Here is a 72,089-nt window from a genome sequence, read left to right as displayed (position 1 = left end):
TCACAAAGTTTATAATCTAGTGGAAAGTATGAATAAGTCAATATTTGCCATTCAGTGCAATACACTGTAATTATACACAGATGTCTGTGGTGCTTAAGAAAACAGGACAGCAACCTAAGCCAGACATGAAGAAAATTTTCAAGAAGAGATTTAAATCTCAGTTTGAATCTGGTCATGAGTAGTCAGCTCATGAGAAGGATGTTGGTTTCTTCTGGGCAGTAAATATTGAGAAAAGAAAGATTTATAAAGACATTTAAAATGTATAATCAACAGACTAGGTGATTTATTGGAAACTGGGCATAAGGTAGAGAAAACAGTTAAGAAAAATGCATAATTTTATTATTAGGGTAACTGAATTTATCATTCAATAAGATAGAGAGACTTGTGAGGAACAGTTCTGATAGTAGCTGGATACAATCAGTTTGAGGCTTCTATAAGAAATACAAGTGGAAATATCTATAAGGCTACTAGCTTCTTGCCCCTGAAGATGAAGGCAAAGGCTGGAGGTAAACATTTGGAAATGTTAGTTTATATGTTAGCTATATGACAGATGGCCTATAAAGTCCTGGGAGTAGTGGAACTGCCAAAGAGAGGGTTGTCCACTTAAGCAAAGGAGATAGCCTAGAACTGAAACCCGAAGAACTCTGACATTCGAGGGATGGGCAGAATAAAATTCATCCACAAAAAAAAACCAAAAGGGAGCAACAAGAATTTATAGAAAGAAAACAGAATAATATGTTGTGATAAAAAACTGAAGGAAGAGTTTTTTAAAAGGAAAAGAAAATGATCAACATTTTGGAATGCTTATGTTTTATCAAATAAAATAAAGTTTGAAAAGTTGGCTTTATCAACAAGATAGCTGTTGATGTTCTTGACAAGAGTATTGGCAGGAGTGTGAATAGAGACTAGAATGTAGTTGACTGAAAAGAGATGGATTTTTTGAAGCAGATACTGCAAGTGTGTTTAACATGTTCAATAAAGAGAGACATGAAGAACATCTTGAGAACAAGGAGCTTTTTTAAAAAAAATTAATATGAGAAACTCAAATGTTTAAAAACACTACTGGTTTGTAGAGGAAAAGGTTAAAGACCGAAATGCTGAACTAAGTAAATCAGACAGCATCTTGCAGAGAAATGAGAGCAGATAGGAGGCAGAGCATGAATGTAGAAATTAACCATATTAAAGAGGATCACCAATTACATGGCATCAATAGTGAAATAGGAAAGCATTTGTGTGAGGACAAAGGTGATTTTATGATTAATGTGATTAATGGGGACACCTGAAAGCATTCCACTAAGAGTTATGTTGAAGAAAAAAGGTTTTCATGGTCTGTACTACTAATTAATATTGCTTTGGAGGTAATAACCAAAACAATTGGATAAGAGAAATGAATATGGCTTATAGAAAATACTCATAATGCTTTCGAGTGAAAAAAAGGGACCTTTTCCTATAGGATGGCAATGAACTTCTCAATAGCAACAAAGAAACTAGAAGAAAATGAAACAAAAAGTTTGAGGGACAGTTGTTGCAAACTATATTCAGCCCAACCTGTCAATCAAGGATAAAGAAAACAAAGATATTTTTGACATACAATAACTCATACCACTTTTCTCTCATGCTGGTTTTTTTTTTTTTGCGGTATGTGGGCCTCTCACTGTTGTGACCTCTCCCGTTGCGGAGCACAGGCTCCGGACACGCAGGCTCAGCGGCCATGGCTCACGGGCCCAGCCGCTATGCGGCATGTGGGATCTTCCCAGACCAGGGCACGAACCCGTGTCCCCTGCATCGGCAGGCAGACTCTCAACCACTGTGCCACCAGGGAAGCCCTCTCATGTTCTATTTTTCAGGAAAGTATGTAAGTAAACTAAGTAAGAAAGAAACCAGTAAACAGAAAGCACAATAAATAATAATAATTCAAGAGAGAGAGACTAGGAAGTTATCTAACACTTTTGCCTATATAGAAAATAATATTGAAAAACATTTTACTGAGCTCGTGGAGTATTGAAGAAGGATTAGCAAAAGGTACTTTGAAAAATAAGCAAATGAAAAAATACTATGATAATATTATTAAAATGGTTCTGAGACTCAATTTCCAATGTGTGGAGGGGAGTTTTCTCACACAGCACCAGGTAATTCTCCAGATACCAGGTGGGTGTCCTACACTTCAACTTCAATTCCGACACTACCTACCCAGAGAGAGCATGAGATTTCACAGGTTAAGGGTTCAGCCCTACAAGACTCCACCCTTCCTGACTTCACCTGCCACTCACAAACCGAGGTTGTTACCTGTTCTTGGGACCAACTGGCTATAGATAGAGGTTCCCAAGACTCCCTCCTCAGGATCGACTAATTGTGAGAGCAGCTCACAAAACTCAAGAGAAACATTTTACTTACTAGATCACTGGTTTATTATAAAAGGATATAACTCAGGAATGACCAGATGGAAGAGATACATAGGGTAAGGCATGGGGAGGGGGCATAGCTCTTCCATGCTCTTGCCAGGCCTACCTCTCTCCCTGAATTTTCATGTGTTCACCAACCCATAAGCTCTCTAAACCCCATCGTTTGGGGGTTTTATGGAGGCTTCACTACATAGGCATGATTGATTAAATCATTGGACGTTGGCAATTATCACTAATATTAGAGAAATGCAAGTCAAAACTACAATGAGGTATCACCTCACACCAGTCAGAATGGCCATCATTAAAAAGTCTACAAATAATAAATGCTGGACAGGGTGTGGAGAAAAAGGAACCCTCCTACACTGTTGGCGGGAATATAAATTGGTACAGCCACTATGGAGAATGGTATAGAGGTTCCTTAAAAAACTAAAACCAGAGCTACCATGATTCAGCAATCCCACTCCTGAGCATATACCCAGAGAAAACTCTAATTCGAAATGATACATGCACCCCAATGTTCATAGCAGCACTATTTACAATAGCCAAGACATGGAAGCAACCTAAATGTCCATGAACAGATGAATAAAAAAGAGATGGTATATATATATACAATGGAATATCCCTCAGCCATAAAAAGGAATGAAATAATGCCATTTGCAGCAACATGGATGGACCTAGAGGTTATCATACTAAGTGAAGTAAGTCAGATTGAGATAGACAAATATGATATGATATCACTTATATGTGGAATCTTTTAAAATGATACAAATGAACTTATTTACAAAACAGAAATAGCCTCACAGACATAGAAAACAAATTTATGGTTACCAAAGGGGATAGGAGGGGTGGCGGGAGAGATAAATTAGGAGATTGGGATTAACAGGGACACATTACTATATTTAAATAGGTAAACAACAAGGACCTACTGTATAGCACATGGAACTACGCTCCCTATCTTGTAATAACCTATAATGGAAAAGAATCTGAAAAAGAATATATACACATATGTGTAACTGAATCACTTTGCTGTACACTTGAAACCAACACAACATTGTAAATTAACTATACTTCAATAAAAAAAAGAATAAAGAAAAAATAATCATTGGACTTTGGCAATTGATTCAATCTCTAGCCCCTCTCCCATTCTGGAGGTTGAAGAGAGGGACTGAAAGTTCCAACCCTCTAATCTTCCCTCCCTCGCCCCTCCCCACCATGTTGGTTCCCCTAGCAACCAGCCCCCATCCTTAAGTTACCTCAAGGCTTTTCAAAAGTCACCTTATTAACATAACAAAAGACATTAAAATCAATATTATCCCAGGGAATTCCAAGGGATTTAAGGGGTCTGTGCCAGGAGTGGGATCAAAGACCAAATATATTTCTTACAATAAATCACAATTATAAAATGAGATAATGGAGGCACAGGAGGCTGCCCTGAAAGACAACCAAGATAGAGGACTGAAGCTTGGTATTAATGGACTAAAGGGGTAATTCAAATGATCAATTAGAAACAAAAAGACTGTTCTTGGTTATTGTGCTCTGAGGGTTAATTCCAACAGGCCTGGAACTGGCCTGAGATGTTTTGCTCAAGTATGGGATGCATCTGCATGGTACTGACCCAGGATCAATGAAATATAATGATTAATAGTACTGTTTTGTAACATGGGTCCAAGGCAAGTTTCAGCATGTTTTGTGCCAGCTTGCCAGCACTGTTTATAAAGTGAGATTGATAGTTTGCCCCTGATTGATGGTTTACACCTGATAACCGCAGCAGTATTGATGGTTTGCACAAGGGCTCTGCCACTGGGGTTGATCAGCTAGGATTAATATGACCAGAAAGCTGTAAGAAGCTCTGGCCAAGACTCCATCTTGAGATCACTGGTTGTATGCAAATGTTGATGATTCCTGGTCCAAAAAAAAAGCAGGACAATTGGAGCCTGCTTCCAACCTTTCAAAACTCTTGCTGTGAGGCAGCCTGTGGCTGTGATGCATATCCTAACTAAAACTTTGACTTATTGTTTCCTTTCCCTGCAATAAATGGTAGACTTGTAAATCTTGTCTTTTGGGGTCTTGTGAGTCTTAAAAATCCAAACTTGTTTGACTGCCACCGTTGACACAGTTATGGAGAAGTATATAATTAAACCTAATTCTGTGCATGTCTATTTGAGACATCCTATGGGGAGGATGGTAGTGATGGGGTAACTCCAAAACTGCAGTTCCTTTTTCTGACACAACTGCAGGGGTACTCTCTTGAATTGGAATAAAATCTCATTTTCTCAGTTTTCAAAAGATTTTCTCTCTGAACTCAGGGTGAGAATTGAAAATATCAACTATGTCCATCCATTGTAATTGAAGGTGTCCTGAACTGGCTGTTGTATTTGAGTATCATGTTAGTTTTCTGGTTCAACTGATCCGCATCTGCAGATATTGGTACAATTTGCTTCTTTGTATCTTTGTATACATCTCAGGTCGCTTTTGAACGTCTCAACTTAGGTCTTTCTTATGGTCTCAAATATCTGTCGCCCCTCAGTATCCACAGGGGATTGACTCCAGGACCCTCCCGAGGATACCAAAATCTTCGAATGCTCAAGTCCCTTATATAATATGGCATAGTATTGGCATATAACTTATACACATCTTCCCATATACTTTAAATAATCTCTAGATTACTTATAATACCTAATACAATGTAAATGCTATGTAAATCGTTGTAAATACTATGTAAATAGTTGCCAGCACACAGCAAATTCAAGTTTTGCTTTTTGGAAATTTCTGGAATTTTTTCCCTCAATAGTTTTGACTTTGGTTGAATACGCAGATACGCAGGACCAACTGCATCTTTTTCATCACCCTCAACATGTCCAAAGCCCCGCTGCAATACATTATGCTTTCAAGCACGTGGGTGCTCACCCAGTCTGTTCTTCCCTAGAGATCCAGTTCATCTGCACCTAGGCCATCTCTCAAAGATCCTAGTCTCAAATTACCAATGATTCTCCTTTTTCCACGAGAGTGTCTCTTCTTTTAGCTGGGTCCATTCTTTCAGGAGGTGGATATAAAGTGTCCAAATTTCTATCTCTTTGCTAATGCCTCACACCCTGAAATGTACGGGTATACTTGTCCTTGATGTTTATTTTTTATAGAAAAAAATCCTCATATTCTAACCCAGCACTAATCAACAAGTAAAATCATACAGTTATTTATAATCCTAGTGTGTAGACTTCAAGTTAGACATTCCTTGTCTGAAGATTTGCATAGTAGCACTGTTTAAACTGTGCACATTGGGAATTCCCTGGAGATCCAGTGGTTAGGACTCTGCGCTTCCACTGCAGCGGGCACGGGTTTGATCCCTGGTCCGGGAAACTAAGATACCACAAGCTGTGTGCCTCGGCCAAAAATAAAAAATTAAAATAAAAAATTAAATTCAATTAAATTTAAAAATAAAATATAAAATAAAATAAACCGTGCACATCAGACAGCTTTTCTAGTGATGGTATGATAGAAAGCAAAAAGAGACCATTAAATAAAAGGATGCAATCAGATTAAATCTTATATATAAATTATTTTTCAGCAGTTTCCAGATTTTTTTTTTTAATGTGTAAGCATTTCGTTTTAATTATCCCTATTTGAAAGTTTTTATTTTGGAGAGCAGAAAGCCATTTCATTATACATTCACTGCATTTCTCAAGGGCTTCCACAAGTATTATCAAATTTATGTTTCAGTTACTCCAGGTGTATTGGTAGATGCATCATCAATCTAGCTCACCTATTCTCCAAATCGTTCTACAATATTGACATGAATAGCACACTGTAACTTACCTAAGTAGATGGGGCAAATGTCTAGAAGCCCATGGTCTGGTTCTTCCAGGTGGCTAGAGCCTTGCATTAGACTCACCAGCCAATGGTAATGTCAGAGCCCAAATTTGTGTCCAATTTCATGGATTCAACACTTACAGGACTGAAGTAGCAAAATACCCAAGATTTCAGGAATATAATAGTTATTAAAAATTGAAGAGTCACTTGAAGATTTCTTTTCAAGTTTTTAACTTTGCATTCACAGTATGAAAGATAAATATCACTGCCATATCTGGCAAAGCTGACTATTCCTGTGCCATCTGCCAAAAAGCCTTGTCCAAAGACAAAATTTCAGGAGTCTCTCGGGGAAAGACAAATCATTGTTATGCCCATGATACAGAAGACATTTGAAGATTTCTTTGTTTTTAAGCACTTAAGAATGCCCCTGTGGACTTCCCTGGTGGTCCAGTGGTTAAGACTCCGTGCTTCCACTGCAGGAGGCATGGGTTCAATCACTGGTCAGGGAAGTTCCGCATGTCGTGTGGTGTGGCCAATAAAAAAAAATGCCCCATATGAATTTGTAGGTTTTGTGTGTTGTCACGGAATCTAAAGGAACACTAAGTTTGCAGAAACAGGAAACTTTTCTACAAGTTTTACTGGCAGGCCACAGAAAAATATTTCACGGTAGCCCTTGAGCTCTTTAACATGTTCTTCTCTGATAATTCTGGTGTTCCCTAGAGTTCCAATGGGCTGCATATAAATATTACATTTCTTCATAGAGATTATTGATAAACTGTTCAAAGTCTTCAGGAGAGGTGCTTAGAGTGGGAGGCAATCCAATCTGAGTGTGAATGCAAGGTAATGGGTCCAAAGAGATCATTCTCTGGCTGAAAGTCTTTCTTCATAGCTGTTCCCCACCTTCTCAGTTCTTATACTACAACATAAGCACTGGAATCTTTGAGATGAAGGCTGTTTGTAATGTCTGTTCAGAGTTATGCATTGTTTGCATAATGACAGGAATGTTCCATTCATACTGTGTTCCTATGCAGAGGTTTCTTTTTTTTTTTCCAATTTTTTTAAAAATTGTGCTAAAATTCACATAACAGAAAATTTACCATCTGAACCATTTTTAAGCGTATAGTTCCGTGGTATTAAGTATATTCATGTAGTTGTACAATGATCACCAACATCCATCTTTGCAACTCTTCTTGTCTTGTAAAACTGAAACTCTGTACCCATTAAACAATGTTTTTAACCCTTCAGTTTGGAGAGACTGAATATACAAATAGACAATGGCCAGGCCATACATAAAAATAAAGCTCTGACCCCCAACCTGCAGCAACCAGCCCAGGAAATCAACTCATTATCTATAGTAACCAGCCCAGGAAGCCAGCCTGCTATCTATTTGTCAGACTTGTAGGCATTCAGACCATTATCTCTGTCCAGTCAGGGAGGGCATACCTGAAGCCTTCCCCTTTTTCTACTATAAAGTGTTCCCACTCATCTGCCTGCTTTTGAATCTTTGCCAAAACTCTAGTGACAGTGGCTGACTCCCCTGCTATAGCAAGCTCTGACTAAATAGCCTTTGAATGTTCTCATTTGGTTGGTATTTGTTATTTCTACAGCTTGAATGGGTTAAACAGCTGCTCTACCACAAGGTTTACAAGGACCAGCGCATTGAAATGTGTTCATAGAAGTGATATGGAGGGTGCCTTCACCTGCCACTAGGCCATAAGAGAGCCCATCCACTGCCAGATTTTTTTTTTAAATCAAGTTGTTACCTTTGAACATCATTAGAGTTCCTCCAGGGCCTACATGTGGAAGCGAGCCATAAAAAAATAAAAAGAGAGAGGAAAATAGGAAGAAAAGAAGAAAGAATATATGAAAGACAGAGAGAGAGAGAAAGGGAGGGAGGGAGAAAAAAAGGAGGGAGGAAGGAAGGGGTGGAGGAAGGAAGGAAGGAAGGAAGGAAGGAAGGAGGAAAGAAGGAAAGGAGGGAGGGAGGGAGGAAGGAAGGGAGGAGAAGCCTGTTGGATCCTGAATGGTGTTTTTGCAGAACAAGCATTGACAGCCAGTTGGCCTTTTGAACTAGAAAACTGCCTAGGTATCAGAATTTTTAGTAACAGAACATTAACTTTTAGATATAAACTCTAATCTGTGCCTTGAAAAATGAAAAGTTAGTATCATAATGCATATTTATTTATTTTTTTTCCCAGGCTAGCAAGTTACTTCAATTGTATTTTCAGTGTATTGGAATTGGTAGGAACTTTTGTGATGTCAGCTTAGAAACTGATTGTTCTTGTTTCCAAAAAAAAAAAGAAGGAAAAAAGTATTAAAAAGCCTTGAAACCAATCTGCCAACTACATGGAAAGTCTCATTATAATTTTCAATAATAAAACCCTGCTTGGGGTGAAATTTCAATTAGAGATTAAAATAAAACAAAATCATCCAAAACTCAATAATATAGTGATGGAAAATGAATTGCAGATAGGTCCATTCTCACTACTAGAATATGAAGATAAAAATGAATTTAGGAATTAACAGGCCTTTTTGAAATGTTGCTTCATAATTTAAAAACTGTATATAACTTGATTCTTTTCCTTTTAAATATTTCCCTAAAAGAAGATGGGGAAATGATGAAGTAAATGCCCATGTACAATTCTCACTTTCCCCCAAAATTAGTGACAACAATGAGAAATAGAGACTAAAACGTCATTTATAACTAAAACAGGAAAAGGCTCCGATCATCATGTTGGGAAATGCCAAATATAATACAACTTGGTCCCAGTTGAAAGAGGACATTGAGAGCGGACACAAAATTGTTGAGAAAATCTAGCAGATTTTGTTCTGAAGGATCCTGCTGGGCATCTCCAATATTGAAGGGCCTGAGGCTGTTTGGCTTATAAGGCTTCTTTCCCAACCACATATGAACAGTAAGAGCAGCAGAGTGGGTAAAAACACAAGGCTGATCAGTACTAGCTTTTGAAGTATGGAAACAAAACTACTTGGCACCTGTAAACCAGACATGAATTTTCTTTGAAAAATATGTGTCCACTACCACAATAAGTTTCTATTACATACGCAGAAGAATGGCTAAAATTAAAAGAATGACAAAACCAAATATAGATGGGGGTGTGAGCAACCGTAACTTGCATGCATTGTTGGTGGGGGTGTGAAATGTTATAATCAAAATTTCTGGCAATTTGTTATAAAAATAACCATATATCATCTATCATATAGCACAGCTCTTCTTTTCCCAGGTATTTAACACAGAGAAATGAAAACATATGTTCACAATAAGATCTAAAAATTGTTCACAGTAGTTTTATTTGTAATAGCCAAAACTCAAAACATCTTGGGTGTCCGTCAATTGGAGGATGGACAAACTGTGGTATATCCAGGTAATACAAGAGACTACTGCTTAGCTCTAAAAAGGAATAATTTAATGAAACACTCAACAGTATGGATGGATCTCAAAATTATTACGCTGAGTGAAAGAGGCCTTAAACAAAAGAGTGCATACTCTTTCCCATATTATATTCTGTCCTGTATTCGTAAGTGGTGTAATATATACTCCACTATTCAACTTACATAAAATTTTAGGACACGTAAAACACGTAACGTACAGAGAAAAATATCAAAACATTATCTCTGGCAGAAGATCTAAACAGACACTTCTCTAAAGAAGACATACAGATGGCCAAAAATCACATGAAAAGATGCTCAACATCACTAATTATTAGAGAAAAGCAAATCAAAACTACAATGAGGTATCACCTCACACTGGTCAGAATGACCATCATCAAAAAGTCTACAAACAATAAATGCTGGAGAGGGTGTGGAGAAAAGGGAACCCTCCTACACTGTTGGTGGGAATGTAAATTGGTACAACCATTATGGAAACCAGTATGGAGGTTCCTTAAAAAACTAAAAATACAACTGTCATGTTATACAGCAATCCCACTCCTGGGCATATATCCAGAGAAAACTCTAATTCAAAAAGATACATGTGGACTTCCCTGGTGGTGCACTGGTTGAGAGTCCGCCTGCCGATGCAGGGGACACAGGTTCGTGCCCCGGTCTGGGAAGATCCCACATGCCGTGGAGTGGCTAGGCCCATGAGCCATGGCCGCTGAGCCTGTGCAACCGGAGCCTGTGCTCCGCAACGGGAGAGGCCACAACAGTGAGAGGCCTGCGTACCACAAAAAAAAAAAAAGATACATGCACCCCAATGTTCACAGCAGCACTATTTACAATAGCCAAGACATGGAAGCAACCTAAGTGTCTATCAACAGAGGAATGGATAAAGAAGATGGGGTACAAAGATGTGGGGCATATATACAATGGAATATTACTCAGCCATAAAAAGGAACGAAATTGGGTCATTTGTAGAGACTGTCATACAGAGTGAAGTAAGTCAGAAAGAGAAAAACAAATATCATATATTAACGCATATATGTGGAATCTAGAAAACTGGTACAGATTAACCAGTCTGCAAGGCAGAAATAGAGACATAGATGTAGAAAACAAATGTATGAACACCAAGGGGGGAAAGGAGGGTGAGATGAATTGGGAGACTGGGATTGACATATATACACTAATATGTATACCTGCTGTATAGCACAGGGAACTCCACTTCTCTGTACAGTAGAAACTAACACAACATTGTAAAACAACTATACCCCAATTTAAAAAAAATTTTTAAAAATTAGAAAGTAGCCTATTCAAAGGAAAAAAAAAGACTTGCAGTCAATTAAAAATAGCTGGACATAAAAAGAGATCAAAGAAGGCAACCAAAAAAAAAAAAAAAGAACCAGAAATGACAGAAAATATAAACAGAAGCACTAATGAAAGAGATAATGATGTTTCAATTGTGAACTTTATATTCACATCTATTTCATTTTATATTGAATATTTAAGTTCCTAATTTGCATCATTCTAAATAATTTTTTTAAAAATGTGGTATTTACATACAATGGAATATTACTCAGCCATAAAAAAGAGTGAAATAATGCCATTTGTAGTAACATGGATGGACCTAGAGATTATTGTACTAAGTGAAGTAAGTCAGACAAAGATAAATATCATATGAAAACACTTATATGTGGAATCTAAAATATATGATACAAATGAACTCATTTACAAAACAGAAATAGACTCACAGATGTAGAAAACAAACTTATGGTTACCAGGAGGGAAAGGAGCGGGGAGGGATAGATTGGGAGATTGGGATTGACATATACACACTACTGTATATAAAATAGATAACTAATAAGGACCTACTGTATAACACAGGGAACTCTACTCAATACTCTGTAATGACCTATATGGGAAAAGAATCTAAAAAAGAGTAGATATATGTATATGTATAACTGATTCACTTTGCTGTACATCTGAAACTAACTCAACACTGTAAACCAACTATACTCCAATTAAAACAAAAATTATATCTGGGAGTGTAAAGGCCAGGGTTTTCTAGGAAGGGGCATGAAGGAACTTATTGTGGTTTCGTGATATTTTATGTCTCAGTAGAAGACTGGGTTACACAGGTATATGCACTTGTCAAAATTCACCAAATGTGTATTTAAGATTAAAACAAATTTCACATCAAAAGAGAAAACTTGTTAAAAAAAGAAGCAACAGGTCCCAAAAAGGAGTCACTTGTGCTAAGCCCCACATCAGGAAACGAAGACTTAATACCTAACCTAACTGCAGTTTCAACCTTTCCCAGGAATGTAACCTAAACCTGTCAGTCTGGAATTTTCTGGTCAGCACTAGTGAGGTAATCCCCCTAAGACCTTGCGGACTAAAGAATGTTGCTTACCATCCAGCTCTATAAGGATTGAGTCATTAGCTACTGCAGTCACTAATCTTTAACACACCCTGAAAGGAGTTCAAGGTGGAAATCAGGAATGACACACTGTGTGCTCTAGGAAAACTGTTAGAACAGCCCTTCAGATAGATATTTTCAAAAGAAATTTTTTTTTTTTTTTTTTGCCGTACGCGGGCCTCTCACTGTTGTGGCCTCTCCCGTTGCGGAGCACAGGCTCCGGACGCGCAGGCTCAGCGGCCATGGCTCACGGGCCCAGCCGCTCCGCGGCATGTGGGATCTTCCCGGACCGGGGCACGAACCCGTGTCCCCCGCATCGGCAGGCGGACTCTCAACCACTGTGCCACCAGGGAAGCCCAGAAGAAATTTTTTTATGAACCTGGATTGTTGTATCTTCTCATACTTAGAAAAGCACTAAACCCATTAACTAAGATATCTGTTCCTGTGACTAGCAGCAATTTTCTACCGAGATGTGTGCTTGGTTGCACACACCCCATTCACCAGAATCACATATATACTGACCTCCCCTCTTACCTCTTCAGAACAGTTTCTCAGAGCTATCTGAGTGGGTGCCACTCAGGCTACAGTCCTCAGTAAGACACTGAATAAACTCCACTCACGCTTTTACACTGTGTGACTCTTTTAAGTCAACAACCCTTTCTATCCCCCAAAGAAAAACTAAGTAATCGGCTTTTCCTTGTCCCTGTCTGTGAAAGCCTTCCATTTTGCACAGCCCCTTGGAGCTCCTTTCTATTTGCTGAATGCGATGCTGCCTGATTCATGAATTATTGAATAAAGTCAGTTTGATCTTTACATTTACTGAGTTGAATTTTCATTTTTAATGCATGGCAAACAAATGTCACTTTAGTTAAGGATATACCTGCTGAAGTAGTTAGACAACCAAGTACTAATATCTGAATATCAATTTGAAATGCATAAAAATTAAGATGGATTAATGGTGTAGACAGATGAATTGTTAGATGTGTAATTTTAAAAGTATAATTAAATGTTAATACTATAGTCTTGGGAATATGGACGTTCACAGTAAAAGTCTTTAAACTTTGCTTTAGGTTTAAAAATTTTCATAATATAATTTGTAAAATATTCAGACAGAAAATATAGGAAGACAAAGACCCCAGTAGGAAGGAACCAGGTAGCGAATTTTCTTTTCACTGACCTTGAATAACTTAACAGCTAAACATGGAAAATAAATTATCAGCTTCCAATTTCTGAGCTCAGATTTAAAGGTTTTGATCTTAAAAATTGTTTGCACCACCTGGAAGAGGTGTCAACCAAATGCCACCCACATTTGTGTGGAATCCAGTTGGGTACAGTAAACAAAATGATTGCCTTCTGCTTCCCCTCCCTCCAAAACAACAACAACAACAAACACCATAGAAAAAAAATACAGAGGGAGAAGATTTTTATTTTTATGTTTCTGGTGTAGGGGAGCAGAATTTGCCAACCTAATATATGTCTATTTCATGTATTAATTGTTTTAAGCTGGTTATTTTCTGAGAAACAGCAGACAGAGGAATTACTCTGAAAACCAAGGAGTAGTTGCCCTTTTGTATAAAACATTTACATTTGTAAGGGAAATCACCATTTGTAAGTATGTCTCCCTCTCTGTACCTGGAAGAGGACGACTAAATGTCAGAAACTCTTATCAATGGAGAAGGCAATGACTTAAATCTGGTTCACAATCACCCTTGTTTATCATACTTTTCCTGGTAATCTCCCACAACTATCCCCATCCTCAGCATTCTCTTTTGTTTGTAGCTGAGGATGGTATTTAAGGTGAGGGTTTTGGCCATTTTGGCAAGTTACTCAGTTTTTCTGGGTCTCTCCCATGTATATATGTTGTTAAATTTTGTTTCATTTTCTCCTGTTAATCTGTCTCATGTCAATTTAATTCTTAGACCAGCCATAAGAACCTAGAAGGGTAGAGGAAAATTTCTTCGTCCCTGACACTGGATTCCACAAAATAGACAGGGATGAGTTAATAATTAAATGAGAGAGGAAGTATAGGGGAGAAAAAATAATTTTTCTTGAGATTCCCCCTGTGAAAAAGACATATTTACAGGAGAAAAACAAACAGAAGTTTAATAGCATAGATACTTCATATATACGTGGGAAATACCCAGGGAAAGTGAGTAACTCCCCCAAATGGCCTAAGCCATAACCTTAAATACCATCGCAAGCAAAGATGTTGGGGGAGGGGTGCTGCTAATGGGACACTATCGGAAAACCCACAGTAACAAGTAACAATGGTAAGCTTGATATGCAGATTTAAGTCCTTGACTTTTCCACTGATAATAATTTATAGAGATTTAATCATCCTTCTCTTCCATTACAGACAGGGAGGACACCCTTACAAATGGAGATTTCCCTTATACATGTAAATATTTCTTATAAAAGGCTAACTTCTACTTAGCTTTCAGAGTTTCACAAGTGACTGCTGTTTTTTAAAAATAACAAGGTCAAAATAACCCTTAGCCAAAGAAGCATGTTTTGTGGTGGCAAACTCTGCTTCCCTTCAAGAGCAACTGGTAAATTATGAAAATCAATTTAAGAATAAAGACAATAATATTGCAAAACTTTAAAAGCATAAATCAGTAGTATCAAAACTATTATTAAGGGGCTTCCCTGGTGGCACAGTAGTTAAGAATCCACCTGCCCATGCAGGGGACACGAGTTTGAGCCCTAGTCCAGAAGATCCCACATGCCACGGAGCAACTAAGCCTGTGTGCCACAACTACTGAGCCTGCGCTCTAGACCCCACGTGCCACAACTACTGAAGCCCCCATGCCTAGAGCCTGTGCTCCGCAACAAAAGAAGCCACTGCAATGAGAAGCCTGTGCACCACAACGAAGAGTAGCCCCCACTTGCCTCAACTAGAGAAAGCCTGCGTGCAGCAACAAAGACCCAACGCAGCCAAAATAGATAAATAAATTTAAAAAAAAGATGTTAAAAAAACCTATTATTAAAAAAATAGAAAAATCAGTGATATTTAAGGTATACTAGAGAAAATTCCATGGAATTTGAGAAGGACAAAAATGTGAATACTCCTAGAGAAAGGAGGATAGGAAAATAAGTATGCTTAAAGGAAAAACTAAGACAAATGGAAAATTTTTCTTTTAATTACACAGATATACTGGAAAAACTTTTTTTAAATGAAGAAAAACATAAATATGCACAATTGAAAGTCTTAACACTTAAAAAGATTATTTAATAAACATTAACTATACCCAAAACCTGTATTATGAAGTTATACATTTCCAATATTAAGAACTGAATACTATAATCACACAGAGAGAATCATATTAACCACAGGAAGGATAGAAAAAAGGCTGCAATAACTTTAATTCTCTCTTCTACAACTGTAACTGTTAGATGCCAATGAAGTAATTTCTACAGCAGAATCAAAACAAGAAAGATTTTATGAGAAAATTCTATTTTGACTAGTCTTTCAGAAAATAAGAGAATAGAAAAACAATCTTGAATTGCAAGGATACAAGCAAATTGTCACTTTTGTACCATGAAGAGCATAGTTTTAAAGAAAGACTCAGAATTAAAATGAATATCAATTGTGTAGATAAGAAGGAATGGCTAACTTAATTTAAACAAGAATTCATTCTTAACATCTGGAAACAAGGGATATCAAACAGGATGTATTCATCCTAATTCTTTTTAAAAAAAAATCTGTGAGATAAAAATACAAAAATTACAATTTACATAATTTAGAGCACAGCAATAGAAAACAAAACAAAGGAAACTTAAAGTCACAAAATAAAATAAATGAGCCTTTCAAAAGAAAGACCAGTCCTATCAGTTTTGACAATAAACACAAATGGGGATACAATTTATACATAAAATTAATATGACTTTCAAGGTCAAGGAAAAAAACAAAGCAAAAAATTAAAAAGGTGAACATATATTGTCTCAGTGATTGCCTTGAAAGAACTGACTATAAATGAAAACAATAAAGACACACCATGCCAATGAAACAAAAAGATACAGTATTAACACCCACAATAATTTCAAGGCAGAATTATTAAGTGGGACAATGAAATTATTTTATGATGATAAAGGTCATTTAACATTATATTTATAAAATAAAGCACTTGTAAAAACAAGAAGAAATTGACAGAAACATTAAATTTTTATGTGATTTTTATACCAGTATCTCAATTCTTGATAGATCATAATTTAAAAAACCAAAAATATAAAGATTTAAGTAATATTAAAAACAAAACTATAGGGCTTCCCTGGTGGCGCAGTGGTTGAGAGTCCGCCTGCCAATGCAGGGGACACGGGTTCGTGCCCCGGTCCGGGAAGACCCCAAATGCCCCGGAGAGGCTGGGCCCGTGAGCCATGGCCGCTGAGCCTGCGCGTCCGGAGCCTGTGCTCCGCAACGGGAGAGGCCACAACAGTGAGAGGCCCGCGTACGAAAGGAAAAAAAACAAAAATATGAGAAAGATTTACATTTAAAATTAATGCCCTACGAAATTAGAATAAATTATTTTTCACTTTTAAGAAACAGAATTCAACTGAGTGAACTTGAAGATCTATTTTTCTTTATTCAACAATTCATGAATCAGGCAGCATCCAATTTAGCAAGTAGAAAAGCACTTCAAGGAACTGTACAAAATGGCAGAAAGGGGGTGAAACTGGGAAGTAAAAATCAAAAGAATTCTTTCAGGCAAGGTCACCTTCCTTTGAGGGAAGGTTGGGGTGGGGGAGGGGGAGTATCATGCAGATTACCTCACTAGTTTTGATCAGGATACTCCAGACTGATTGGTCAAAAATTCCACTCTTGAGAGAGGCTGAAACTGTAATTAGTTTAAATTAAGTTGTGGTCTGCTGATGTGAGGCTTAGCACAAGTGACTCCATTTTGAGCCTGTTTCTTTTTTAAACATCAGATATCAAAGATATATGTACCGAAACAAATGACCATATCATATGTCCAAAGACAACTGCAATGAATTCCAAAATGTAAACATGAAGCAGATAAAACTTTGTGGTCACACCGGTATCAAAAGCTCAACAAGCATGAAAAGATGAAACAAACCAAAGATACAGGATCCTAAATAAATAAGTTAAAGAAAATGTCAAAACTTCCATTGAAGGATATCCCCAAAATAGTGGGAATAAGAACACATAGTAACATCTAAGAGGATGTTCTATATAGAGAACAACTGAGTCCGTCCAATAAGAATAAAGAAACTACAAAACAAATTAATAAAATTTCACTTTAAAATGTTAGAAAATAAACAAAATGAATATAAAGAAATCAGAAGGAAAGTATTTATACAGATTTAACCCCTATAAAAGTAGAAATCTTCTCTTTACGACATACAAAACAGTAGCATTGAAAAATAATTCCCAAGCAACATGCATAAATTAGCCTAACCAAACTAGCTTAATCAAAGGAAGGAAGCAAGACCACATTAAACTAAACCTTATAAACTGCTAATATACTGGCAAGCCCAGTCTAGAGTTTTCCATTATCCCAACTTTACTAACATTTTCAATAACCTTTAAAGGAGAACCAGAGTAAGTCGGAAGCAAGAAGTGAATGGATATTAGCTGTTCCTGTATATTAATTTTTAGTCATTGAAAATCTAAATTTCCCTAAGGGTGTCATTATCATCATTATTTTGCATTAACTCCTTATCAAAGAATATAGTTTTAGTTTTATTGTTGACCACCAAGATGGGGGAGGAGGAGGGGAGTGGAAAAAATTTTTGTTAAAAGATAAATCTCCCTTCCCCTCCCCTCTCCCTCTTTGTTTTGGAATCCATTCCCTAAGAAACCCGTTTAACATTAAGCTATGGTCGATGCCTGCCCACTTCTGGCAGGCTAGGAAAAGAGTCATCGCACTTACAGGGGTAATTGACCCAAGTCATCAGGAGGAGGTCAGATTACTTTGTGTCTTAGAGATGTGGAAAGACCAGTAAAGACAACCACGATATTCCTCAGTTAGTCTCTTATTGACTTTCATGGAGAAGAAAAAGCACCTTAGAGTAGGGATATATTGGGGTGGGTGAGGGAATATAAACAGTGCAGAGAAGATAAAAGCACAATGCCTGAGAGATAATTTGAGGTTTTCCCCATGTATAATGGAGAAAGGCATCACTTGCTTTCTTTGGTATGGGAAGGATGGCAGCTGACTCCTGAGATATGGTTAGAAAATACAGAAAATCAGATGAAAGAAAAAAATATCATTTTCCCACCCTGACAAAATATTTGTGCCTTGATACATTTTTCTCTGTATCTCTAATGAATATCGTTTATAATCAATTGGATATAAATTATTACTTTTATTATAAAAGTTATTTCTAAAAATATGGGAAATTATAATGATGATGAAAAACCATCACACAAAATCCCACCACCCAGATATAATGACACACCATTTTAGTGCATTTCTTTATTATCCTTATTACTGCATATTTTTATATAGTTTACATTATTCATACTGGATTTTTAAAAAGAGTTAACTTGGGAATATTCATAAACCCTACATTGAAGTTTTTAAATGGTAGGGACAAAAATAAAGTAAAAAAAAATGGCTCAACTTATCCAAGATAATATTTACAGTCGCAGACAATCATTATATGTCTCTAACAAGAGTGAGGCTAGGGACTTACCTGGTGGCACAGTGGTTAAGAATCCGCCTGCCAGTGCAGGGGATATGGGTTCGATCCCTAGTCCGGGAAGATCTCACATGCCATGGAGCAACTAAGCCCATGTGCCACAACTACTGAGCCTGTGCTCTAGAGCTCATGCGCCACAACTACTGAAGCCTGCACACGCTAGAGCCCGTGAGCTGCAACTACTGAGCCCGCGTGCTGCAACTACTGAAGCCTGCGTGCCTAGAGCCCGTGCTCTGCAACAAGAGAAGCCACTGCAATGAGAAGCCCGTGCAGCACAACCAAGAGTAGCCCCCGCTCGCTGCAACTAGAGAAAGCCTGCATGCAGCAACGAAGACCCAACGCAGACACACACACACACACACACACACACACACACACAAAAAGAGTGAGGCTATTATAATTTTCTATTCAAGTGTGCTCTTGTGGATAGAGAGAAAACTCATTTTGGGCGCAATTCCATCCAGCAAGGTCTCCAAAACAGTTTAGTCATTGTTACCAATTACTGGTTTAGGACAGCAAAAGTAATTAGTTTATGTCATCCTCAAAAATGACAAGATTTTCCCACTAAATTGTGAGATGAAAGACACATGAGACATTAAGCAAAATAAAACAAACAAATAAAAAACCTTCTAGTACTAGACCAATCCTGTAATTATCGCCGGGAGAAAACTTCAGCAGGCATTGAAAAACATGCACTTTGAGCAGCAGAACCCATTTGGCAATAAATCATCCAGAGATATATTGCGTTCAGGGCATTCAGCCTGTTCAGGAAAGTCAATTTATGTCATGATTTAACTAGTATAGAATTTAGTATTAATTAATTTTGGAAAAAGTCTTCAAGTGGTATTTTGAAGAAAGATGCATGGGCAGTATATTTTCTAAACTCTTTACTCTTCAAGGATTAAATTATTTGTGTCCATGAATGAAAAACAATTTATCTTAGATCTTAATCTGAGATTCTTAGGTTACCATATTTTCCCCCTAGGAAGTCTAAAAGTATGAATTCACTGTCTTTTGGTACTTCACATTGAAAAAAAAGTCTAAAGGCAGTTTTGTTTTCATTCTTTTCTAGATAATCTTTCTCTCTCCCTCTTCCTGGAAGTTATAGACTTTTACACTTAACTTTGTAATGTATCTTATTTGACAAAGTATCTAGATGTAGTTCTCCTTACACTGATTTTGCTAGTGTTCAGCAACTGTTTTGATGTTCACCCTCAGGTTGCTTTTTGTTGTTATTGTTGTTCAAGAAGCAACTTCTCATCATTTGTTACATTGATCAATTGGTAATTATTTCTTTGTCTTTTGTCTCTTCACCTATTTTTGTATTTTGTATTTACGTTACCCACCCTTGTCATAACAACCATCTCTGCATATAATAATCTCTTTGTCTTTTTCTTGATGTTTTATAACTTCTCAAGCAACTCATGTATAATAGAGCGTTGCAATTACAATCTGGTTTTACTTCTCATTAACACTCCCTTGGTTCATATTGCCTAATTCATAGATTGTTGTGAAAATTAAATAATACAGCAAATATAAAGCAAAAAGGCTTATCACTGAACAAATGTGAATATGCACAATATTGCATATTCTGTTTTTTATTTTTTCCAGAATGGATTTGTAAACTGCTACTCAATTTTATTTGCCCTGCAATCTTTTCTTATTTCTAATTTCACTTGTTTCACCTACTTTTATCTACCACTTCTTTCAGTTACTTTTGTCTTTTCATTAGAGCATGGTGAATCCTGGCTTTCTAACACTTTAGCACATAATATTTGTCTTCCTGTATTCTTTCTGACTATCAGGTATTTCTGAAATGTTGGTTGGATTAATGTGGGCTATTTTTTCCTGATGTATGCTCTGTCTTTGATCTTTCAGGATCTGTTTCCTTTATTCATGAGAATATCCTTACAGATCACCTATCTTTACTTTCCCCCACAGAGATGCGTTGGATTAGGGACAAAGAATTGATATTTAATTCTTCCAGAAACTCTTCTTCCAAAGAGACTAAGCTGCTACTCTTCAGCTCACTTCTCTAATAGGAACAAGGAGACAAATTAACAAAAAATTCTCCTATAAATAGTTACAGCTATTACATGCTAGAGTAGTGGTGCTCGGTCAGTGGTGATTTGGCCCCCCACGGACCATTTAGCAGTGTTTGTAGACATTTTTGGTCATTTCAACTGGGTGGAGATGGGTGGTACTTTCATTTACTGGGTAAAGGCCAGAGATACTACTAAACTTCCTACAACATACAGAAGAACACCACACAAGAAATGATTTTCTGACTCCAAATGTCAGTAGTGCTGAGGAAGAGAAGCCCTGTCCTTGAGCTTATGGCTCCCTCCTACCTTAATTATTTTAAGGAGAAATTTCAGGGGTTTAAGATACTTGTGCCTGAGTAAGAACTATGACTCCACGAAGATTATTTTTTTCCTCAGGAAATTTTCAGTCTGATTGTGCAGTTTCTGACAACAATTCACAGTCCATTTCAAACTGTCAAGACCTTTTGATCAAGCACTTTATTGAAATCTTCAACAGAGACAGGGTTTGAGATCAAAGTTCATTTTATTTTAAATAAAATTTCTGTGATGTATCAGAAAATTATGCAGGATGTCCTCAAAGAACTGAAATGCCAGTTTGGCTGCTGAAAACATTTCGAAAGTGACAAATAACATTTGATCTCGGACATGATAACCTAAGGAAAAAAGTAAAGTCTTCTCTGAACTTGTTCTTTTTGAACAGCTGAAGTTTGAAAAAGAATAGCTAGGCTTTTATCTGCTAAATAGACATAAAAGCTTTTTAACCAAGCAATGAAGAGAGAAAACTATTAAATGATAACTAAAATATATTTACTGAAATCATTGGAGGCAAGTCAAAATAATTGCTGCTTTAAAAAAAAAAAATGCTCTTCCTCTATCCTTTCAAACATTAGTTCAAATGATTCAGCATTAATCTAAGCAAAGCAAGCCCAAAGGGACAGAAGGAAAGAATAATAACATGAGGAAAGCACAAGGCTATGTCAGAATCTATATGGTTTTAGAGACAATTAATTTAGTGAAATAAACACTGGAATCATGAATCATGTAGATATAGCTAGAGACAAAAAAACCCAAAAACCTAGTAACATCACACTAAAAATAGCTAGCTATTACAGTACAGTATCCTAATCTAACAGGCAGACACACCATAAACTTTAATGGAGTCATTTGGTGATTGTACATTTTGTCTCCCTAAAACTTTAAGTGTATCATATCTACCATCATTAACTTTAATGGAAAAATCCACAAGGGTCTGGGGTATAAGAATAGAAATTATTTGGGGATAACAGGAAAACCACGTGTAGGCAGAAAATTATGTTAACTATTAGAGTATAATTTTATATTTAAGAACAAAAATAAATAATTGACATAATGCTATCTATAAAAAGAAAAATTGGAAAAAGTCACTTTAGCAGACAGAAATACTTGAAATAGTCATTAACTAGGAAGAATGTGTATAATGGATTGTGAAGGTTTATGTAAATCAGAATTGGCCATGTATTGGAATATCCAGCATTACAGGTGTGACAATTCTTCCCAAACTGATCTGTAGCACCATTAAATTTACAATAAAAATCCCAGTAGGTTTTTTTTTTTTTTAAACATCTTTATTGGGGTATAATTGCTTTACAATGGTGTGTTAGTTTCTGCTTTATAACAAAGTGAATCAGTTATACATCCCAGTAGGTTTTAATTTGGTTTTCTTTCTTTTTTTTCCTAAGTGGAAATGAACCAGCTGATTCTAAAATTTATATGGAAAAAAACCCCAAATCAATCTTAACAAACTGGGAGAAGTTACTGTATATCAACACTTATGATAGAGCTAAAGTATTTATGACAGCATAGTATTGGTGAACAAATAGACTAATATATTGGATTATATTCATGCACTGAGTGAACACAATGAATGTGACCAAACTGACGCTTCTTCTGTCATCAAGGATGAATCTCACAAAAATAATGTTGAGCAAAAACACCCATCCACAGAAGGATATATACTGGACAATTCCATTATTTCAAGTTCAAAAATAAGGAAAACTAATCTATACTGTTAAATCATGATAGTGGTAACCTATGGTAAGGAAGAAATTATAGAGATTGGTATTGACATATACACACTACTATATATAAAATTGATAACTAATAAGAACCTACTGTATAGCACAAGGAACTCTACTCAATACTCTGTAATGATCTATATGGGAATAGAGTCTAAAAAAGAGTGGATATATGTATATGTATAACTGAATCACTTTGCTGTACAACAGAAACTAATACAACATTGTAAATCAACTATACTCCAATAAAAAGTAATTAAAAAAAAGAAATTATAGAGATTAGGGTGAGACAAAAAGGGGGAATTAATAATATTTCATTATTTTTTTTTAGAATGGCTGATGGTCACATAAGGATAATCACTGTGATAATTTACTGATATGTATAGTCAGGAATTGTGAAAGTGTCCTTAAGAATTTTACATTTAAATTAAAAAAAATAAAATAAAGGGCCTCTGATGGCCTTTAAGGAACAATTTGTTTTAGTTGCAAATGCATCAAACGTTAAAAAAAAAAAAAGCAGTTCATAATGTTGCTCCAAAAATCCTTATTGATCATCACTGGATGCTGCTAGGGCACAATTTCATTGCTCTGAAAATTCATAAGTAGAAGGAAATTATCCAAATTTATCCTCCATTTCTCATACAAACTCTATGTCAGAGTAATCAAATACTTGATGAGGGAAGTTCTTTGTAAGAGAATTTTAGCTAATAAATACAGAAAGAAGGAGAGTATTATAAAATTACAATTTTAAAATCCAATGAAATAATGGAAGTAGTCAGTAAACTTCAATGGATGCTCAATCCTTCAGGTAAGGTTCTGATGGAGAAATTTATAACTGAGGGATAACACTGATACCACATGAACCCAGTGATTAGTCTTACTATAACTAACAGTTGGACAACCCTACATTATATGTCTACTGATAAGATATAGTAGGAAATACACAGTACCTCCAAAAGATATGTTGTTAAAATATTGTTCCCGAATATAAGAAAGCCCATAGATCTATCTGAAGTTTACAGGAAATATGGGGGGTAATATGTAGAATAGAAAGAAAAAGCACACCATGAGAAAAGAAAAGTAAAACTTAGAATATAGGTCTTTTTACAGAACAAATGACCTGGTTTAGCCAATAAATCCATGGCATTTTTTTTTAAAAAGTGAGGACAGTGTTATGGAATAAGACTTTAGAGACCTAGTAACCAAATGTATGAAATTTATTTGAATCCTAATTTAAAAGAAAAAGAAATTTTAAATTGTCTTTGAGGTAATCAGGGAAATAAATATGGATTGAGTTGTAGTTGATTTAAGAAATAATCGTTAATTATGTTTAAGTATGATAATGGGATGGTGAATGTATTATTGTAAATGCCCTGATCAGTTAGAGATGCCAACTGAAAATGCTGTAGTTGAAATGACATGATATCTTTGTTTTACTTTTAACTTCTCCAAAAACTGTTTACTTACACACATACACACGCACACATCATACATGTGGGCGCTGATTTCCACAAAGTATCACCTGACAACCTGTTAATAGAGCAACACTAAGTTTGTCCAAAATCATTTTGGTAAGGGAGAACGCCATGTTGAAAAACTCTTACCAGTGTCTCAGGCTCAAGTGGTTTAAAGCAGGGAACTGAATGAAATTGGACAAAGATCATAATATAATAATTTAGGACTAGTGGACACAGTAAGGTAGCAAGGGTCTTAAAGCAAGTATTCACAAGGAAATTGTTATTTAATAAGTGAGATGTTTGCCCAGATGAACAGATTATTATCTTTGATAAACTGATTTGTAGGGATTTCCTGAGGCAAATAGTACAGTTATTTTAATAAATTTACAGTCTTATCTTTCCAAAGCAAAGTTTTCCTGGAAAGAAAATAAAACAACTAAGTCATGTTGATACAGATGGTCTTAGTTCTCAATAAATAGAGAAACAAGATTTGCAAAATGTTGATAACTGTTGAGGCTACATATGGTATAAAGAGTCAGTTAATTTTACTTTTCTCTATAGCTCTGTGTTCATCTGAAAATTCCCATATTAGAAAGCTTTTAAGAGTGGTAATGTTGAGATCCTCTTCTTTCATAAAATCTAAGGAAGCCACTTGGATATGGAGGAACATTTGGAAAACTAAGAACTGGTTACAAAGGATCAGGCAAAAAAGAGACTGGATAAACAACAGGAATAATAGGAAATGTACTAATGTGGTGGTTAGAAAATAGTTATCTGACCTGGATGCTTTTGTATTAAAACACCTGCACATTGGTATTTTAGCTAATACTTAATATATACCAGCTACTCTTTTAAATGCATAATATACCTTATGTCGTCTGATCCTCACACAAACTTTGTGAGATACGAATTCTTAGTAGCAGCATTTTACAGTTGACTTTTATTAAGACTTGACAAGGTCCAGTTAATGTGTCTGAGGACAGAAAGCTAGAAACAGGTGGCATAAGATTCCAAGACCGCCTCTTCTGCTTTCAAAAACTGAAAGCTAAAGTGCTGCAATAACCTAGTTTAACTTAACAAGATGGAACGGAGGGTTTTTTCCTAAATTATTATTTTCACTTTTTAGGGTATAGAAACCTCATACTTCATACGGAAGCCAGGGTTTCTGTATGTGTCCAGCATACATGAAAAGAAAGTCTGAGCTCAAGACCTATCTAAAGGGAAAAGAAGTAACTCCCCATAAATAGTGTTTATGCTTAAATGCTCAAGTTGGACAAACACATTGCAGCTGAATTTCAGTTACAGTCTTGATAAATGGATAAAGGCCCCTGACTTTGAACCACCAGTACTTAGAAGCACCTGAGAATGTGGTCATTTGTCAACATTACTGCTTGCTTTGGTTTTAGAAACACAAGCAACGTGCTCATGCGCTGACGGTACTGCATACAAAATGTGCAATCTATCATCATCATCAACAAATATTTACGGAGTTCTCACTGTATGTGTGCTGGTTTCAGAAGTTGCAATGGGGATTTATATGGCATAGAGAGACCACCCTACTGTGTTTTCCCTTCCTTTCTCTTTCAGCCGTATGTAATGTTTCTATAAGAACTGTGAATGTTAAAAAAATATACTTACCCATCAGAAAACTGATAATTATACAAAACTGAAAATACCTTTTTGTTCTCTGTTATAATTTATATTGAGTTCAAGATATTCCATGGTCATGATTCTTTTGCAAACAAGGTGGGGTCTTAAAATATGAACTAAATGGGTGATCAATCAGTCATTAGATTGGAGATCATCACACTCTGTTTTGCCTTTGGGAAAAATGGAAAGAAATATAAAAGATGAAGCCATAAAAAGGAATGAAATAATGACACTTGCAGCTACATGGATGGACCTAGAGATTATCATACTAAGCGAAGTAAGTCAGAAAGAGAAAGACAAACACCATACGATATCACTTACACGTGGAATCTAAAATATGACACAAATGAACTTATCTATGAAACAGAAACAGAACTCACAGACATAGAGAACAGACTTGTGGTTGCCAAGAGGGAGGGGGTGGGGGGGGTTGGATTGGGAGTTTGGGACTAGCAGATGCAAATTATTACATATAGAATGACTAAACAACAAGATCCTACTGTATAGCACAGGGAACTATATTCAATATCCTGTAATAAACCATATGGAAAAGAATATGAAAAGGAATATACATGTATGACTGAATCACTTTGCTGTACACCAGAAACTAACACAAGTAAATCAACTATACTTCAATTAAAAATAAAAGAAATACAAGAGATGTTTTCATTTGAAGATATTGACAACTATAGCATACTGTTTTGAGTAGACATGCAAAGGAAGATGCTTGTTTGTTTTCATATGGTACTTAATCTGTAAACATTTCCTGAATCCTTAGTTAGTTCTGCTACGGTTTAGATATCACAACCCTATTAATTAAGCAAATATTATTATTATTGTTATTATTATTTTTTTTTTTGTGGTACGCAGGCCTCTCACTGTTGTGACCTCTCCCGTTGCGGAGCATAGGCTCCGGACGCGCAGGCTCAGCGGCCATGGCTCACAGGCCTAGCCGCTCTGCGGCACGTGGGATCTTCCCGGACCAGGGCACGAACCCGTGTCCCCTGCATCGGCAGGCGGACTCTCAACCACTGTGCCACCAGGGAAGCCCAAGCAAATATTATTTTTACCTGATGTAATCCCTATACAAGCAAAAGACAAAGGTGTTTTAATTTTATTGTGCAAAGGAGAAAATTGTAATAGTATTTGTATAAAATATGTTGTAATTCATCTACCTTTGAGCAGAATTGGTGTTGGACAAAAAAAGATATATAATTGGGTTACTAGGCAATATATGCTAACTAATAGCTTTAGTTTTTAAAAAGTCATTAGCAATTCACTTCCCTCACTGTAGTTTAACTTAATGACTGTCAACTCATACCTAACACTTGAAATTGGAGAGAGTGGATCACAAGTTTTAACGTTATTTATTTCAAGACACTGTTGACTGCAACTTAATAATAGTCTTCCATGCCTTAGTAGAAGAGATGCAGTATGAACACCACCAAATTAAAGATTCATGTTGATTACAATACTGTTTCTAAAATAGAAAAGGTAAAATATACAAAAGTATGACATATGGGGATCCTACCAACATTTCTTCTTTTGGATAAGGTCAGGGATTAGAAGGAAAATATCCATAGGCTGTTGGCTTTTGAAACCTACTTCTGGTTAAGAAGAGTACAGCAGAGAAAAATCAGCAATATCTACACTTGCACTGTAAGATAAGTAATAATAATAGCTAATATTTATTGAGCTCTTAACATGTACCAGTCATTTTTCTAAGTGCCTTCCATTCATCTTCTCATCTAACCTATAATCATATGGGGTAGGTACTATTTTTTTCCTGGTACACAGATGAGGAATCCTGAAGTTCAAGTGCTAGTAAGTGGAGGAGCCAGAAAGTAAGTAAAAACATGCGACTCCAGACACTGTGTTTTTGGTCACTACGCTCTATTTCCTTACATATCAGCAAAGTGGTACCTTCAAATCATACAGCAACAAACACACTGAGTAGGCAAGGACCAACATACTATGAGAAAATCAAGTATTTATTTTTCCCAGCATTTTGTTATGAAAAGATTTGAAAGAATTATACAATGAACTCTCAAATGTGTACCACCTAGATCCTACAAATAACATTTTGCTGTATTTGCATTATCATATTTTTACCCAGCCATCAGTCCATACATACATCTTATTTTATTTTTAATCCCTTTTACTGTAAATTCAGGCCTTTGATTTTTTTAATATAAATTTATTTATGTATTTATTTAGTTAGTTATTGACTGCATTGGGTTTTCATTGTGGTGCACAGGCTTCTCATTGCAGTGGCTTATCTTGTTGTGGAGCGTGGGCTCTAGGCATGTGGGCTTCAGTAGTTGTGGCACACGGGCTCAGTAGTTGTGGTGCATGGGCTTAGTAGCTCCACGGCATGTGGGATCATCCCAGACCAGGGCTCGAACCCGTGTTCTCTGCATTGGCAGGCGGATTCTTAACCACTGCACCACCCGGGAAGTCCCAGGCCTTTGATTTTGTTAACTATAATAGTGCAGAAAAATGGAAGTCGTGTTTAGAGACAATGTTAGAGAGCTAATTTGTTATTTTTTAAAAAATCATACCAATTGTTTAAAAACAATCAGGCACTTGTTTTTAATTATCTATTTAATACTAGTTGATTAACTTCTAAATCTGTATTTTGCCTCCAAATATGCAGTTGTAAGGATTTAATGAGAAAAAAGATATATCATACTTTCTACTCTACCTTGCACAGAGTAAGTAGGTATTCAATAAAGAACAGGCAAAATAACGAAGCGAATGGGAAAATGCAAAAGCATCTAAGCTTATACTGCTCTGAATCAGTTAACATACTGGAGGGCTTAGGATAAGATAGCAAAAGATAATCCTCCAACCAGGGAGAAGGGAGTATTGTTCGGATATTTTATATCTGTATCTAGAACTGTTTGAAAAATGTTAGGCTGTTAGAACTAATCAAGTAAAATAAAGATGAAAATAAAGATCAGAAGCTATTTAGAAGAAAGAGAGATGAAAGTACAAGGGATTGCAGAAATATTATCAGATGAGTATGTTTACCTAGCTCTCCATGAAAACAAAAGAATTTCTTCAAGAAGCTGAGTTAATGTAGTCCAAGTGCATTGCTCTTTGGGGATCTAAATTGGAACACCCAGAATAACCAATTATGTCTTAAACTGTCACTACAGCGTGGATTTTGTGAACAGTACTTTTCTCAAGTCCTTAGGGACATTAAGGGAAAGTTATACATGTACCTAAAATGCAAATAAACAATTACTTACTGCAAATACTTCAGTGCTCCAGATAAGCAGGTAATAAATATAACTTCCTCTTGTGAAAATTGAGGCACTTAACACATTTCTTATTCCAAAATTTACCATATCCTAACACAGAAAAATGTCACAAATATGAATATAGGCAAAATCAACAATATCCTTAAAATAAATTTGGATTTTCATCCACGTAGGTGTAATCAACCACAATACCACAGCATAAGACAGAAGGAAAAGATTTTAAAAAGTCAATTTAGCCTAAGTTCAAAAAGCAAGTGAAGAAATTCACTTAACTGAGAATAAAATCATAGAGTATCAAAACCATCTGATTTAGTGCTGGAGGGTAGAAAAGAATATTGCCCTAATGTGGGTCTATCTGAATGAACTGGGCACAGACTACACCCTTAAACATCTTAGTGATGGAACTGCTTGCAATCTTTATTTCAGTGCTTAAGAATGCTGGCCCAGTGGTTTCAATGCAAGCATAGCTATTGTCAAGCTATTCTTCTGTAACAAACTTTGGCAAGAGTAAACTGAAATCTGCTCCTTAGGTCATTACCGTTCTGGGATATCAAGAGCCAACCCAAATCAATGGGATGATGAGAACCATTAACTATCATATCAACAGTCCTGAAGTCTGATCTTGATACATGTAGTAATAGATAGTTTGTTTTTACACTTTTGTCCATGAATGATAAATAATAAATTATTTATGTAAAGAAAGGCTAATCATAACTGTATACATAACATTAATTTGATATTGTTCTTATGAATAAAATTCCAAATAAACAGAATGAAATGTCCTTTGAAATGGAATATAATTAAATGCCTCTGGTAACTTTAAACAGGCATTTATATTAATCCAAATGTTAAAAATTATATTAATCCCAATACAAAATATATTCCCACATCTGCCTATCTTTCGTTAGGAAGTATAGAGTGTACATCTGTCCTGATATACATTCCAAAGTGCCGATCCAGATAAACAGCATGGATGCATTCATAAACCTGGCAGAGTCCCAGTTCCAAGTGGTTTTATATTATGAAAAGTATAAAATGTTTAGGTAGATTTTGCTTCTACACTTACATACATTAAAAAGATGGTCTTTAAAAATGTTTATTTTGTGAGGCAATAGGAGAAAAAAAATTTATCTCCAAATATTGATGTTACATGTTTTGACCAACAATGCTCTATTATTATATTGATCTTATCAAAAAATAACTCTAATCTAAAACATAATGAAAATGAAATGAAATGAAAATTTGTAGGACACTGAGAAAATCTAATCTCTCCTTCTGTTGAAATTCAGCCTCTGTTATGTACCTGTTTTCAGACAGAGGAAGTAAATTCACAGTATTACAAAGACTCTACTATCTTCTTGTATAAATTTAAAATTTGAGAATGTTTCCAGAAATTTCCCAGGTGGCTTCAATCATGATGAAAGTTTCTCTCACTATATTGAGAGAGAGAGAGAGAGAAAAAAAAGAGAATACATAATATAAGAAACCCAATCTAATCTAACCAGGCCAAGTATAAGAATAAAAATGGATCTTAACTACACTAAAAATGAAAACAAAAGTTATGATTTTACCAAATCATCCATCAAAACTGAGTAGACACACCAAGAGACCTAGGAACCAGAGACTTCATCAAGCTATAGGAAACACGGTCTGAGAAGTTTCTGGCAATTAATAGTGAGAATCTGGACTGGCTACTTGAGTGTTAGGGGATTTGCCAGTAGGCAGTAGGCAGAAAGATAAGCAAGCAGGCAGCCTGCCCACGTAATCAGCAATGTCCACTGGAGGGCAGCCAGTGGATGTTCTGGCAGGAAAACGGTGTTAGTGAAATCTGTTGACTGGTAATCAATAGAAGTACTAAAAGGCAATGCTCAACACGATGGAGGCTTGGCTTAAGGTAGTACCAAAGCAATTAAAGGGACTCAGTACTAAAATGTCTGCTCAGAGATGGGGAAATGACAAAGATCTAGTGAATTAACTAGAGTAAGAAGATAAAGCCTTTGCCAAGTATATAGCCAAGAGCCAGTTATTAGAAATAAGAGCAGAATCAGCATCAAAGGTGAACTTGAAGCTGATCAATAGAATCATTAACTGAGACAGTAAGAAACCCTCCAATAGAAAGGAGATTATTCCAGAGGGGGATATTGATTTGAGCCTGAGTTTTAAAATTAAGCGTCCCCAAATGAGGGGACCTTGACAGATGAAAGATCAAGAAACCAGGTCATTTATTACTATCTTCTGCAAAATTAAGATGAAGTATGATGATTCTTAGAATACGATTGTAATGTAAGCCAGGGTGCACTGAAAACAATGGTATCATTAGGTATATTGCACACAATAGTACTTTCCTATTTAATTCCCTACTGAAAAGTTTTCCTGCTGCATAATAAGAAAAAATTCCATTATTCAGCACCTAGGAGTCTGTTCCAGTCAGGGTTCTTTTTTTAAGGCAACAGAAGCTTACTCAAAGTAACTTCAGCCGAATGTAAATTTATTGGAAGAATAGCTGCAGCTTACAGAATCAATAGGAAAGCTTAAGAACCAAGCTCAGAAGATGACTAGAAAACAAAGGGATCTGAGTAATGGAGACACAATCAACGCCATGCTACAGAAACTGCCAGGATATGATACTAACTTGGCATCATTCTCCCGGACTTAGATGTTGTCAGCATGTCATCAAGGGCGTTACTAAATTCTCAACCACCCTTCCATCACCACACCATCTCCTTAGATTCAAATTCCTGAAGGGGAGTACATGATTGGCTAAAAGTAAAGCAGGCTTACACTCCAGCTTCCAGGAGGTGATTTTCCTCTTACCCACTCTCAGTCTCAGACAACCACTGGTCTGTTCTTGGTCATTATAGATTACTTTGATGTTTTCTGGAATTTCATATAAATGAAATCATACGCACTCTTTTCCATGGCTCCTTTTGCACAGCATAATGTCTTTTAAAACTTTCCATGTTGTTGCCTGTACTGGTAATTTCTTCCCTTTTATTGATGAGTAGAATTCCATAAACACAACAATTTGATCATTTATTCACCGACTGATGGGCTTTGAGTTGCTTCCAGATTTTTGCTAATATGAAAAAAAGCTGCTATAAACATTCATACAGAAATATTTGTGTGGACATATGTCTTAATTTCTCTTGGGTCAAAAACTTGGAGTGCAACGGCTGGATTATATGGTAAGGGTATTTTTGACTTTGTGAGAAACTGCCAAGCTATTTTCCAAAGTGGTTATGCTCTTTGCATTCCCACTGGCAATATATGAGGGTTGCAATTGCTCCACATACTAACACTAGGTCTATTCTATCTCTTTAATTAGCCATTCCAGTGGGTGTGTAGTAATAATTTGTTGTGGTTTTCATTTGCATTTCTCTGATGACTAATGACCCTGGTGGTCTTCTCTTCTGTTTATTGGTCCATTTGTATATTTTCTCTCGTGTAGTGTCCCTTCAATCTGCCTGGGCCAGATTGCATTTTCCATAAACAGCCACAACAGTATCTTCTATCCCACATGATTTTCTTACATTGTGATTGTAACACACGGACCAGCAAGCGATAAGGTCTATATGTCCCTCTTTGAATTTGGGCAATCTTGTAACTTCTCGGGATATGTCATTAAAGTTCACACAAGATGATACCATTTCCACCTAGTTCTCTCGGGATGCTTGCTCTTGGAATTCAGTCACCACGCAGTGAGGAAACAAAGAATCACATGAAGAAGCCCCGTGTAGGAGCTCTGGTGAAGAGCCCCTTCTGAGGTCCCAGGCAAAAGCCACCATTAAACACCAGACTAGTGAATGAATAAACTTTAGATGATTCCAGCCTCCAGCTGTGGATTTACCTTGCAAGTAAGGTCTCTGACATTATAGAAGAGAGACATGCTGACCCTAAGGAGCCCTTTCCAAATCCCTGCACCTCAGAATCCATGACCATAATAAAATAGTTGTCACTTTGCACCATGAACTTTAGGATGGTTTTCTATGCAGTAATATTCAATACATAAGTAAAACACAGGCTTTGAGATGCCACCAAGTATTTAAAGAGTCCGTGAAGAGAAACACAGTTTAGATTGATTTTTTTCTTTTTCTAAAAGGCATTTTTTTGTTTCTTAGTATATAGGTACAATTAAATCTTTGAGAATCTGAGATTTTCCCTAAAGTTTGACCATGTTAAATATATACATATACATAATTTTTATATAGAACTCTCACTTCAAGTGTTACTTGGCCATTATTCTGTCATTATCATTTGTTTCATCGACTTTCAGAAGGCTGATAAAGTTCAAGTAGACGTCTATTATGAGGTGATGAAACGTAAATGTCACTAGTATTTATTGATTTCTCATAAACTTTTTCACAGCTCTGATTTTCCTATAGTCACATTTGTAGGTGTGGAAGAACAAAACAAGAAAACCAAATCAAACAAACAAGAAACATGCTGAATTTTATTTTTATTAATTCAGAACAGATGCCAAGGTAATGGGAGCCCCAAATCACTACTCGTCTAGGCAGGTCAGCCCACAACCATAAGTACCTCAGTAATTCAGGGTTACACATGTGCTTCTATTCAAAATCCAGGACAGTAAGATTAAGAAGACGTATATTTGGATATATTTAGGTTGGTTTAAAATATCTTGATAACCATGGATTAATGGATATGAGTTCAGCTAATCAGCATCTCTAAACTTATCATCACATATCTGAATAGTCTTGTATTTTTCCACTAAAGTTTTATGAACTTTAGTTAGAAGTAGATACCTTCTGAGTATTTGCATAGGATAAAGTGCTGGAGATAACGAGTTAAGACAAACTTTCATCCTTCAAAAATCTCAAAATAGTGAAATGATACATTTTTCTTTTGCCTAAATTTTATTTGCAATCACTAAGAGGTTTAGCATACTTTTCAGAATAAAACTTTTTTTTGAAAAGTCAATGTATGTGATCCACATTAAAATTATAATGTTACAAATTTATAAACTAATGTATTTGCAGTTACTTGCTTAAATATAGAATGCACTGTCCATTTTAGAACTTTATATATAAATTATTATGTAGTAAGACAGTCTAGTTATGCATTTACACATCCTTCCTCTTTTTCATGAATTCATCAACTACAATTATCTTTAATGAGATGATACAACTTTTTCTCAAATGACACTGGTCAATAAAAACACTGATAATATATTAAAAAGATATATAACATATACAAAGTAAAGCTGACATTTGAGTTAATATGACATATCTGAAATATGAAAATCGTTTTAGCTCAGAGTTAAAAAACAGAGAATATCTCATTATGTATCAGAATATATGTATAATTAGGAATATTACAATAGTTTCTAATGAGACTACTATGTGTCCATTTCATTCCTTTATTAATGGAAGTGGACTTGCTTGTAGAGTTCCTCTGTTTTTTTGGAGAACTTAATCCCAGCTTACCCAAAAGGCAAACTAAATGTTTAGAGCAGCAGAAAAATATACACAGTGATTTTGGTTAGTATTCTATTAAGAGTTTTCAATAAAACACCAACTTTGTAATCAAAGGAAAAAGCAGGACTCTGTTATACTTGCTTACACTTGTTTTATGGTTTAATGCATTTTTTAATATATTATTACATATTAAGGGTGTACCATTAACTTTTTAGTATGTGGGCCTTCTCATTACTTTAATCTGATCAAGATGGAGCTTTACGAATATCACAATTTCATGACATTGTGATGTTTTTGGATTTGTTTTTAGATCTATTAGAAAAAGAAATGTGATGAAAAATGGTAAGATTTTATAATCTAATTCTGAAGATAAAAATAAAATTCTTAGCACTGTGTTTGTTCCCAATCACATACATGGCTTCTCCTCTGAATCCTTCAGGTTTTACTTTGAGTTGAATAGATGGCAAATTGGAAAAGGTTTATTTCAATCTTTCCATTATCCTGTTTGTGGCAATTGATGCATTCTAAGATATATAATCTTTTAAAAATAGCCCTTTAAGCTTTATTTTTTGTGTCCCATTTAATTGTTCTTCAGCACCTAAATATTGACCAGTAAGTCCAGGAATGAGAAACTAGGGAACTAGTGATGGGTCATGTGACTTTGATGAATGAGGGCTTAGGAGCCCAGATATAAACTGTCAACTTCTCATATATTGGCAAAATAAGTTTTGTAAATGAAAACCAATACTCTGAACTTTATATACCAAAGGTTTCTCCTGCCTGGGCTATGAAATGTTCCTTCACGTACCATACTTGATTAAAAAACTTAAATATATAAAGCATCCAGGCAGGATTTTTCATTCCTCAAATTTTGAGGGTGCTTATTAACTCTATGGATAAGGTCCAGGTTGCTTGGACCAAAAGATAAATTTGTCTTATTTCTAAATATCTGCTCGTTTATTATCACAAAGCAAAGGTCCATTGGCTTAACAGACAAGCATACCATTTAAATACATATTCAAAATTTATTCTCCAAATGCAACATTGATGGTCTCTGGTCAATATTTCTTTACGTGACCACACTGTGAAAACAACTTATAAAATTTGTGCTGTTTTTATTTAATTTTAAATTTGTTTAAATTAAGTGACACACATATATCTTGTAAAAATGAAAACTTTATATATAAAAAAAATTGCCTTGATCTCATCAAAATTCCAGTCCTCTCCCCAAAGTATCTACTGCTATCAGTTTGGTATTTATACTTTTAGATCTCTTTCTAGAGACTTAAATACATTTATTAAAATAGCTATAAGACAAATAGGTTTTTTACATTTTACAGGAAAATTAAATAATATGATTTATGTCAATCTGCAATTTTTCCCATTCAATTTGTATTGAAGCTATTGGTATTCTGTAGTATGAAATATATCTCATTTATGTACAGGGGTACAGTGATCCAAGATATCTAAATGTAAGTCTTTAGCAACTTCTATGCTAGTTGTCATTTAAGTAGTTTATTGTTTTAAGCTTTTAGAAAAATACTGTTAGGAAGATTCTTGTATATGCCGCTTGGTGCACTTGTACAATGATTTCTTTAAGATAATATTATGTGCCAAGCACTGTGTTATGTGAGAAAGGTGTTATTATTATCTTTTCATTGCACTGAAGGTAAAAAGTGACTTGTCTAAGTTCACACAGCTAGTAAGTGCTAGATCTGGGAGTTTCACACATCCTATCTAGCATCAGGAGCAGTGTTCTTAATAACTACTCTCTATTCCTTGCTTTTAAACAAAATAACTACTGGCTCAAACTGTATTCACATTTAAATTTTAATATATGCTGTCCATTTGCCTCCAGAAAGGCAACAGCCATTTACATCTACACTAAGAGGGACATTTTTATTGATATTTCCCTGGCATATCCTTCCAAAGGTGGAAATTGTTTGTTTGTTTGTTCTTAGAAGGAAACAATGTAAATATTTTAATAAAAACAATCCCACAGCATTTACTGTCATCTGGTAATAACATAAAGGTGAGCAAAACAATATGAATAAATGCCTTAACTACACTTCTAACAAAGGACACCTAGAAAAACTGTATTGCCTTCTCAACAATTTCTCACTTCATTGATCATTTCTAGTTGAAGACACTTTGGAGCAGAGTAATGTTATTTCCTTTTAGCATGATCCGACTCAGCTGTTTTCTTGACTTTGTTTTAGAATGAATCTCTTCTGCATCATCTAATACGAGGTTCATATACCCATCAAAACCAATGATACAGCCCTCTATCCGCATATTCACTTGCTCATAAAGCCACACCTGAATCCGAGATCTAATTTGCAAGTATCTGAAGATGAGATTGATGGGCTGCACCATCACCTTCTGCACCTTCTGCACCTTCTGGCCCTGGCCCCGGTACGCCATGGTGGAAGCTCACAAAGACCTCACTATCCTGCACACGCTGGAAATTGGTTTTAAGTAAAACAGTAATGGGGAACTCAATATAGATCTTCAGTTACTGATGAGGATTAGAACCTGTGCCTTAATGCTATTGCGAGAGAAGGCTGAGTAGGTATTGCCTCTGGAGGAACAGATTGTAGTGTCCTATAAAGCGAACAGGAATGCGTTCATTCTCACCCACCACACATCTCTTTAACTATGCTTTTATGACTTTATAACAGTTTGAATAAACTATCCGGGTACTTCTGTATTCTCATTTGTCCTGCTTCTGGTACAGAAAATAGAAGGATGAGCAGTCTCTCACAGACTGAAAAGATAATTCTGTTGTCATAGATGTATATATTTTGTTGTAATATATATGTGAGTGACTGTAACAGAAAACTGGATCCACTTCCTAATTACTGTCAGAAATAATGGTTCCTGATTAACTATCCCTAAATCAAAACCACCATTCTGGTTAGATGCCCTCCATCATTTCACTAGCTCATAGAAAAAGTCTATTAAAAAAAATTTTTTTAAAAAAGGAGAAACTTAGTTACCTAGTAATATATATTGCCCATGGTTAAAATATCCTTGGGTGTTTGACGTTTTCTGAATGGTAGAGTTTGGCGTTTTGTTATTTGGAAATAAATCATTTGTACTCCTGCTATAAAAGAAATCTCGGTTAAAAACCTAAGTTAAAATTTAACCTATCAGCTTAAGATAAAAATTTAACCAAACAGTAATGATGCTTTTCTCCTCTTTTTCTATTTTCTGAATCACTCTGTATAACAGAGGTTATATTTCCTTGAATAATAACTAATATAAAATTATATAATCCCAGTGCTTTATTTGAATGGTTCATTTTGATTGATTCACTTTTAAGTTTTTTTTGTTTTTATTCTGAATTTCTTTTTTAAGTTAAACTGCTAAGCTATACTTTTATACACAGTTTTTCATTTTTAACCTTTTTGTCAAATGTATGGGCATAGTTTTCCATGGTATTCTTAATATTTTAAATGTCCATTATATCTCAGGTTACTAACTCTTCCGTGGGTTGAGCCATTCGTCTGGCTCTTTTATATAGCTTCTATTTCTTTGCTGATAATTTCTTTGTTTCATTTGTTTTAAGCATTGCTCATTGAAGCATTTTTATGATAACTGCTTTAAAATCCTTGTGAGATACTGCCTACATCTGAGTCATCTTGGCACCAGCATCTACCTTTTATCATTCAGGTGGTAATTTTACTGGTTCTTGGTGTGACTAGTGATTAGCAATTGTATCCTGGATATTTTGACTATTATGTTAGGAGATTCTGGGTCCTATTTAAATCTTCGATTTTAGCAGGTAGTCACCCTGTGTAGGTTTAGCCTGTAGGTCTTGACCTACTTTTGACGGTTGTGGATCCAATGACAACTTAGTTTTCAGAACCTCTGCAGTGCACCTTTGCAGTGCTATTCTAATCGACTCCTTTTATGAAGTATACCACTAAGATATCACTCTGAAAACCTGGGCGTTATTCCACATTACAGTTCAGTTCTTGATCCCTTAGGTGTGATAATTTGGGTCATTTTCACATGTGGGTTGCTCAAGGATCTGCCCAGGGCTTCCTCTGTAAGTTTAAAGAATCTCTTTCTCCTGCTTCTTCCTCTCTTCGAGATTCTCCAACTCTCTAGTTAAGAAGGTGAAGGGCTCCCCCTGCCACCACCAGGAGAACAGTGTGAAGTCCAGACTCCTCACTCAGTCTCCACTGACCCCACAGGGGAAGGGAGTCGGGAGGGGCACTCATGGTGTTTGCTTGGGGGTGGGCAGTTATTTGTCAAAAATTTTCTATCATCCTAGGCTGCCCTTTTCCTCACATTTTGGCTGAGAAATCAGGTTTTTCTTTGGGGTTTTTTGGGTATGTGCCCGTTTGGTGTTCCATATTACACATTAATCCAATGCCCAGTCAGGATATATAAAATATTTATTTTAAAAAAAGATAAGAAAAAGTAAGAAAAGAAAAAAACAGAGAACTTGCCATCATGTCATTCCTCAAGACCAGACATTCCCCACCCAGTATGCTCTCTTCTTTCCACCTTTCAGAGTCCTCTTACGATTGTCTGTTATAATTAGTCCAGGGTCTTCAGCTGTATTTGCCAGGGAGGAGCAGAGAGAAATGAGTCTATTCCATTCTATCTGTAACCAGTAGCCCAGTACATAACCTTTTGAGTCGTGTTTTTTCACTTAGCATAAGGCTTTTGAGTTTCATTCATGTTGTAGTAATTCTAGCTTCAGGTTCAAAAATTAATAATTTAGACCTCAGTGGCGTAAGACCACTCTCTTATTGTTGTATTTTTGTTCTTTACTCTTTGCTGATGCTTTGGGAGTAGACTTTTTTTTTTTTAGATTGGCTTTAAATCGCAAAAATATTTGAGTTTTTTTGAATATATTTCATCCGACACTTCTATGTGCTTGTAATTGCTAGTGGTGGGGGTAGATGGGGGTCAAAGCAGATTTGCATCAGCTCAACCTGCTAAGATTGTAAGCTGCATCCAATCCTCTTTGTAATAAAGCAAAATATACATAAATAAGCAATTTAAAATATGTAGTTTGCGGTACACAACCCCTGCAGTACACACTGTAGCATGTCTGTAGTATCAGACAACTAAAAGACGACAGACATTATCTGTCACTGTTTGAAGTCTGAAGATGAAGACAATTTGTGAATACTAAGGTTTGTTCAGTGGCTTAGATAAAAGAGACTGGTAATAATAGTTTTGTATTAAAACATGTATAATATTGCAAACTAATATTTAAGCCATTTGAAATAGAAATATGATTCTTGTTAATATACTCACATCCAGATACTTGCATTTGGATATTCCAGTAAAATTAACAGTGTTGGCTTATACTCAAACATCCACATTTGGAAGAATTCAGTTTCTCAAGCCAAATAGTTTAGCTATTTCCCAGTTATTTATTCAGGAAGATGATATAATAAGTGAGCATATTTCAAAAGCAACATCTTTGGGGGGGTTTGGAAAAGTGTGTGTGCACGTGTTTTTACATGCCTATATTTTTTGCATATTATATAATGTATTTACAGTGCTTAGCACAGCACTTTTTCTCCTAGATTATTATGATGATAGTATAAAAATAGCAATTGATCTGTTTACTACAACAGCTCTTCCTAAGAGCGAGTTTAGATTTTGAATGAGAAATGATCAAGTAACTATGTTTCCAGAATGATATCCTGTGATTCTATAATCACTGATCACTAAAATGCCTCTCCATACAAACCATCTCCAAGGAGTGGGTTTGGGGTATGGGAGAAGCACATGTGTTAGAGTTCTAGGTAACTATCTGATATATAACTAACTCCCAGGGAAAAAAGAAGAGGGAGGAAGAAGAAAATGAAGTGTTAAGACATAGCCTACAATCACGTTTCTTACAACAGTTGTCTCTATACAGCTACAATGCCTAAGCCCTAAGATACATATTCCAAAAATTTTATATTTTAGAAAGTTTTACTTTCCTACCATCTTCTTTGCCACCAGCAGCTATTGCATGTCATGACTTAATTCTAACAAGTTAGGTGAGCAAATTCTAAATTTTATATCAAGGCCGAGAACAGGTAGTTTTGTTAAAATAGTTTCCCATTGGCACTCACATACAGTCTATACTTATTCTTTTTCTTTTTTTTGGTGAGAAAAACTAGATAGATACATAGATAGATAGATAGATGTAGATAGATAGAAGATAGATAGATAGATAGGGAGTATTATTTACAAAAGCCCTATATGGTCACACAAGTTTAAAATTTTTTTCATCACATACCTGCACACATGTTAAATCACCCCCCCCACCACACACACACATAACCAGAGTATGAAGAAACGACAAAATTCTATTTTAAAAGTATTCTATTAGAAGGTATTCGTTTTCCTCAGGTTTGCTCCAATCGTTTTCTACATATTACCAAATCAGCACTTTGTAACCCCATTAAATTAATTTTGCTAAATCAAAATCAACATTTTGTGAAACTTTAAAAGGTTTATAGTAAGTGGAATATTTTTGCAAATTCTTATAAAATATCTATTATAAGTATATAATATGAATAGATATTATGAACATTTTAATTGCCTAAAATATAATTTACTAGATTCTCTGATCTTTTTTCTTCCCCCCTATTACTTATGCTCACACTGCTATGCACATATTCCCCTCCTATTGAAAACATAAAAGTCCACGCAAAACATCATTTCATTTATTAAGCTTTACCTAATCACTTCCCTAAGAATATAGCACCCATCTCTCTGTTTCCATAGTAATTTCTTCTTGTTGCTCTTGAAGTTATTGATTTTCTGATTGGCTGTCCCCCACTACGTTGTGATCTGCCTGCTGGTAAGTACATTTTCTCCTTTGTATCTTCAAAACCTTACATAGTGCCACACAGAGTAGGTGTTCAGTAAATGTTTTCTCAACAGACTCAAATTAATATTTCAATATTAATGCAAATTCAAAAATGCTAACACACATATACAGGCATTATATATGATTAGGAAAAATAAAGCCCTCTATTTCATCTTCCCCAGCTCTTTATAAGCAGCTTATGTTTGAATGGGAATATTTTCCTAGACTTCTAAAACAAATGAGATTTTATTTTATTTTATTTTTAAAATTTATTTATTTATTTTTGGCTGCATTGGGTCTTCGTTGCTGTGCGCAGGCTTTCTCTAGTTGCGGCGAGCAGGGGCTACTCTTCGTTATGGTGCGCGGGCTTCTCATTGCAGTGGCTTCTCTTGTTGAGGAGCACGGGTTCTAGGGTGTGCAGGCTTCATAGTTGTGGCACGCAAGCTCAGTAGTTGTGGCACGCGGGCTCAGCTGCTCTGCGTCATGTGGGATCTTCCCGGACCAGGGATCGAATCCGTGTCCCCTGCATTGGCAGGAGGATTCTTAACCACTGCGCCACCAGGGAAGTCCACAAATGAGATTTTAATTATACATGATAGCAGACTATTATGTGAAGGGCTTTTCTTTCACTGACTTTATTCTTTCCTTATCTTAATGGGATATTTTTGAGAAATTTATTTTCCCTTTACCTATGCCTAAAAATGTTATTTTAAAGTCATATTAGCTCTACCTCACAAACTTGGATGTATGAAAGACATTTATGGGCATCCTTTGAGGTGGTGCAAATTAGATGTATAATTTTAGAATACTGAAACTAAAAATTTCAAAGTACTCGTAACCTGACATTAAGGTATCATTATTCTAAGATTTAAATTTTACATGAAATTAGATTTTTGTGAAGTGAATGAAGGTAAGACAATTTAATGTTCTACTAATAGCTAGACAATAATGTTTCTCTTCCTTATAGCAGTCATTATGTTTGGAATACAACTTTGAGTTGTAATTTCATATACATTTTTAAATGAAGTATACAAAATATTGAGAAATTAGTTTGCAAATATTATATGGGATGTTCTATGAACACAAACTTTGACCCTCACAACTATTCTGTAATGTAGATACCATTTCACAGATGAGCAAACTGATGTCACAAAGGTTAAACAGCTGGATATCTTTATCATAGGACATCTTTATTCTAAATTTTCTTAATATTTCTACTTCCTTTGTGAATTTTTTTAAAAGAGTTTAAATAGCTTCTGATTTCCCAATAAATAATAGTTAACTTAATAAATAGGCATACTTAACGTTCCATTTGTTATTGTTAATATCACTATAGCGATTATCAAAAATCGAAGCAAGCAAGGAAATGTAGTATACTAGCTGCTTCTAATATAAGGCCAGGAAGACTATAGCCGAAGTTATAAGATTTTAAAATACCACCATGATATCACTAGCTGAATTCTGAAAACTATGGAACTAGTTTAAGCAGAGAGAGGCGGTGATTGTTGAGAGCAGAGATGCTGCAGCCAAAAGTCCTGGGTAAAAATTCTGCTCTTAAAAAAAAAAAAAATCTGTTTTAGCTCTTACTAGCTTGTCAAGTTACTTGACCTTTCCCTGTTCCAATCTGTTGTGAGGATTAAGCGAGGACATATATATATAATTTAGAATGGTACATGACACATAGTGAGCACTATAAACAAGCTGCTGTCTGTCATTTCCTTTTTATTTGACAAGCTTGAGTAGCTCACGCTCTGTTCTCCCTATTCCCATCATTATGGCTTTTAGAGAACACTGTACTTCTCCTTGCCAGTAATTTTCAGAATTGTAGTCAGTAGATTCTGCCAGGGAAAGTAAGCTAATTTTCCCTACAACTGGTATAAATAGAAAATAATAACATATTCAAGAATCTTTGGTTTCATCATTTGACCACTGCTTTTCTCCCTCTACACAATTTTCCCATGGGTAAATTTTCCAGTCTCTACTATACGCTGATCTATAGTAGAGATAGATAGAGTATACATCTATCACCACCATCTGTATTCTGATCACATTCAAATCTCTTTCTCCAGCAACAAGCTGTCTTCATAATTTCAACTGAAATATCCAACTGTCTAATGGCCATATACAACCAGATACACGAAATACATCCAAAACATGTTCTTTTCTTTCTGTTGAGGTATAGTTAATATACAATATTATATAAGTTTCAAGTGTACAACATACTGATTCACAATTTTTAAAACATGTTCATATTGTAATCTCATTTTATGGGGTAATATCCAAAGTTCTTAACATAATATATGACACGTCATGATCTAGTTCTTGTCTCTCCCAGCCCTCCCTTCCTCATACTGAATTGCTTGTGGTGCTTTGGCATAAGACACACCAGTTCTCATTCCTGCTCCTATGGTCCTAGAATGCCCTTCAAGCTTAACACCATCTGACCTCTCTAACTTTTAATTTCAGACCCAGTTGGGCTATTTTATTTTCCTGAAACCTTCAAAACTCCATTGGACATTATTAGCATGCATTTCCATTTTCCCAGATCTCTCTCTCTCTCTCTCTCACACACACACACACACATATACACATATGTGAGTTAAACACAAGGCACCAAGGTGTACCTGATGGACCCATCTTGCACCTTATGGTAATGGGAGAAGGCACAAAAAAGAAAGAAGAGCCCATTTCTTTCAAAGCACAATTACATCACTAATTCATTATTATTGCTCAGTTAATGGGATGGGCCATTAGATTAGCAATCCCTACTCAGTTAGTAAATATATGAAAAGCTAAGAAATTGTGAATGATGAAAGTTACTTGATAAAAGAGTTAAAGAAACCCCACCCACTTACCCAACATACCTAAGTAAACTGTTGCTTTCAGGGGTGATGGACAGTCCCAACTACAAAGGCAAAAAGGAAAAAATCTCAGGCTTTCACAAAAACCAGTTGATCATCAACTGCCAAAAATACTGAAGTGATCACTGAAGCTGTTTACATTCTGCTCCTCTTCTCCTTTCAGGCACATGTTTTAGGTTGGCACTTCCATATACACTTTAAAGTTGAGTGTGGCCATGCGACTTGCTTTAGCCAATTAAAAATCAGGGGAAGAGACGTCTCTTTAAGTGGGATCTTTACAAGCCATTACATGATTTCCCAGAATCCCTCATTTTGAGAGATGATGGAAACATTTCACTTTGGAGCTTCCATCAGCCTATGTCCCTGAATGACTATGATATGCAGATTCTCTGCTAAACAACATTTGAATCAGGCATAAGACATATAAACTCTTGTGTTGAGCCTCTGAGGTTCTAACTTCTCCTTCCTAATTTAATGCAAATACTGTCTGTGGATAATATGACATCATGTATTATACATCTCATGAACTCTTTTGATAGTTTTTTAAAAAATTGTTTCTATATCAGTTTAGCTTGCTTTGAGGGAGTTATCTATAATAGTATTGACATGATTTTTAAAATCATATTTTGTTATGTCTCACTTATGTGTTATACATTTATCAATTCCTACATGAATCTCTCAAAGCTGGGCAGTTTTATTGTCAGTTGAATAGAAGAAATTTCCTGTGAGATAAAAATATTTGAAGACCAGTTTCCAATCTTTTCTTGATTCCTAAAATACAATCAACTGAAATTGTTAGTATGAGGCAAAAAACCCAACTTATCCATCCACATTTTGTTCTTGAATTTGTGTGAATGTAGCACGTGGGGTAGTATAAGGGAGAAAAATATTCAAAATAGATGTAAGAAAAATGAATAATTATGTATATAAGATATATTTTTAAGATATTAGATTGATATGAGTTTCTATATATAACCAATCCATCATGGTCTCTAAAAAATCCTTTTTTTATCTTGCTAAGAAAGAAATAGCTCAATTATATTTTCTAAAAGGCAATCTAGAGTATTTCAAGTATGTGGGATGCTTCCTAATTTTCTTTAATTTGTAAGGAAGAATTAACATGTAAATAGGTAATTAAGAAAAGGCATAAAAGGCTATGATAGAAACTAATATATTTAGAATAAGAATAAAAGTTTATTTTCCTATTTCTTGCAGCACTGAGAAGTAACTAGGACAGAACATTTATATATCTGAGGAATAAGCCCTAAGGCTGTGAATCCTGTAAGCTCTGTTTCCTTATAGCTTATGATTTCCTCCTTAAAACAGTGAAACAAATTAAGTGATCCCTTCAAAATCTGGGTGAGAGTGAATGTATACTTGATGTATAACAAATGTCATTATATTGAGAGGCAGATGTATGGAGCTGGCTGTGCTCATTCACTTACTGTAGGTCTTGCTTCCACGTGTCAGTTTTGTGAAGCTTGTAATTCAAATCTGTCATTCAGCTGTATTTAAATTTACTACATGTCATGGATCCTCAGATAGCCAAACCATGACTATTAAATATATTAAATGCTTATGTATGACCCAAGATAACAGTATAATACTTGTGGTTTATTCAGAGAATAAGAGATAGTTCAGTGTGATTACAGAATTGATGGAAATTGTGGGGAATATCATAAATAATGATAGAAAGGAAGTTTGGGACCAAATTGTAATGGATGTGGAATGTTATGATGGTCCCATTATTTAATAGATGGGGTCAATTCTTTTTAGTTTATATTATTTTGTGTCTGTTTGATTTTCACTATAGAAGTGGTATAATGTTCTAGCACAGTGTGAGAAATGGACTACTTGAGAGTGGAGAAACTGGAGGCAGAGATACTAGGCTAAGCTCAAAACTAAACTATGGAGAAAATGTGAAAAGTGTTACTTCTAAGGAATTGACTTGGGAGGGGCACGCAGAAATTGTCTGCAGGTGATGGAAATGTTTCATATCTTGATAGGGATTTGCATCTGTTTAATATCTTGAGCAGTTGGTTACAGAGTGCACGCTTTTGTCAAAACTCATGGCACAGCACACTCAAGATTGGTTCATCACTGTGTGTGAAGTTTGCCTCTAAGAATAAAATGTCTGAAAACAAACATTGAACTCAAGAAAAAGATATGCATGCTGATGTGTGTAGGGGTAAAATGCATCAAAGAGTAAGATGGATTGATAGATGGATGGCTACAGGGATGGACAGAAATGATATGAGGTAAAGCAAATATAGCAAGATGTTAGCAATTGCAGAATTCAAGTGGTAGTTATCTGGATATTCACTATGCAAGTATTTCAAATTTTCTGTTTGGCAATTTTCATACTCAAACGTTGAGAAAAAATAAACCAGATCAAATTGTGCAAAATACTTTGCAAGTGGTAACAAAAACCACATTCTTCCCAGAAATTCATTTAAAAAAATAGTTAATGGAAACGCAAGTCTGAAAAAGGTCATACTATTGTAATAATAAACAGGCTCCATTACAATCTCGGAAATTTCTGTGATGATAAATATATATTTTCTGAAAAAGACATAGCTAACATAACACAATGAATAATATATACATTTTTCTGTATGAGATATACATTTCATACAAAAAGTAGAACAATTTCCTAGTTGAGCTGGACTAAATATTAATTGTTCACATTCTTCATAGAGTGGGGGTGGGGGATAGAACATAGTAGCTTCTGGTTATTCTAAAAGCACAAAATGATCTCAATGGAAAAATCAAAACGTACAGAAAGGTAACGTATAGGTGAAATAAGATCACTCCTGTCAGAAATACAAAAGGAAAAGAAAGATTCAGGGGGTTTCAATGTGGTCCTAATTTCTTTGTTTTAAGTAATTCCTTTGGAATATTCTATCAGTTTCTTTATCCTGGCTGGGTAAGTAGAAGGCCTTTAAAAATGTCCTCATGCCTTAGAAAATATAATGTCTGATCATTTGGTTGGTTTATCAGAACATTCTTACAATCTTTTTTGCTAAAAAATGTGTGTATATGTTATTGCATTTACTAAAAGAATGCTGTTTGAAACCAAACCAATTTAAAACATTTAGAAACTGGTGTTCTTTAGAGTTAATGCTCATTTTCTGCAAACATTATAAATATTAAATACTAAGCAAATCCGAACCATTGACTATCACTCAAAATGAATTTATTAAGTAAGTATTAGCATTACTGAAGGGATTATTAAAAAGTAATTATTGAAAAATGTTACATTTATAAATTGATTCTCATCATGTTTTTGGTTTATTTAGACTGAAATATTTACATTTTAAAGTTTTGGCATTATGCTGATCTTTGGAAAACAAATTGATTGTAACTGTTCCTAATATTGAAAATGTAGAATGTGTATGAATTATACCATACTTCACATATATTGTATCATATTGTTGTAGTCCTAATAAGTATTACTACCACTCTACTTGGGTTTATCTGGAATGGATTCAGATATTTCAGGTAGAATTAAAAAAAATTAGCTTTGACCTTCCTCATTCTAGTCTCTGAAAAGCTGAAATGTTTCATCTGGTGATTTTAAGCCGCTGATCCTCTTTCAAAAATCCCAAAAGAAACATGGCAAAATTACATCGTACTAGCTTTCCACTTCACCACCTCATCAGAAACTGAAACAGAACATTAGGAGTTCAGCCAAGAGTTGCCATCCAAAGGCCATACTTTCTGTATGCTGACTCAACTCCGGCATTAATTATGGGTGCATATGATGGTTACTGATATATCTTGGGAACATCCAGAAATTGCTTGAGAAAATATAGTAAATTATCCTTGTCAAATATAGAACAGGTACTCAAATCTTTCTGAAAGGGAAAATGAAAGTGAATTAAGGAGAAACATCCTCTAATCAGACTCAGATTTAACTTTCAAGTATGTAGTGCAGCTATATACTGTAAAAAATTAACTTTGAATATTTGATAATTTTGTTTCATTGGAACTTTAACATACATATCACTTTTGATTTAAGAAATATGTTTAACAGTCAAAGTTAGTTCACTTCTTTCAAATAATCTCAGCTGTTAAGTATATTAGATTTGAGTTTTATAGGGTGGAATAATCTCCAGTAAAAGTGAATATAAATATATACTATAAAGAACATTTCATTTAAAATGCCAAGCGAAGCAAAATTAGCAGCAGAGCATTAGCTATAACTATTTCCTTATTACTGACAGGTCAAGGACAAGTGGGCTAAGGAGAGAGAAGAAATGCAGCCACAGCATAATTTCCATATCTACAAGTTCTTTTTCTTTTCCGTTCCGTTTCTGTTCCATTTTTTTGTTGTTGTTAACAGGTCCTATTTCTCTCTTCATTATATTGATTCCTTTATTTTCTGTCATGTTTATAATAACTTTTTAAATTCTTTGTTAATATTATTGTACCTGTCGATTCTGGGTCATTTTAACTGATTTTTTTCCTGGCTATAAGTCATATTTTCCAACTACATGTTTAGTAATTATTGATTGGACAGTGGACATTATAAATGTTGATGTTGTCTAGATTTTGTTGTTTTCCTTGAAAAAAATATTGAGTTTCATTTTGGACAATTATGTACTTGCATATCAGCATTTTCTTGTTGAGAGTTTTTTCTAAGCTTTGTTAGGACTTCTTAAAGATAGCTAAGCTAGGTTACCTTTTATTCTAGGGGTAGTACAACCTTCCTCCTATAATGTGGCCTTTCTGGGATCTCTACTGAATTCTCAGGGTAATCAATAAGGCTACTCTACTTTGGTTATATTCCAGGCCCATGTGAACTGTGAGGACTGTTTAGTTTATAGATCTCTGAGAGCTGTGTTTTGCCCAACCTTGTCAAGTCTCCCCTTATGCATGCGACACTTATTCAGCCAAATGTTCCATATGACCCCAATTCAGATATACAGGACTCATTCAGTGCAGAATTCTCTCTGCTCTGGTACTCTGCAGCCACCTCAGCTCTCCAAACTTTTGTCTCTGTCTCTTATGCCTGAGAAGTCCGCTATGCTCAGTGAAGTCTAGTAAATGCCTGGGACTGAAATTGGGGGCTACTGGAGGGCTCACCTTGTTCTTTTCCTTCCCTCTGGGATCCTGCACTAGCAGTTGTTTAAGTCTGAAAAGGGTTGTTCCACATATTTTGTGCATTTTTTCTAGTTATTCATGGTGGGGCGGTAGGGGTGCAATTTTATTATCAGTTATTCTGCCATGATCATAAATGGAAATGCTTCATTTGTGATTCTTAAAACTCCCGAGAGATTCAGATGTGCATTCAAAATTGAGTCCTATGTTCTAGTTGACATTTATCAACTTAACAGGATACATATGAATGAATTCAGTATAACAGAATATACATTCATTTAAAAATGTATCTATAACATTCAAATTACCTATATTTTCATAAAAAAATTATATAGGCTTTTTCCACTTGAAACTCCACTACTCCTTAGTTCATTATGTCCTCTGTTCAATTAATTTATTATATATTACACTGGTAATCTTGTTTCTATCTGAGTATCAATTTTTAGTTATAAACATATACTTTTCACGTATCACTGAAGAGCTTGAAAATAATTATTATATAAAATTTTGTTCTGATTTTATGCCAATGGAATTTTGCCTTGGGAAATATGGGCATGAGAATCTACCCTCTAAACCAGCAGGTTGACAAGACCTAAAACCAAATATGGCCCATTGTCTGATTTTATAAATAAAAGACTTTTTTGGGATTTGTTTGTTTGTTTTTTTTTGGAATAGAGCCACACTCATCCATTTATGTATGATCTATGGCTGCTTTCATTCTACCACAGCAGAGTGAGTAGTTGAGACAGAGACTAGATGGTCCTCAAAGTGTAAAATACTTATTACTGAGCTCTTTACAGAAAAAATTTGCCAACCTCTGCTCTAAACTCATATATTTGAGTACTGGTCCTGTTCAATAGATTGTCAACTACTGATTCTACAAACATCATACTTTCATTTATTATTTAGAACACATGCACAGTAAGCATGGGAGGGATAGTCTCGGTCCAGTTTCCTTTAACTCCCTTAGTTTCAGGGAAGCACTCTGGGACGGGGATACAAGTGTGAAAGAAGATTGAAAGTAACAATGAAATCACTCACTGGGTGTTTGGAGCAGACATTCAACTTCTTCCGGTATTCTTCCTGTAAACTACTTCTTCATTGTGGGCACAGCTAGTACTTACCAAGTTAACAAGGTTTATTCGTACACGTTTAAGAGAATACATACATAAACATCATACTGTATTATATTTATAAATGGTGCTTGTAAAATACCTCAAAATTAAATACAAATACAACAAAGATGAAACATACTAATAAAAAAAGGCAATGATCAAAGCTAAATGATAGGCTGCAAGTAGGATTTGACTTAGAGGTAAAAGAGCTTCTAGAATGTGTTAAAACCACAACGTGCTGAACAGAAACCAGATGTAAGGACTACTCTAAAGCAATGTCAGAAATATCAAAAGCATAACTGCCTACAACATGTGTACTGTGTTACCACAGTTTTTTTTTCTTTTTTACCTATGTTTCTCTGCAAGAAATACTGAACTATGGAAAAAATTAAAATGAACAAAATATATTTTAATTAAAATGAGTTTAAAATAAACCCAAATTCTGTAGAGCATTGAAAAGCTTTCAATAAATGTTTTATTTCTCTTCCTCCTGCTGGCATTTTAGAAATTCAAATTTCTATCTTTGGTAATATTAAAATGAAAACATATCTGATTGACAACAAATTAAATCATATGGTAAAAGGCTTTCAAATATCCTTGTGATAATGAGCCTAATAAAGTAATCAGGTCACTGGTATGAATCTAAAATTACAATTTATCTTAAGAAATTATAAATATATGTTCATTGTGTATTTGCATTTTAATATAGTTAATTATTATTATATTCCTTTTATCTCAATTGAGTGATTCAATGTACCCGGTACTGCACTATGCTCTTTGCAGGTACGGTCTTATAAAAATTCATTACCTATCATTGATATGTAGTTGATTTCAAGTCTTAGAGCAATTGCTATAAGCATACCCAATTGGCTCATTGATAGAATCTGCTGTGTGCCTGGCAATGGGGTCAGTGATGGAGATATATCATTTAGCAAGACATATGTATTAACTAACCTCATGGAGCTTAGAATCTATATGGCTTTATTGATCTCAAGGCAGTGGGGACCTCCATTCTCACTCTTTACCACACTTTCCAAGGGTCCTGTTAGGAAGGGAAGCAGTGATAGTAACAGCGACCTCTTGTCTACTCTGCCATCACACTTCATTGTTAGTCTCCCTTGATACTGGTCCCAAGATGCTGAGAAATGAAAATTCGTCCTCTTTTTAATAAGACTTGGCACACTGTACACCTTAAATTTGCACAAGATTATATGTCAATTATATCTCAATAAAGCTGCAGGGGAAAAGAACTTAGGACTCCCCTGAATCAGTAAAGGGAATTTTTCTTTCAGATTTACATCTCTGTGACTTAATTACAAACTCTCAACTATGAAGTGAAATATGAGAAGACTGCAAAATGCTCACTTTTATAAATAATGTGAAGTATTGATATTTGGGAAAATGAAAAAGTTAACGTTTTTGTCCTGCTAATCTCTATCCTTCAGTGAGGTTACTTAGATATGACAACAGTGAACTAATAACGTATCAGTTCTTTCAGTCCAAATATATTATTTCTCACAAAAATATATCTTCATTACAAACCCTTTCTGAAACTTTTCTACATTTAAATAAAGGGATGGTTTGGTTCCAAGAATCACTGTCTCTCTCGGAAGCCCATCAAATACAGAATAATGCCAATGGAGGTTTATCAATAAATAAATTAAATAAATCAGTAGGTTTGGATTTATTTTATGGTTAAAAATACTTCTATTACAGATGAACTCTGTTTCTTAGAAAATTCCTTTTGATTACTGCATTATCTATTATGATGGTCCTAGGAACATAAACACTTTTCCTTTTCTTTTTCTTTACATTAGGTTTCTCTAACATTACAATCCACAAAATTCTCAGAAAGAAAAGCAGATTGGATTGAAAACTAAAATTGCACAACTACTGCAACCTTTAACTGAAGGTGAGGTAGGTGAACGCAATTTCTGCTGAAGGACTCACTGGTGACCTATAAAACAATGGCATAACCATTATTTCTATGACTCCCTCCATTTTAAGAAAATAGAATTTTCAGCATCTATTATCAGCAATTTATATAAAGTTTTCCCTGAAATCCTTTCCACTATTTCTTCTTCAAAGGTAAAGATACTGTGAGAAAAAAGGTGATGCTTGTGATTTTTAAAAGAATCTAATGTAAATCTAGACTTTCATCCCACTGTAACAGTCAAATGCAAGCGTCCAGTCATATACATTATATAATGATTTAAATTTTTCCTCATGAAATACAACATATTATCATTGCAGATAAACTGGTTTAAGGGGCTATATTGTCATTAGACACAAATAGCAAATTAAATATATTTTCCAGTATCATATATTGCTTATTACCCAATGAAATATATAAATTTAATTAATAATGGAGTTAGGGTTATGTTTGTTGAATTGGAACAACAAGAGAAAGGAAACAGGGTTACTGTTCTATCTTCACAAAGTTTTCTGAGTCATGATAAGAGTTCTTACAAGATTAACTTTGAGGCTAAAAATTTCAACATAATTTATAAAATATTTCACATTAAGCTTACATTCCTTAACATAATCTGATTTTTCTACTCATCTGAAAGAGTCAATCCAGTTTTACAAGCTCTCTACCATCACACTCCCCTGACAGAATAATTATTTACACTGGCTTTCATTCAAGGGCATACAGTTTATTGCTCTATTTATATATACTATTTTAAATACTACTTGATTTCGGGTTTAGAGTGATGGTGTTTTGTATTTTAGAACAGAGAGATTTCAGATTTAGATAGAAATTTTATTCTGTCACATATTAAACTGTCTTCAAAGACAACTGTGAGGAATAATGAAATAACATTTTTAGTTCATGCTACTTGAATTTTGTGTATTTGGAATACTTGTGAACAAGGCAAATTCACACAACTGATAAATGATAACTAACATGCTTTGGGTGTAGGAGATAACTGCAAATCCCATTTCTCAGAAAACTTTGAAAAATATGTTTTATAAAAAGAAAAAAGAAAAAATTACTACAAATAATATGATTACTGGGACTTCCCTGGTGGCACAGTGGTTAAGAATCTGCCTACCAATGCAGAGGACACAGGTACGATTCCTGGTCCAGGAAGCTCCCACATGCCGCGGAGCAACTAAGCCCGTGTGCCACAACTACTGAGCCTGCGCTCTAGAGTCCGCGAGCCACAACTACTGAGCCCGCGTGCCACAACTACTGAAGCCCGTGTGCCCTAGAGTCCATGCGCCGCAACTACTGAGCCTGTGTGCTGTGACTACTGAAGCCCGCGCGCCTAGAGCCCCTGCTCTGCAACAAGAGAAGGCACTGCAATGAGAAGCCCACGTACCACAACGAAGAGTAGCTCCCACCTGCCACAACTAGAGAAAACCCGTGCACAGTAACGAAGACCCAACGCAGCCAAAAAATAAAATAAAATAAAATAAAATGATTACCAAAATCGATAAACAGTTTATGTAAAGGTCAAGATCTCTGAAACAAAGTCACCCATGCTAAAACTCTTGCTGAACATTAATTTATAAGTTCAAATGACCTTAAATTTCTAAATCTTTGAAAGGTATTACTTACATAATTTCAAGAAGAATTGATATTTTATATTTTAATCCTACACCTGCTACTGACAGTTTCAGCAAATTTCTATACAATGTTATAATGTAGTGCTAAATGATTCTATTTGTCAATATTCTACCGAATTACCAAATAGAAAATTAATAAATATTTAGTACATTGCCCGAGTAAAGATAAGCATGTACAATTTTTTTTTCCTCAAAGAAGGAAGAAAAGAACCCATTTAGTTATATAAGACTAGTGACAAAAGATAAAATAGTGTGTGGTTTGCTGAGATATAAGTTCAGAGGAGAAATGCTGGCTTTATAAATCATATACTAAAACAACTCAGCGAAAGATGGGGGTGGGGAGGGAGGGAGAGAAAATATTCTTTTCATTTAAACCTTTCCTGGACAAAGAAATCCTCTTTGAAAATCTCTTCTATTTTATTTACATGCATATGGAAAACAGAAGATCATTTTTTGCCACTATTATTGAGATGGAAAAATTGTTGACACTTTTCATTAGTTGAATAAACTCCTCTATTTAGAAACCAAGGAACTCATAATGATAAAAAGATAATAAACAGCACTTGATTTCTTTTTACATATTCTGCATGCTAACTTTTATTCATTCCAATATATCAAATTGAGGAACAAGGCAATAAAACAGATTTAACAAAATCAAACCAAAGTTTTCTAGGATATGTGATTGGGAAAAAAATGTTTCCCCAACCCAGGCTCCTTTATTGTGTATATAAACATATATGCATACTGTCCATTGAACATCACAATTAAAATCATGAGTCCTGGGCATTACAAGAATTACAAGTAAATATGGATTCAGATTTGGGTGTTTTTAATACATTCTAATTAAATGAAAAATCATACTCTTTAGACATTCATTGAATTCTTCAAGTATTCATTTATTCAACCAACTAAATAACCAATATGTTTTGAGTATCTACTATGTGCCAAAAGCAGTACAAGGTGCAAGGGAAACACTGATAGAAAAGACATTCTGTTGCCTGTCTATATGCTGAGCCTAACAGGTCTCAATATGGTTTCTGCCAAAATAGTTACTGTTGTAGAATAGTAGTATTTTGCCAAAATATCCTCACCTTAACCCTATTACTCCTTGGCATATACGAAATGTGACAATATGTTCTAAAAAGAGTCATAAATCAGAGATCCCATGGTTGCTATAGCCCCCTTAATTCCTGTCTCTGTGTAGGTGGTTCTAGGGATTTTGAGGCTGATCAAGGAAAAAGGTAAGACCACAATGAGGTGGCACACACAAGCTTTACTCGGACGACGCTTTGACAGGTTTGCATGTGGGGGAAGTCCCCCACAGCATGAGACTGTCCAGAGGCTACGGCGCAGGGGACATGTTTTGGAAGATGGGCAAGAAAACTCCTGAGGGAGAAGGGGTTCAAAGAGGGGTCTTGCGTATCACTCAGTCACAAGGCAGAGTCTCTGGGTCACAGATCTTCAAAGGGCAGATCGTAGTCTTTATAACCCTGGGGTTTATCTTATCTATGGCCAGCAGATATTGGGCATAGTTTCAGAGGGTATGCAAAGCAGGCAAGATATAATTGGCTAAAAATCTGCTTATTTGATAGCTAGTGGGAAGCAGCCGCATAGCACAGGGAGATCAGCTCGGTGCTTTGTGACCACCTAGAGGGGTGGGACAGGGAGGGTAGGAGGGAGGGAGACGCAAGAGGGAAGAGATATGGGAACATATGTATATGTATAACTGATTCACTTTGTTATACAGCAGAAACTAACACACCATTGTAAAGCAATTATACTCCAATAAAGATGTAAAAAAAAAATCTGCTTATTTGGGCTATGCTTAAAACAACTGAACGTGCAAAATTTTTAGTTCAGTGCTGGTGGGCTTTTGAGCTGATGGGTCTCAGCCTACTGTCAAACAGTAAAAAACCTAAGGGCCTACAGAGGTCATCTTTGGCTCATTCATATAACCTGCTAAATAACTGCTAATATGAGTTTCTCTCTGTAAGGTTACAGCCAGTAGATGTGTGGATAGTTATTTTATTTACGATTCCTTTACACTCTACTGTGTACTTTCTGTGGTTCAACTGCACATTCCTCAGAAACCCATCTGGACATGACAATTAATTAATTTACACATGCATTCATTCAGCAGAAATGTGTAGTTATATGTATATGAATATAAGTATACAAGGCACTTTTCCAGATGACGTGGTAAAAGAAGACAAGAGAACACAAAAACAGGTTCCTAGCTCTCATGGAATCTGCGTGTTGACCAAAATAAAACAAATGACCAAATGTATTAAAAATTAGATGCTGATAAATAATTCAAAGATGGGTGACTGACAGGGATCACCTGGGGTGATACTCCAGAGTTATGGTCAGAGATGTAGTCTCTGAAGGTGCAACTTAAGCTGAGAGGAAAAATGATAAAAAGAAGCAAGAGGTGAAACATTTCATATTCTGAAGCAATGCACTTCTATGAATGATAATAAAGTATATACCAAAAATGATGTAACTGGATTAACACTGAAGACATGAACTAAAATTTTTCTTTTAAAAAAGGAAGATTAACTCAGCAGAAAGAACACAGCAATAATCTTAGGTCTACTCTGATTAAATATGTGGCTGTTAATTTTCTTACTGCCTCGTTTACACCCAGGGAATTTATAAAAACTGAAAGAAATAATTATTTTAAATTCAAAGGCACTTTAAAATTGGTAAAGCAGGTTCCTGAACCTCATCTCTGCCACTCCAGCCCTCTACCAGCTTAAGGAACCATAGCAAACACCCAATCTACCTTCATTGTTATCAAGCAGGGTGGCATATAGCAAAGCCTCATAGGAGTGGTCATCAAGTGTTTTAGCAGAGGGGATCAAGCATCATTACCCTGAAATTCATTAGAGCTTCTGAAGACTACACAAAACAATACACTGACCTGTTATATCACCATTTCTATCAAGGCCTGGTAAAATACATGAATTTAGGTACAACTGTGGTCAAGTTCACCAGAAGCTGAAGATGGTTTACACACAAATGGCATGCAATGGGGACTTAGAGGAAAGGTTGTCAAGTACCATGAGGAGAGGAGTAAGAATTTTATGAACCTGTAACATTCTTTCAGGAACATTAGAAACCGCCAAGACACCAATTCATGACTCAAAGACAATCCATTATTCCTGACCTAAAAAGTAGTTGTAATAAGTGACTTTCATTGCAAAGTTCAGCAGAAACTGCAGGTACTGAGTAGAGGTAGATGAGTCTGTGCTAAACCATTTATACTGCAGCACTCAAAGGCTGGCATATTTACAATGCTAACCTACAGGACATCCAATTTCTTGATTATCTTTTGTCTATAGGACATATGGGACAATGACTAAAGGCAGCCTAGAATAAGGTGAGAAACAAACAAACAAACATCTGGGGTTAACACAATAGCTGCATTCTAAACCAGGAAACGTAACTGCCATGAGGGCAAAAGGCATTCAGTGAGGCTTGCAAGAGGATTCAAGCACTTTAGGAGAAGGTAATTCCCCATAGAAATAATCTTTTTTATGTATGACAACAGTGCCCAAATAAGCAATACCTGATAGACCACGCATTCTTGCCAGGACTAGTGATGTTCATCACTCAAAGGATATTATGGCCAATTTCAGCAGGAGCAGGATGTGGTAAACGCAGTTGGAATGATTCTGGGAAAGCAAGTACCCTGCATTCCCAGATTTGCACCCTTATTATAATTACACAGGGAATTCCCTGAAGAGTGTGTGTGGATAGCCAACATCACATGCTGGATTACAGCTACAACCAGGTATGCATGGGGTGAATTCAGCATGAGTAGTTTTGGGGCAAAGCAATTTTCAGAAATCTAAGAATGGCTACGTTAATGCCATCAAATGCATGCAGTGGGAAGTGTGTTCACAGGCAACAGCATTTGCCACACAATTACCACAATCAGCCTTGGGAGGAATGAATGCAGAAGAGATGAATCTGGAGAAACCAATGACAGACATGCTAAGAATGACAAGCTAATTGCCATCATGGGGATTTCACACATGAAACACTTTGAGAGGAGGAGAATCACTTTAATGAACTTGAGATACTTTCAGTAACATTAGGAACCACGTGGGAACATACGTGAGAGATCATTACACAGTATTAGAAGAGAATCACCCTCGTGGGTATATGAATTGTTCGGGCCAGCATCAAACCCCTGAAGGCCATATACGGATAGCTGATATACCAACCAATTTTTCTAGGGCTGGTGAAGTACATGAACTCAATGCCGATTATGGTCAAACTCAGCAGAAAACGAAGGTGGTCAACTCAGGAGGGGCAGTTCTGGGCAAACCACTAGGCCTACAAAGAACAGCAACTTCATTTTCCTTACACAGGGAGTATCGCGCTGGGTGTAAGCTTACATTGTGCATCACATATTCCATGATGATTGCAAACAGCTCTGAGTGGAGTGAACACAGGGGGAGGCATCCAGATGGAAATGTATCCAATCTAGTCTATCCTGGCAAAATAAGTGCCATCTAGCAAAGAAGCAGGCAATGGGGTCACAGAAGAGAGATCGCCAAGCTCTTTGAGGAGACAACTATGAGGTTCGTAAGTATAATATTCTTTCAGGCACCAAAACCAAAACCAAACAAACAAAACAAACTCTGAGAAGGCAGTACATTGACTACAGACCATCAATTATTTCGACCTGGAAAGCAAGTGTATTTCCACACATGTGGTGCAAAGTCCCCCAGACACTGAAGTTGGTGAATAAAATAAATGGTTTTGTGGAAGACAAATCAACTGTGCTCTACAAATTGCTTTACATTATCCTCACTAAAGGAACATCCACTTGGTTCTCTGTTCATATTCTATAGCACATGCTAGACAATGACTCTAAGCCACCCTTAGTGAAGTAAACACAGGGCAAGTTATAATGGAGTTAACCAATACCCTTCATTGCAATACTGGAGTCATCACTGTCTTTAGGCCTGTGTCATTAGTGAGAGTTTTGTTCACAGACTATATCATTTGCTAGAAATTTCCTACATTGGCCTACATAGGCATAAGCACAGAAAAAAACACCTTGTAAATCGATGACTGACATACTAAACCTGGCCACTTATTATCACCAAGACATGTGGCAACAATTTTATTCATGTTCTCAACCTATTGCACAACTGGATGACTGAAAAACCATTTCTGAGTGGGTAAAATACAAGAGGAGTAATTCTCAGTGTCAGCCAATGAATTTCACCACCTCCATAATTTCCATAATGCAGGTATACAAGCTATAAAAATTTAAGAGTACAAATGAATCACTTTGAGAGGAAGGTAATCGACTCTGTGACCATGACATACTTTTAGCAATGCTAGGCATCACTGAACAATCTATACATGAAATGACAGACAAGAAAATCTTGTCTATCATGGTGAGTTGCATGAACACATGGTGAAATCTTCTGATAGGAACCTATCTTTACTATTTACATGAGAAAGCTACATTGTCTTTGTGGGAGGAATATTTACGGGAATATACGAAAGACTTCATCTCCCCGTATAAGTACAGAAATAGACGCAAGAACATAAAAACATTTTAGACTGAAAACCAACCTATAAAGTAGTTATAACTTGACTAGCTCAGCTTTCCTGCCTGGCTAGTGAAAAACATGAATTTTATACCTATTACTGGCAAGTTCAACAGAAAATGAATTTGGGTAAACAGCAAGTGGATCTGGGGAAACCATTGCTGAGCATTCAGAGGATGGCAACTTAATTTCTTTACTCAGGAATAACCTCTAGGATGGGTGTTCACATTCCACAGTAATATGGGACAATGACAATAGGAGGTTCTGAGTGACCAAATACAAGTTAAATGATTCTCATAGGAGTAGTTCAGTAGTTTTGAGCCTGAATCTCAGATTTTCTTCCACTTGTTGGCAAGCAACGAAAATTTTAAAAAGCACAGGGGAAGCACTTTAAAGGAAGTGAGTCACCTCCATCACTGTGTCAACACAAGCTGAACACCTCTGGCATGAACCTACCCATATCATTCCGAGAAAGGCATTGCCATTAACCCCTGAGGAAGGTATCATACTATGCAAACACAAGTGAGAGTCCATGGCCCAGTACTAAAGGAAGACAATCAGTCTCAGGGGCATAACTTGGATCAGATCAGAAATCAGTCACTGAGTTACATGTAAATTGCCTTGGTACAACAAGTTTTCTCCTAAGGACATGAGAAAAATGAAATCAGTGCCCCAAATGGGCAAGGTCAGCAGATACTGAAAGCGGCTAACACAGGGTGAGGCTAAATAATACAGGTTCTGGATGCTGAAAATTAAGTGTCATCCTGCAAAAGGACAGTAAATGAGGTCATACAGGAGAGTTCACCAATGACCCAAAGGAGAACAGAAGATGTCACATTTACATAATATTCTCTCAGGTACCACAGAAACCCTTTTAGGGACAATACATTGAACACAGACCCCCAATTTTTTCAAACCTAGAAAGCAATTGTAACAAGAACCCTGTGGTACAAAGGTCACCAGAAACTGAAGGTCATGAAGGCAAGGAGTGATTCTGAGTGAAACCAATCCATTGGGTAATACAACTTGCTCCAAATTATCCTCACCTGGTGGACAGACTTAACTTGGAACAGCAAGTTTTCCCCCCAAAGAGATGAGGAAAATGAAAGCAATGCCAATAATGGGCTAGTTTAGCAGATACAGAAGGTAGTCAGCACAGGGTGAGTGGTTCTGGACTAAATAATACAGGTTCTGGATGCTGTAAATTAAGTGTCATCCTGCAAAGGCACAGTAAATGGGGTCATTGGACTCTCATTGTGGAATGAGAGATCACCAATGACCCAAAGGAGAAGAGAAGAACTCTCATTTACATAATATTCTTTCCTGCACCAAAGAAAACCCTTCAGGAGCAATCCATTGAACACAGACCACCTCTCACCCACCAATTCTTTCAAACCTAGAAAGTAACTATAATAAGCATGCTGTGGTACAAATGCCACTGGAAACTGAAGGTCATGAAAGCATTGGGTGATTCTAAGTGAAACCAATATACTGCATAAAACATCTGGGTCCAAATAATCCTGATCTGGGAGAAACTTCCTTGGTACAATACGTTTCTCGCAGGAAAATGAAATCAGAGCCCACAATGGGCAAGACCAGCAGATACCGAAGGTAGCAATCACAGGGTGAGTGGTTCCAGTGCAACCACTGCCCAGCATTCAAACATCACTGAATTCACATTCCTTTTACATTGTATGGTTCTAGTATGTGTTCATATGTAGAATCACATTTTTTTTTTTAAATGGCTGTTAAAGCCGTCAGTGCGGTGACCCACGAAATGTCATTCCAATAGAAAAGAACGCAAGGGAATCCACATCCTATAAATTGTATTCCTTCAAAGGGACATTAAATGGGGCAATAGAGGAGAGTTCAACAATGTCTCAAATTAGAACAGAACAACTCTCATTCACACAATATTCTTTACCAGAGAATCCCATTTAGGAGCAGTACATTGAACACAGACACTGGATTCTTTCAAACCTAGAAAGCAATGGCCGTCAGAATATGAAGGTAATGAAGGCAGGGAGTGACTCTGAGCTAAACCAGTACACTGGGTGCTAAAACTTGCTCCAAATTATCCTCCTCATGTGGGGAAAACCTGCCTTGGTACAACACATTTTCTCCCAAGTAGATGAGGAAAAGGAAATCAGTACCCACCATGGGTAAGTCCAGCAGATACCGAAGATAGTAAACAGAGGATGAGTGATTCTGGCAATAATACAGGTTCTGTACCCTGTAAATTAAGTGACATCCTGCAAAGGGACGTAAATAGGGTCATAGAAGAGAGTTCAACAATGACCCAAAAGAGAACAGAAGAAGTCTCATTTATGTAATATTCTTTCCTGCACCCCCAGAAAATGATTCATGAGCATTAGATTGAACAGAGACACCAGATACTTTCCAACCTAGACAGTGAATGCAACAAGCACCCTGTGGTGCAAAGCCACCAGAAACTAAAGTTCATGGAGGCAGGAGTGACTCTGAGTTAAACCAATCCACTGGGTACAACTTGCTCCAAATTATCCTACTTATCTGGGGGAAACTTGCCTTGGTACAACAAGTTTCCTCCCAGGGAGAAGAGGAAAATGAAATCAGTACCCACCACGGGTAAGTTCAGCAGACACCAAAGGTAGGAAACACAGGGTGGGTGATTCTGGCAATAATACAGGTTCTGAACCCTGTAAAATAAGTGACATGCTGCAAAGGGACGTAATTAGGATTATAAAAGAGAGTTCCCCAGTGACCCAAACGAAAAGAGAAGAACTCTCATTTACATAATATTCTTTCTTGTACCAGAGAATCCCCTTTAGGACCAATACATTGAACACAGACCCCGGATTCTTTCAAACCTAGAGAGCAAATGTAACAAGCAGCCTGTGGTGCAAAGGCCACCAGAGACTGAAGATCATGAAGGCAGGAGTGACTCTGAGTTAAACCAATCCACTGGGTACTACAACTTGCTCCAAAGTATCCTCCTCTTGTGGGGGAAAGTTGCCTTGTTACAACAAGTTTTCTCCCAAGGAGATGAGGAAAATGATATCAGTGCCCACAATGGGTAAGTTTAGCAGATACCGAAGGTGGTAAACACAGGGTGAGTGGTTCTGGGGCATCCATTGCCCAGCCTTCATACATCAGCAAATTCATATTCCTTTTACATTGTATGTTTTCTAGTATGTGTTCACTTGTTGAATCACATTTTTAAAAAATGACTGTTAGGAGCCCTGAGTGGGTGACCCAGTATGAGTTGTTTCAATGGAATTGAAGGCCTTCAAATAAGGGTCACCCAGCAAAGGGCAGAGAGTGGGGAAAAAGAGTGTAAGTCAGCCACCAAGTAAAGGTGAAGAGCAGGATTCTGATGTGCATAATATTCTTTCTCACTCCAGACAAAAGCTTGAAGCAGGAAAACACTGAATATAGAGTCCCAATTATTCCACCCATTAAGGAATCCCAATGAGTGTTCCGCGGTGCAATGACCTTCAGAAACTGAAGGTCATGAAGGCAGGGAGTGAGTCTGAGTCAAATTAATTTACTGCATTTTGCAACTTGCTCCATAGTATCCTTACCCAGGTGACATATACCTTGTCATCTGTTCATATCCTATAGCAAAAGTTAGAAAATTGTTCCAAAGGACTCTGAGTGGAATAAATTCTGGGCAAGAGATCATGGATATTAACAATCCACAACCTTCCAGTCCTACCCTCCCACAAACATTGTCAACAATCCTGTGTCTTCAAGAGCATTTGTGCTCATAGCTTATAACATTTGCAAAATTTGCTACACTGGCCGTCTTAAGGGTCAGAATGGAAAATATACATCTTGGAAACCCATGACTGACATGGGAAGCCTGGAACCCTCATTGTTACCAAGTTGTGTGTCAGCCACTGGGGATATGTTCAGATCCAATAGTAACACTGGAAAATGGCAACATGAGTGGAAGCTGAATAATTCTCATAAGAATCATGCATGTTTTTGGGCCAGAACCCCTAATTTTCCATCATGCTCCTTGGCAAGCAATGAAATTTTAAATGAGTAGAGACGAAGCATTATAAAGGACATGAGTCACCTCCATGAATGTGTTAGCCTTTAGTAATGTGAACAACAAGTAAAGAACGAACACACTGAAGTTAAGGTGAAGACATTCTTGAATGGCCTGGGAGTGCAGTGAAAACAAGCTAAAACTGTCTGGCAGAAACCTATACTTATTATCCAAAGCGAAGTCTTCTATTACCACTCAAGCACTGCTACATGCTATGGAAGAATACATAAGAGGAAAATACTTAATAATTGAAAAGTAATTATAATATAATATGATAAGTGCTTCAAGTGAAGATGTGTGGAAGTTGTGAAAGTGTGAAGAATGAGAAAAATACTGTCTTTGCATGTTTCTCAAATTTAGCCTGCATCCGAAACACCTGGGGGTCTTGTTAAAACAAACTTCCAGCTCTGATTCAGTAGTTTTGTCATGTGGCTTGAGAATTTGCATTTCTATCAGTTTCCCAGCTGCCTTTGTTGCTTGTCTGGAGATCACAATGTGAGAATCACTGACCTGCGCTAATGAGGGACACTTCTAACCAGATCAAAGTTGAGCTGGGTCTTCAAGAGCTTACAGATTTCCCATGCATGATTTTGGCAGAAGGATATTTGAGACAAAAATAAAAGGCATACTCTCTATGCCAGGTAATAGGAAGTACGGGGAGTCAGGATCAGGAAAAACCTTGGAGAAACCTGCTTTGCCCACTGAAGGCTGAGTGTATGTTTACAAGAGAGACAAATGAGTAAGAACATTCCAGGATTAAGAAAAATATGATGTATACAGGACAGGGGAAGGGTAAGGGAGCTTGTTTCTTTCAAAGAATTTCTGGTACTGAGATCATTTATGAGGGCATGACAGAAGTGATGAGGGCCTGAATGAGAGAAGTTTGTGAGGTGAAAACAAGGTTGCTGTAATGAAGATGGAGAAAAAGGAATAAAGGTGTAATACATCTACAGGATAGAATCCCAAGGATTTCATGACCAGTCAGAGAGGACGAAAAAGCAAGGCACAGAGAGGAGTCTATACATTTTTTATGCGATGGTTGGTAAATGTCGGGTCTTGCCAGAGACAGCATAAGGAAATGTAAACTTTAAATGTGTATATGTGAGCTTGTGTGTACATGCTCACATACACGGAGTTTGGGTAAGAAAGTCTAATTTAGACAGGTTAAAAATCTCTATTGGTAATAGTGAAGTAGGTTATATATACCATCTCTATCAATGAGCTGACTTTAAAAAGCTTTAAAATACTATCAAAGAGGTAACAATACAATGAAGAGTTCCCAGGCTCGGTTTTATGAGTTGAGAGATACCCAAAGAAATAAGCATACTACATTGGGACATTTGTGTTCTGGTATAATTTACTCATCCTTAAGTGACCATCTGAGAAGTCATACTGCATTTCTGATGATCACAGGGAGATAAGGGTATAATGTGGGCCAAGGGTCTGCTGCTGAGCCTAGTTAACGGTTAATTTTTATTATTTTTCATAATCATTTACTCATTTAAAAAATGACTAATTTGGGGTTTTTTAGAAACTAAGGGGGAAAGCCAATGGAGAAGAAATGGGTGGGGAGACAGAAGACAAGAAGAAGAATGCCTTTGATGAACATGTCTCAATGTGTGATATATTTCCAATACACTTTTGTTAGGGGTAAAAAATAATTTATAACATAGCCGCAGTGAGTAATTTTACCACTGACAATCATTCCTTAGCGAGGTGTTTGTCACCTTGGATTCCAGAGGTCTGTTAGACTTAGCCTAAAGTAGTGAATTCCAATATCAATATTTAAGCATTAAAAATCATAAAATTAAATTGTGATTTTATCCAAAAGTGTGCAAAGATTAGGTTTGTATCACTTTATATTGCAGATTGAACTAAACATACTTTAATACAGATACTTTATAAATATTTTATACCAGAAAGAAAAATATTATCAAAGAATTCTACTACACTAAATATTAGAGAAGTATAACTTTCAAAAAGTTAACTTGGGTGGCAGCGTGAGTTCTTATATAATTTTAACCCTCAAACTATTCAATGGTTGGCTTTGATTATCTCATCATTTTTTATTTTTAACATCTTTACTGGAGTATAATTGCTTTACAATGTTGTGTTAGTTTAACACAACTGTATAACAAAGTGAATCAGCTATACATAAACATATATCCCCATATCCCCTCCCTCTTGCGTCTCCCTCCCACCCTCCCCATCCCACCCCTCTAGGTGGTCACAAAGCACCGAGCTGATCTCCCTGTGCTATGCAGCTGCTTCCCACTAGCTATCTATTTTACACTTGGTAGTGTATATGTGCCCATGCCACTCTCTCACTTTGTCCCAGCTTACCCCCCCACCCCGGGTCCTCAAGTCCATTCCCCATGTCTGTGTCTAACGTGCTCCGGATACATAACAATGGCCCCACAGTCCAGTGAGTGCCATTGTTATGTATCTGGTGCACGTTAGACCTTCAAGCATCCTTGCTATTGCACTGTTGTTCTCTGTGCTTCCAGGGCATCGTTTTGCACCCTTTTTTCACTACTTGATATCACTTCCTACTCTATGGACACCACATGTTTACTTCTCCATCCCTCTCACTAAATTGTGAACTCAAGAGAAAAAGTTAAGCCTTATTTTTCCTTATAAAACAATACCTGGAAAAGAGTAGATGTTTTATAAATGAAATTTGAGGTAGATGGGAAATAAGGACATAGGAAACTGGATATGCTTAATAGACATTTTCACCCAACAGTGACAAAATATTTTAAATAATAAGGAACTGTAATATTTTTAATCTGCAGTAATACAATCTAGTTAGTATATACAATGACACAATTTTTATCCAATATATTGTTTAGTATTTACAGATTGTGATTTGGTTATTTCTTTTTCATTATCATTTTCTCACAGACGCCTCTAAAATTACTACTATATAATACACACGCACACATAACATGATATATATATATATATATATATATGTTACTACATAATTTAATATATGTAATTTAATTATATATAATATATAATGATATATAATTATAGTTAAAATAATACATAATATAGTATATAATTTAATATGGTACCAGTATATAATATATATCTATGTATATAATACATCATATATGTATGTATGTGTGCATATATACAGTTTTTTTTAACACATTGATCTAGAGAGGCCACCTTGATTTTTAATAGCTCTAAATTTTTTAAATAAGATTATAAAAGGAAACCTTTTCTGCTTCTCTTCATACAAGGTTTCCTTTCTTCAAACAAAGAGAAATGCTGACCTATTTCCCAAATAAAAGTCTGCATTGCTTTTAGGTTATAATCTGTCTCTTAGCCTGTTTGTCTCTCATCACAAAGCAGTCAGAGAGAACCAATCTACAGCTGACATAACAGCACAGCAGATAATCTTATTTGCATTTTTAATGATTGTCATTTTTTAAATGATTGTGTAGGCGAACATCACTTTGTAGAGAAAAACCATGTTCCATCATTCATATATAATGATTATGATAATGGTAATGAAGAAAAAGGAGAAGAAAGAGACAAGAAGACAGAGGAGGAGGAAAAGGCAAAGGAAGCAGAAAAGAGAAAAGAAGCTCTTACACAACTATCAAGATACTTTAGCCACAGTATCCCTACCAAAATTGCTGTTCACAAGAAAAAAATCCATCTGTAAATTACGTCTACAATAAAGGTGTAAAGAGAGAAACTTCTGGAGTTTAAAGTGTCTAGACTTAATTCTCAGCTCCACCACTTTCCATAGCCAAGTTGTGTACTTCTTAAACACCAGCAGCAGCAATAAAACATATAATAATATCTATATGTCAGTGTTTGTGAAATTAAGTGCAATAATTCAAGTTTTTTGCACAGCACACAAGATACAGTAAGCACTCAAAAATTAGTACCTATTTTTATTATTGGTTCCATTCCCCTTTAAATAATACCTTTTTCTTTTAGGTGTTACTCTCAATATTTACAATTCTTAGGCATTTTGATTCTATCACTTCATTTGGATATCCATTTAAGCAAAGCTAAAACACTGAATATTTCTTTAAGCCTGTACTATGTGGACTCTGATAACATAATTATTTCTTGATGAAAATAAGTGCCCTTTGATACTGAGAGTAGGTCATGTTTATTTCCTAAGGAAACAAAATATGATATTCTTTCAATAACCCTGCTTTCTGTGACTGACACTATTTTCATTGTATTACTTCTATAAATGGTAGAATCTGGCACCAATAATCAAATGGCAGGTGACCGTAACACCACCCTTTTATAAATCTAAGGCCAATGCAGAAAATGGTATCACATAAAGAGTACACTGCCTAACCTGCTTGCAAAAGTGAATAATCAAGAGATGTAACGCAAGGCGATATTAGCACCAATTCTACTGTTATTGCATTATGTGAAGTAAATTAATCCCAAAACACCATTGTGGCTTCTCTGTTGTATGGAAATGTAACCATTTTATTTAACAACCAGAACTCCATCTGTGACCAAAAAAAAAGAAAAAAAATTGTATTCCCTGGGCCTTCCACTGCCCATTTAAATTTGTTCACTCTATACTCTGAACCCTAGACATAAAATCCTAAGTATGTTCCACCACTTTTCATTCACTCAGAGAATAAATATCCTCTGGCCACTTTAGTGTCAAAAAGAAAGACTCATTTTAGTAACTATAATATCCAGGCCCTTAATAACAGTAAAAACTCAAGAATTTATTTAAACTTGTACCTTCTCTGTCTAGCCTGTGACTCAGCAGCCCCACTCTTAGGTATGTATCTTAAAAAAATGAGTCCATATATTCACCAGGACATGTGTACCAGAATGCACACAGAAACTTTACCCAAAGTAGCCCCAAAGAGGGTACAATTCAAATGGCAGGCAACAATATAATGGATAAATATTCGTATGATGGAATATTTATGCAATAAAATGTTAGGCACAGAAAGCAAAACATGAACTGATCCTACAAATAACTACACAGATATTACACTTAGCAAAACAAGCTGAACACAAAAGAGTACATAGTGTAAAAGTCCAGTGGAATGAAGCTATTTTTAAAATATATTTTATTAGTACTATATATCTGACATATACATGAAATACGAAGACTATTAATGAAGCGAACAAATGTACATCCACCTGAAAGAGAACATTACCTTCAGGATCTGTCCAAAGATGGGTAGCGATATCTGTTACCTGTTCAAATCCCTTCTGGAATTTCAGATAGTGCATATCTATAATATTTAAACTTTTGTTTTGAGTTAATTTTAAGTGTAACTGCCATTCTAACTTTGTATGTGAAGTCAAGTTCAGAATAAAGTTGTTACTATATGAAAGTTTTCTATACAAATAGGCAAACAAAAAAACACAATGCTTTTAGAATCTCATACAGACCCTTCTCCAATTATATCACCCTGCTTCCTCCGAGGAGAAGAAACACACACACAAACATACACATACACACACACACACACACACACACACACCAAAAATTAGGTGATGACAATACTCTTGCTTTTCTAGGTTGTATTTACTGTATTTATATGTTGTATTCTATTTATATGTTGTATTCTAACAGGAGCTGTTAGAATACCATGTGGAGAAAGATTTGAAAGCATCCTTCAAAGCATCCTTCAAAGCATGATAATGGAAAACAGGGCAAAAATACCAACTAACCAGATCAATGTAGTTAGCCAAAGAGAACATAGCTGTATAAGCACCACCCAGGTGGGGAATGAAACACTGTTAGACTCCCAGAAGCATACGGAAGACGTATTCCTTTTATCACCTCACATCACTATACCCTCCCTTTTTAATCATAGTTTACCACTGCCCTGATTCCTAATACTTTTACACTGGCCTATAACTATTTCTTCTTTACCTACCATGCCAGGTAGAAATAAATGACCTGCTTGTAAAAGTGTTAATGACATTGATGGTAACTCCTTGTAATATGCTAAAAGCTATTACAGTTTTACCAGAGCATACCTTGTCTGTCTAGATTACTGTGAATAAACCTGGAGGCACAGATCTCAGGAATGGATGTATGAGGATTAAATATATATAATTTAAAGTGGCTGGAAATTAACATAAGGGCATATGGCAAATGGAAAAAATTATTCAAAGTAATTCACTAAACCTTGGTAAGAACATCAGGAGTCTGTGACATATGAGCTAGGATCAGCTCTCATACACCTTCCCCCCAGCTCTGAGTTACAGAATCTCTACTGCATGACGGTGTAGCCAATAATCTCCTCCCAGCAACCAGTTTAGGGCTCCAGTTTCACCACAGGAGGTCAGGCTGCCTGTGTCTCTCATTCACCACCTTCCCTACAAGTTCCTTGTTGCAGAAACTCTATTCCAGGCAAGCATAGTCAAGGTGACTGGGGTGCATTTCCCTCACCCAGCTCCCACTCATACGGCAAGGATCCTTCTGCCTCAGGTGTAACAGGCTGCTGATACTGGGCCTGGATAATTTCCTTCTCTCTGACTGGCTTATTGGGCAGAGGAGAGGCAAACCAAGAAGACCTGGGACTACCATCCTTCCCTGCTAGTGCCCACTTAAAGAGCAGAGGTATCACTCTGGGAGAAGTAGGTCTCTGTCTCCTACTCTAGCTAAGATGCAGTTGTGCTAAGGTTTTGCCTAGGGGAAGAGGCAAACTGTAAGGACTGCTGTTCTCAGCAGCTCTACCTGAGGGTACTGACTTTATTTGGAATGGAACATAGAAAGTTCATGCCTAAGGACTTCAAAAACAATGGAGATATTGGTGGTGAGCTATTAAGGAGGGGCTGGTAGCTCCATGAAAGCAGCAGCAATAGGTAGTAGCAGCAAGGGAGATGGTAGAGCAGGCAGAAATATAACAATGAGAACCAGAGAAAGAGACAGCTAAGAAGAGCCCTTTGGAGATCACACTCATCCCTGGGGGTCCAGAAGGCTGTCTGCATGTGCTAGACTGCAACCACTCAGGAGCTGTTAGAATACCATGTGGAGAAAGATTTGAAAGCATTTCCAAATGACAAACAGATCCATCAGCAAAGAGAAGATCTTTAATGCCTCAAGGTTCTTAAGGATAACCTCTGACCAATCACTGGCTGAACAATAAGCTATTCTGACACAGGACTGCTACTAGGAAGCCAGGCTAAAAATAAAATCACACTCAGTCTATCCTTTCCAATGCTGAAAGAAAAGATAAAACTTTGAACCCATAACTATGAAAGTGGTCTCCAAGCCAAAAAGAGATTCAGTGGTAAAAAGTAAACATCTTCTGCTTCAGGGCCTTAAGTACAGCCTTTGACCAATAAGTGTGTTATGCTGACCAAAGAAGGACCCCTCGGAAGTCAGGCTAAAAGATGAAAACATGGAGAAAATCTGAGCAAGAATTTTGGGAGCTCCACACTGCAATAGAAACAGACTGCAAAGAATTACATAAGTCAAGTCACTGAACAGACAACAGTAACAAGCCTGTTGGGAATCAGTATCCAGATTTGCTACATTTTCTAATATGTCCAGCTTTAAAGAAAAAACAAGGGGCTATGAAACATGCAAAGAAGTAGGAAAGTGTGACACATACACAGGACCAAAGCCAAACAATAGAGACCGCATTTGGAGGTACCCAGATGTTGGTCTATCAGACAAAGACTGCAAAATAGTTATTCTAAATATGTTCAAAGAACTAAAGGAAACCATGTTTAAAGAATTAAAGGAATATATGATAATAACGAGTCATCAAATATAGAATATCAAATAAAAACAAATGCAGACGTAGAAAGGGAGAGACTTTAACTAGAAAGACTATTGTAATAGGGAGAATGCTCCAATCTCAAAAATATGTAGATGTCTCAAAATCAAACAGAAAAAGGAGGAGGCAAGCAGAGATAAGCAGAAACTTTGAAGGGAAGTATGACAAGCAAGGAGAAATGACCAGTGAGATTTGACAAGAAAACGGTCATGCTGTGGTCAGGATAAGCTGATAAAGGGGAATGTTCCACTTTTTTTCTTTTGGTGCTTGCTCAGGCTTGGGGGCAAGTAGAGTTCAGGGCCTGTTAAAAAAGAGAAGTCTGACTGACGTATTGTGAAGACAAAGGAGAGGGTAAGAAACAGACAATTATGAACACTTGGTCAAAAATATCAATAAAGACCTAGAAATTGTTTTTTAAAAAGAAGCAAATTGAAATTCTGGGGTAGAAAACTATGGTAAACAAAATGAAAAATTCACCAGGGAGGCTCAAAAGTAGATTTGAGATGACAGAAGAATGAATCAGCAAATTTAAAAAATAAATCAACAGAAGTTATATAATCTGAAGAACACAGAGAAAAAATAATGAAGAAACATAAACAGAGCCTCAGAGACATGTGGGACACCATCAAGAGTGCTAACGTACACATAATA

At 36.1% G+C, this 72,089-nt stretch overlaps 2 pseudogenes; both read right to left on the bottom strand.

Moving 5' to 3' along the window:
• Positions 1-6,162: 6,162 nt before the first annotated feature.
• Positions 6,163-7,266, bottom strand: LOC115804064 (archaemetzincin-2 pseudogene; annotated as a pseudogene).
• A 28,884-nt stretch (positions 7,267-36,150) lies between these two features.
• Positions 36,151-37,057, bottom strand: LOC149744386 (small nuclear ribonucleoprotein E pseudogene; annotated as a pseudogene).
• Between the last annotated feature and the right edge of the window lie 35,032 nt (positions 37,058-72,089).

The sequence above is a fragment of the Delphinapterus leucas genome, chromosome X, assembly GCF_059928025.1.
Source record: "Delphinapterus leucas isolate spDelLeu-1000000601 "Yukka" chromosome X, BTC_Dleu_Yukka2, whole genome shotgun sequence".
NCBI classification, from domain to species: Eukaryota; Metazoa; Chordata; class Mammalia; order Artiodactyla; family Monodontidae; genus Delphinapterus; species Delphinapterus leucas.
This window is presented reverse-complemented; position numbering and strand designations above follow the sequence as displayed.